The sequence below is a fragment of the Zingiber officinale genome, chromosome 8A, assembly GCF_018446385.1.
Source record: "Zingiber officinale cultivar Zhangliang chromosome 8A, Zo_v1.1, whole genome shotgun sequence".
Taxonomy (NCBI): domain Eukaryota; kingdom Viridiplantae; phylum Streptophyta; class Magnoliopsida; order Zingiberales; family Zingiberaceae; genus Zingiber; species Zingiber officinale.
The window spans coordinates 31,018,184-31,090,272 of NC_056000.1; the positions used below are offsets into that span (position 1 = coordinate 31,018,184).

Sequence of the window (72,089 nt, forward strand, 5' to 3'; positions counted from 1 at the left end):
CCTGTGGTAAAATCCTATCTCATTGGAGAGCATAGGTGTAGGGGGAGCCTTGGGATAGGTTCCGATGCATGTTGCATTTTGTTTCGGCCATGTAAGTCCAAGTGTATAGCTTTGGCAACATAAGTCCATTCGGAGGTGTAAGTCCAAGTGTGTAACCTTAGCCACGTAAGTCCATTTGTTATTTAGCATGTTTATTTGCTATTTGTTTTCCCTAACTTAAACGTATTGCCAAACATCAAAAAGGGGGATATTGTTGGAGCAATCCCAATGGTCCGTGAGACCATGTGTTTTGGTGTTTGGGCAAAGGGTTTAAGTTAGGTTCACCCTTGTTATTTGATATATGTACTTGAGTTGTGTAGGATTGCAGGATACACATGTGACTCAGGTTGACGGCTTCGAGTCCGGTGAAGGATGGAGCATCCGAGGAATCGTGGACAAGGCAGCGAGGACAAGGGTCGAGGGAAGCGACTTCGAGGCATACGCGAAGGATGACATTGGGGACGAGCCACGGGCTTGAATGCATCCGAGGGACGAGAGCCAAAGGAAGTAGGTTTGAAGGCAAGAGGTCAAGGTTGTAAAGAAGCGTCAAGTGAGTAGGGTGAGGGTCCGAGTGCTGAGAGATTGTACTCGGAGTAAAATTCTTAAATATATGGTTTTACTGTAGCAATCACTATAGCAGTATTATAGCAATCACTGTAGCAATACTGTAGCAATCGACTGCATGTTTTAGCAGTCGACTGGTGTAGTCGACCGTGCAGTCGACTGGGAGCTAACAGAATACTTCTTTTCATTCGGTCAGTGTGGAGCAGCCGACTGCTAGTTTTAGTAGTCGACTGGTATCGAGACGTTGAGATGTAACGGTCGAATTTCCACAGAGGGCAGTCGACTGGTAGGCGGGGTTTTCAAGTCGCGACCTATATAACCAAGTCTTGAAAGCTTAGTTATCTCTGACGAAATTGGACTTGGTTAAAGTCTAATTAGTAGTCTTTTGTGCCCAAGTGATCTTTGTGTGCCAAGAGGTTTTGGTTGGAGTTGTGGTGAGGTTTCTCCACCCACAAGGAGGTTGAGCTAGCCGGAGTTTGCCGGGAACTAATCCACCGACGAATTAAGTGATCGTCCACCTTAGGGGCACGCCGTGGAGTAGGAGAAAGTTATCTCTGAACCACGTAAACGAACGTGTTAGCGGTTTGCATCTCTTCCTTTGTATTTAGCTTTCATATTTGTATTCGTGGTTGTATTCTTTGTTTTTCGCTGTGCACTAACGAATATGTAGGAAGCGAGTATTTGGGGGTGACGTCTATCCAACCCCCCTTCAAGACGGCCACCGATCCCCCTACATTCTTGACATCCATCTAAGATATTCTCTATCGACGAATAGAAGCAAAAGCAATCAGAGTACGAACAGTCATCATTTTTGCAACAGGAGCAAATATTTTCTCATAATTCATGTCATACTCCTGAAAATAACCTTTGGTAATAAGAAGAACGTTGTATCGCTCGATAGATTCATCAGATTTAGTTTTGATCTTATATATCCAACGATAACTAATAGTGTATTTTCCTAGTGGCAACGGAACCAAATCTCATGTATGAGTTTGATGCAAAGCAGTTAGTTCCTCAACCATAGTACTTTGTCAAAGTGGATTACAAATAGCTTTTCTATAGGATACAGGCTCAGAAAGACAATGAATAAATGCAACAAATGAAGCAAAAGAATGAGAATAAAAAAATCTGGCAGTTTAATAGACTTACGAATACGAGTGGATCGACGACGGTGGAGAGAAGGATCATCCGTAACCTCAGGAGATGATTGGGTAGTGGCAGAAGGAGGAGCATGTGGAACGGATATCTCAGGAACCAAAGTACCAGATTCAATTGACCTACCAGTAGGAGCTGTGGGTAAAACTTCCTCAGTGTTAGTATTAAAAGGATCAATACAAAGTAAATCTGACTTTGTCATATTATGCAAACTAACTGAAATAGAAAAGAATGGAATATGCTCAAGAAACACAACATGATGAGAGACATACAATTTTGACTAACGGGATCAAAGCAACGATATCCTTTTTAAGTAACAACATAACCCAAAAAGACACAGAGAGCAGACTGAGAGGCTAATTTATTACGCTCGACATATGGACAAAGGACAAAGTAACTACAACCAAAAATACACAAAGAGGAATAGAGAGGAGCATGCCCATACAATTTTTCAAAAGGTGACAAACCTAAATTGTGTGAAGTTGGAATTCTATTAATCACGTGAAAAGCGGTAAGGATTACTTCCCCCCAAAAGGTACTAGGAACACTAGCAGACAATAAAAATGAAAGGGATGTTTCAACAAGATGCTTATGTTTTCGTTCAGCCACACCATTCTGTTCAGGAGTATCTGTACAAGAGGTTTGATGAATAGTACCATCAAAAGCAAGTAATTGTGAAAAATGATTCGAAGTGCATTCACTGTTGGGACCGAAATGTAGCTAGAGGGGGGGTGAATAGCTCGTCGCGTGCTAGGTGCTCGTCGTTGCTTGTTTCTTTGATGGTGTGCAACGAAAATACAAGAAACAAAAACATACAATGCTAACACTAAAGGATTTACTTGGTATCCACCTCACAAGAGGTGACTAATCCAAGGATTCACACACGCACGCACCCTCCACTAATAAAACACTCCTTTACGGTAACTACCGAAGGAGGAGAAGCCCTACAAGACTCTCAATACAAGAAGAAAGAAAAAGGGCAGTAAAGAACAAGCAAAAGCTTACAAGAAGTGCAATAAAAACCCTAACCCTAACTTCTCTTCTTCGCCTCTTGACTTGGACAAAACTTCCAAGAATCTTCAAGATCTGGCGTGGAGAGCTCTGTGGAGAAGCTGTGGAGTCGCCTGTGAAGATCGGAGCTGTATACGTGAAGTTCTGAGATGAATCGGTGAAGCGCTACAGAAGGAATCGAACGTCCGCAGCTAAATATGACACCAACGGTAGGATCTCGATCGATTGGAACGCTCCCAATCGATCGGGGAGGCTTTGGATCGATTGACCGATCGATCCAGAGCGCCTCTGTGCTCTCTAGAATAGCCTAGATCGATCGATCGATCGATCCAGGGCTTATTGCACGAAATCGCGCCTCTCAATCGATCGACTGATCGATTGGGAGCTCTGGATCGATCGCCCGATCGATCCAAAGGGGCTCTGTTCGTGCGACACTTCTCCCCAATCCACTGATCGATTGGGATAATGCCTGTCGCGGGGACTCACCCGATCGATCGGTCGATCGATTGGGCATGATCCAATCGATCGGCTAATCGATCCAGATCTTAGTTTTTGCCCAAAACCAAGTCCAAAGCCCCCTAAACCAACATCCAGTCAACCATGACTTGTTAGTAATATAAAACCTAGCATTTGATCACCCTTGACCAGCTAGGACTCTCTCACCAAGTGTCTGGTCAATCCCTTTGACCCACTTGGACTTTTCTCCTCTTGCCAAGTATCCGGTCAATCCCTTTGACCCACTTGGACTTTTCTCCTCTTGCCAAGTATCCGGTCAATCCCTTTGACCTACTTGGACTTTTCTTCCTCGTGCCAAGTATCCGGTCAATCCCTTTGACCTACTTGGACTTTCACCATATGTCTGGTCAACCTTGACCCATCTGGATTTCCCCGTGCCTGGCTTCACTCACCAAGACTTCCCTTCTGCCTAGTTTCACTCACTAGGACTTCTCTTCTGCCTGACTTCACTCACCAGGTCTTTCACCTAGCTTCACTTACTAGGATTTTCACCTGGCTTCACTCACCAGGTCTTTCACCTAGCTTCACTCACTAGGATTTTCACCTGGCTTCACTCACCAGGATTTTCACCTGGCTTCACTCACCAGGATTTTCCTCTACCTGGCTTCACTCACCAGGACCTTCCTCTGCCTGGTTTCACTCACCAGGACTTCCTTTGCCTACCCTCCAAGTTAGGACTTTCACCTGGCTTCACTCACCAGGATTTTCCAGTCAAGTATCCGGTCAACCTTGACCTACTTGACTCTCCATCACAATCTCCACACATGAACAATTGCACCTGCAATCTCCATGTGTTGTCTACATGTATTGTCAAACATGTATTGTCAACATGTATTGTCAAACCATCAAAACATAAACATTAAGACTCGAGCTTGACCCAATTCAAGCTCAGTCAAACTAGGTCAACCTTGACCTAGGGAATATTGCACCAACAATCTCCCAACAATCTCCCCCTTTTTGATATTTGACAATACCTTCTTTAAGTTAGGCTAATCCCATAGCCTAAACCTCCTTCATGCCACTAGGTAATGAAGGCATAAGTTAAACTCTTCATTCTCCTCCTAAGAGGGCAAACTCCCTCTTAGATAATGAAGTCCTAACTTAAATCCTACATTTCTCCCCTTATTGGCACACATCAAAACAAACTCTCCTCCTAAAGAGTTACTCAATGTTATTCACAACTTCACTCGTTGTGATCAACCCAATAATGAAAGTCTCATACCTTTCATTTTCCCTTAACCCTACATTCTTCCTCAATGTAGACAAATGCCCATCCTTGAGCATTTTAACTTAAACAATGAAGATATCCACTCTCCATTGTAAACAAATGCTCAACCTTGAGCATTTTTACTAAAGAAGGTTAATCACCTTCCAAGGTGTATGAAAAATAATTTTCATGTTCTTAAAGAGTAACTCTCCCTAAAGACATGGTCGTGAACTTCTATCATTGCACCAACAATGACTTGGAATCCCTAAACCTTTAGGAAACCCAAATTTAGAAGTTTGAGGTTCAAAAATTCAATATTGAAACCAAACCTCAACTTAAACTTCAATTTAGTCTTCCTCAACCAATCCATCCTTGTTTTCAACATGAAAACACCCTTTTTATGTATACAAATGTATTTTGAGGGGTTAGGAATGGTTACCTAGACTATACTTGGTTTGGAATGCTGAAATCAGGCTTTCCCAGCCAAAATCAGTTTCCTCAATCGATTGGAGTTGGGTCCCAATCGATTGAACCAGCTTGAATCGATCCACTGATCAATTCAGGAGGGCTGGATCGATCCGTGGATCGATCCAGGAAGCTTCTGTTAGCGAGAAGCTTGCTCTCAATCGATCACCCGATCGATTGAGACCCTTCAATTGATCGGGTGATCGATTGAATGCCTGATAGTTCTGAAATTCACTTGCGGTGAATTTCAGAAACTCCCCAAAAATTCCCTAAAGTTCTAAAAATCATGAAAATTTGTGTAGACACTATTTAGGGTATATAGTATCATGGAAAAATAGTTTTCTAAGAAAATATTTTATATTTTCAAAGATTGACACAAACTTGAAAACTTGTAAAAACTTTAGTGTTTTCTTCAAGTTTGTATTCAACTATTCAATGATGATTACTATCAAAAGATAGCCTTCACCAAGGTTTTTCAAAAACATTTTAAAATAATTTTCAAAACCAATATCCAACCATGTTCCTTGGGTTCAATGCACATGACTTGTACATTAGCTTTCCCAATGATTGGAAAACACATAACTATGTGTTTTGATGAACTTAAAACTCAAAAGAATGCACTAAATCAACATCTTGAATTTTGTTCATCATCATAACATCTCACTTGTATTTAATGTGCACTAAAACACATACAAGTCACCTTATGGGTCTTTGTGAGATGTAAAGTTTGGTTTTGTCCTAATCTAGGAATCATGTGTAGGACCGTTGGGCCGGCTAGAGGGGTTGGTAAATAACCTGTCAATTAAAAACAAACAACCCTTCCTCGAACGATTAAGCTAACACTTGTAAAATGAATTAAGCAGATAAATAAGAGCATAAAATAAAAGACGAGGCACCAGATGTTTACTTGGTTACAACCGATGTGGTTGTTAATCCAAGGAAAATTAAGCTCAAAAACTCCTTCAGGCGGAGAAGCCTCTTACAGCGTTTAGGCACAGAAAACAGAAGCTTAACTACAACTAAAGCATACAAGTGTTTGGAAATAGAATGATCGTGATTATTGAAAAGCTTCTGGACCAAGGCTATATTTATAGCCTTGGTCGGGGCGCCTGGATGGGTTCCGGGCGCCCTCGGGGGGATAAAATTTATCCCCCAACGGTTGGATCGAGTCAAAGCTCGATCCTGTGAAAAAGTCCCTTCCGGGCGCCCCGGATGGTTCCGGGCGCCCCGGACAGCTCCGGGCGCCCCGGATAGTTCCGGGCGCCCTGGAGCCAAAAGTCAACCCAGTTGACTTTTGGTCCGTGCTCTCTTCTTTGGTTCAGCTCGCCTCTGGTCCGGGTCTTTCTGCTCCGGCTCCGCTTACTTGGGTGATCTCTGCCATCCGGAATAGGGCTTATCCGAACCCATCTTCCGGTCTTCTCGAGCGTGCTTCCCTCCGGCTTCTCGTCCCTCGGAATTACCGCGTGTCCCTTCTCGTCCACCAGCGTACTCATCCGCAGACTTCGTCCCTCGGTCGCACCCCGTGCCGACCTTCCTGCTAGCTGCGTCTCTTGCTTCCCGAGCAATCTTCCGCTCCGGCTTTCGTACCTCGGAACCACCGCGCACACTTCCTTCTCGTCCGCCGGTGTACTCTTCCGCAGCACCTCGTCCCTCGGACGCACTGCGTGTCGTCCTTCTCGCTAGCTGCGTCTTCCGCTCGAGTACCTGTGCTCCTAAGCTCCTGCACACTTAGACACAAGGTTAAATACAACGCAGGACCTAACTTAACTTGTTGATCACACCAAAACAACCTTGGGGTTCCAACAATCTCCCCCTTTTTGGTGTGATCAACCTGTGTTAAGCTAGGGTCGACACAGATATAAAATAAAATTAAGTCAATTAACTTAATTTGCAATTTAAGTGCACAAGGGTAGAAAATTAGATTTCAAAAAAAAATTTAATTTTCAATATTTCTACCTCCCCCTAGACTTATACTTTCTCTTCTCCCCCTTTGATCACAATAAAAAATGGGGTTTAAAAAAAAGCAATCTAAGGGTTAAAGATTTAGAAAAAAATATCTCTAAATCAAATCAAAAAAAAAATTCTAAGTCATTAAGAGCAATTTCGAGAATCTTTGAAAATTTTACAATAATTTTCACAAAAAAAAAATCATTCTAAGCCCAAATATTTATGCAAGAAAATTTATCAGAATTGATAACGTAAAAAAAATTTTCTTTGCATTTATTTAATTGTTGTTCTAATGCTCTTTATCAACAGGATTTAAATTTCCATTTTAATTTATCAAAACTTCTTAAATCACACTGTTTCAAATTTAAAGCCACAAATATTAAACATGTAACAATTTGTATCATGTTAATTTCTATTATTTTTTGAATTTCAACTTCACAAAAATATTCAAATAGCATAAATTCTAACTTGATAAAATTCCTCAATAATATAAAAAAATCTTTCGGCAATGTGCAAAATTCGTTTGAAAGAATTTTTTCTAATTTGCCAGAATTTTTTAATAATAGATTTCTTAATCCGAAAATATTTTTCGATGAATCAATTTCTAATTCATAAAACTTTTTCAATAAAGTAACTTGTAATTCCAAATTTTTAGGACCAGAAAAAGTCTTCGATAATATTTCTAAGTTGCATAATTCTTTCGAAAAACTTCCTTGTGATTCACAAAAGTTTTTTAGCAAAGTTTCCAACTTGCAAAATTCTTTTGTTAAGATATTTTGAAATTCGAAGAACTCTTTCGATAATATTTCAAATTTGCAGGATAAGTTTGACAATTGATTTTCTAATATAAAAAACTCTTTCGATGATTCGCAAAAATTTTCAGGCAATTCTTCGATTGAATCATTCAATTGATCAGAGGTTCGAGTCCATACCTGACTTACCTTGTCAGTAATTGATTCTCCCCCTATCGAGTTGCTTTCTTCCGAAGATTCTCCCCCTTCATCGATCTCGGGATGTACTTCGGCTGTTGTAGTACTTACCTCGATTTCGGACTCTTCTGTCGGTGGCTCGGTGTCTATTGAGGTGTCAGCTTCTGAAGGTTCTTCGTAGAGCTGCAAGAACTTTTCCCAAAGTTCTTTTGCGCTTTCATAATCTGCGACTTTTTTGAAATCTTCCTTTGGTATTACATTCAGAAGATAATATTTTGCCCGCCCATTTGCCATAGACTCCTCACGTTGCTTTTCGTTCCAGAGGCGTAGATCGAGTCCTTCTCCGTTCGTGTTCTTTGGTTTTTCATAACCAAATTTCATTATTAAAGAAATACCAGAATCTGAGTTAAGGTATACCTCCATGTTTTGTTTCCAGATGGAAAACTCCCCCTCGAATGCAGGTGGGTAGTCGCTAGCTCCGGCCATCGTTTTTGTTGCGTCAGACGGCGGTTAGTCCTTCTGAGGCGTACTCGGCTCTGATACCACTTGTAGGACCGTTGGGCCGGCTAGAGGGGTTGGTAAATAACCTGTCAATTAAAAACAAACAACCCTTCCTCGAACGATTAAGCTAACACTTGTAAAATGAATTAAGCAGATAAATAAGAGCATAAAAGAAAAGACGAGGCACCAGATGTTTACTTGGTTACAACCGATGTGGTTGTTAATCCAAGGAAAATTAAGCTCAAAAACTCCTTCAGGCGGAGAAGCGTTTAGGCACAGAAAACAGAAGCTTAACTACAACTAAAGCATACAAGTGTTTGGAAATAGAATGATCGTGATTATTGAAAAGCTTCTGGACCAAGGCTATATTTATAGCCTTGGTCGGGGCGCCTGGATGGGTTCCGGGCGCCCTCGGGGGGATAAAATTTATCCCCCAACGGTTGGATCGAGTCAAAGCTCGATCCTGTGAAAAAGTCCCTTCCGGGCGCCCCGGATGGTTCCGGGCGCCCCGGACAGCTCCGGGTGCCCCGGATAGTTCCGGGCGCCCTGGAGCCAAAAGTCAACCCAGTTGACTTTTGGTCCGTGCTCTCTTCTCTGGTTCAGCTCGCCTCTGGTCCGGGTCTTTCTGCTCCGGCTCCGCTTGCTTGGGTGATCTCTGCCATCTGGAATAGGGCTCACCCGAACCCATCTTCCGGTCTTCTCGAGCGTGCTTCCCTCCGGCTTCTCGTCCCTCGGAATTACCGCGTGTCCCTTCTCGTCCACCAGCGTACTCATCCGCAGACTTCGTCCCTCGGTCACACCCCGTGCCGACCTTCGCGCTAGCTGCGTCTCTTGCTCCCCGAGCAATCTTCCGCTCCTGCTTTCGTACCTCGGAACCACCGCGCGCACTTCCTTCTCGTCCGCCGGTGTACTCTTCCGCAGCACCTCATCCCTCGGACGCACCGCGTGCCGTCCTTCTCGCTAGCTGCGTCTTCCGCTCGAGTACCTGTGCTCCTAAGCTCCTGCACACTTAGACACAAGGTTAAATACAACGCAGGACCTAACTTAACTTGTTGATCACAGCAAAACAACCTTGGGGTTCCAACATCATGCATATCTATCTAAACATTTTTGAATTATAGACATCCACCAAGGATGTTACTTGTTAATTAATGTCATTAGTCCTTAATAAACAAGGAATTAAAATGATGTATGATGATGTTATGGCATACATCAAAAGGAATAATTTTCAAAAGAAAATTTCCTATAACTATATGATGTATGGATGACATGACATGATATTTTTGTGTTTTTCATAATAAGGCATGAGTGCAAACACAAATACATAAATATGATGTCATGGCATTTGATGAGCAAGCAAAGCATGGCAAGTTAGCATAGATAAAATACCTAGATTACCTACCTAAGTATCCTTAACCCTTAGCTAACTTAAAATTTTAAACCATCGATTGTCCACTATTTCACAAGAAAATGTCAAAAACTAAATTTGACATTTCTTTTGCTTTTCCTAATTTGTGTCAATTTAAATTAAGCATATCCCTCAAATTTTGGCACAATTTACTCTTTTAAAGAGTAATCAATTGAGTTAAGGCTTAAATTTGCCTTTAACTTCCTAAGAACATACCAAAATCCCAACTTGATAGTTCTTATGATTTTCTCAAATTGTGTCATTTAAAATTTCATCCAATTTCTCAAAATATGACACATTTTACTCTTTCCAAGAGTAAACGCTTTATCCTTTTCATTTTCAAAGGTTAATAATAACCTTGAAAATGCTCCTTGAGTGTCAACTTCATCATAATTGAGTTAACTACCCTTCCACTTAGAGTTGACACTCTCTAACCCATCTATGGGGTAGAGAAGATGCTCCTAGGAACCCAAAACATATTGGTGCTCCTTGGATGCTCTAGGTACTCACTAGGGATAACTTCCCTAGATACCTTCCTACTGACCTTGTTTGGCTTCTTAGAAGCCTTGGTCACATTTTCTAGGTCAACCCTAGGGATTGCTTCCCTTGTGACCTTCTTTGTGACTTTCTTGGACTTCTTAGAAGTCTTAGTCACATTTGTTGCAAAAATACTCTTAGGAATAACCTCCCTAGTATTCTTGACTTGACCACTAGATCTAGGGTTTGTTCCATAACTATATGGAACTCTATGGTAAGTAGGTACATCCTTTTTGGTTTTAGGTTTGTATCCCAAACCTCTATGGCCCTTGGATGACCCTTGTTGTCCTAAACATAGATTTTGCTCATTTTGCCCTTTAAGGATATTTTCCATCCTTTTTAGGGTCTTTTCTAGTTTGTCAAGTCTTGACCTCAAGACTTAATTTTCCATCACTAAGTCCTTAGTTTTTGGTTTTCCATTAAGTCCATGAGCATTTTTGTTTCTAGGCTTGTAGCTAAAATCCTTAGAGTTCTTGCCTAAAATTCCATCTACCTTCCTAACCCTAGGTGTGATAGTTTTAGCATGGAGAGCCATGTGTTTTTCCTTAATGCTATCATGCTCTCTATTCTTATGGTAAATAACATTAAAATGATAAAGACTTGACTTAGCATGCTTTTTACCATTGTTCAAAGGAGTAGGCTCAATAAATGATACATTTCTTTTTACCTTGGAGACTCCCCCTTGAAGTGTGCTTCCTCCTTGAGCCTTGACCGCCTTCTTCCCCTTGGGACATTGACTCCGGTAATGTCCCTTTTGATTGCACAAAAAACACACAATGTGCTCCTTGCTCCTTATCCGGGAGCGGTCTCCTTGGGCTTCTCTTTGCCCTTTGGTGCCACTTGGCCCTTCTTCTTGGCCAATTTGGGGCACTTGCTCTTGTAGTGCCCTTTCCCCCTACATTCAAAACATATGATATGATTTTTATTAATAATTGACACAATTATACCTTTAGATGTAGGGGTGGCTTCTTCTCCTTTGGATATGGATGTGGAGGCTTCCTCTTGATCCGATGATGATTCTCCTCCAATAGATTTGACTCGATTTGTGGAGGTGGAAACTTCTTCATCCTCTTCTCTTCTTGACCCGGATGTGGAGACTTCTCCTTCTTCTTGATCCGGTGTCACCAAAAATTGCTCCCCCTCAATCCTAGAGGTGGAGGCTTCTTCATCTTCATCTTGTACATGGAACAAGGAGTATGCCCTCTCCTTGCCCTCTTCATTGCATTCCTTTGAAGATGAGGCTTCTTGGACTTCTTCTTCTTCGGAAGTTGAGCATCTCTCAACTTCGGAGTCCTCTTGATTTTGATCCATCGAGTCACCCTCTTTGGATTCTTCGTGATTTGGTACAGTGGAGGGGATCTCATGAATCTTTGCTAACTTGCTCCATAGCTCTTTGGCATCCTTGAATTCCCCAACTTTCTCCAATATGTTGCTCAGCAATAGATTGACCAAAAGCTTGATCACTTTGTCATTGACCTCACATCTTTGGATTTGTTCTTGGCTCCATTTGTTTTTCTCGAGAGGCTTGCCCTTGGAGTTTGTTGGAGCTTCAAATCCTTCCATGAGAGCAAACCATTGCTCTATCTCCATCATCAAGAAATTCTCGATCTTTGATTTCCAAAGATCGAAGCTTGTTGAAATAAATGATGGAGGCACCCTTGTATCGAATCCAAGCCTGTCTTGGAATTCCATTTGAAGTTGAGCTTCTTGTGATGAAGTCTTAGACTTGTAGAATTACTCCAACTTTTTCACCCTCTAGCTTTGCCCCTTCCGGCGATGATTCCGGTGAAGAGCGGCCTAGCTCTTATACCACTTGTTGGAACCGAAATGTAGCTAGAGGGAGGGTGAATAGCTCGTCGCGTGCTAGGTGCTCGTCGTTGCTTGTTTCTTTGATGGCGTGCAGCATAAATACAAGAAACAAAAACATACAACGCTAACACTTAAGGATTTACTTGGTATCCACCTCACAAGAGGTGACTAATCCAAGGATCCACACACACGCACCCTCCACTAATAAAGCACTCCTTTACGGTAACTACCAAAGGCGGAGAAACCCTACAAGACTCTCAATACAAGAAGAAAGAAAAAGGGCAGTAAAGAACAAGCAAAAGCTTACAAGAAGTGTAATAAAAACCCTAACCCTAACTTCTCTTCTTCGCCTCTTGACTTGGACAAAACTTCCAAGAATCTTCAAGATCTGGCGTGGAGAGCTCTGTGGAGAAGCTGTGGAGTTGCCTGTGAAGATCGAAGCTGTATGCGTGAAGTTCTGAGATGAATCGGTGAAGCGCTACCGAAGGAATCGAACGCCTGCAGCTAAATACGACGTTAACGGTCGAATCTCGATCGATTGGAACGCTCCCAATCGATCAGGGAGGCTTTGGATCGATTGACCGATCGATCCAGAGCGCCTCTGTGCTCTCTGGAATAGCCTGGATCGATCGATCGATCGATCCAGGGCTTATTGCGCGAAATCGCGCCTCCCAATCGATCGACTGATCGATTGGGAGCTCTGGATCGATCGCACGATCGATCCAAAGGGGCTCTGTTCGCGCGACACTTCTCCCCAATCGATCCACTGATCGATTGGGATAATGCCTGTCGCGGGGACTCACCCGATCGATCGACCGATCGATTGGGCATGATCCAATCGATTGGCTGATCGATCCAGATCTTGATTTTTGCCCAAAACTAAGTCCAAAGCCCCCTAAACCAACATCCAGTCAACCATGACTTGTTGGTAACATAAAACCTAGCATCTGATCACCCTTGACCAGCTAGGACTCTCTCACCAAGTGTCTGGTCAATCCCTTTGACCCACTTGGACTTTTCTCCTCTTGTCAAGTATCCGGTCAATCCCTTTGACCTACTTGAACTTTTCTTCCTCGTGCCAAGTATCCGGTCAATCCCTTTAACCTACTTGGACTTTCACCATATGTCTGGTCAACCTTGACCCATCTGGATTTCCCCGTGCCTGGCTTCACTCACCAGGACTTCCCTTCTGCCTAGCTTCACTAACTAGGACTTCTCTTCTGCCTGGCTTCACTCACCAGGTCTTTCACCTAGCTTCACTCACTAGGATTTTCACCTGGCTTCACTCACCAGAATTTTCACCTGGCTTCACACACCAGGATTTTCCTCTACCTGGCTTCACTCACCAGGACTTTCCTCTGCCTGGCTTCACTCACCAGGACTTCCTTTGCCTACCCTCCAAGTTAGGAATTTCACCTGGCTTCACTCACCAGGATTTTCCAGTCAAGTATCAAGTCAACCTTGACCTACTTGACTCTCCATCACAATCTCCACACATGAACAATTGCACCTGCAATCTCTATGTGTTGTCTACATGTATTGTCAAACATGTATTGTCAACATGTATTGTCAAACCATCAAAACATAAACATTAAGACTCGAGCTTGACCCAATTCAAGCTCAGTCAAACTAGGTCAACCTTGACCTGAGGAATATTGCACCAACAATCTCCCAACATTCACCCTCCAAATCACAATGAAAATACTTTATGACACTAGAATGTTGGGTTTTCACAAGAACTCTGAAGTTGTTGAAAATGGTTAGATAATCAGACCCGTGTTTCATAAAATAGACTCAAGTGTAATGAGTGTAATCATCAATAAACAAAACATAATACCTTGACCCCCTTTTATAGAATAGGAGAGGATCCGCACATTTCAGAATGGATAAGATCAAATGGAGCAGAAAAAAATAAAGACTTTTAGAAAATGATAAGGCAGAAAATTTGGCCAGTTTATAACCACTACAATCAGAAATATCAGAACTTTTTAAATATCCTAATATTCCTGTAAAAGTTAAAAACTGCAAATGAGATGCTGAAAAATGACCTAAATGAGAGTGCCACAAATAAAAATAAAAAAATGAATTATTCAAATGAAAAGATGATAAATCTACACTCAAAGCTACAACTTATGGTACTTTGAGTCGATCTAAAATATAGAGTCCTCCTTGCCTATGACCTGTCCTAATCAGCCTCTGAGATTATTGGTCCTGAACATAACAATTGGATGAAGAAAAAGATATTAGGTATCCAGACTCACATAATTGACTAACAGAAATAAGATTTAAAGCAAGACTCGGAATATAATAAACATCAGTAAGAGATAAACAAGATGTAACAATTGAACCGATACCTACTAATGCCATTGGAGTATCATCAGCAGTCACAATAGATATAGATGAACGGAAAGAAAAAAAATAAAAGATGATAAATTAGATGACATATGATGGGAGGCACCAAAGTCCAAAATCCATAAGGATGAAGATATGCCTGAAATAACCAGATGATGATAAACCTATATGAGAGGAAACTGACATGGCAGAGGGTGTGAAGCAAGGAACTGTTGAAATTACTCCAATATATACGAATCAGATTTTCATGAAGCATCTGCACGATCAGACATGATGACAGAACGAATAATGCTCAGAATAACCAAACTGTAAGGATACACATCTATACGATCCATAAAAACTGGTGTCAGGATGACCCGTGGTCTCACAGAGAATTTGAGGCAGAAAAGGATGTCAAACGTAGAAATCGGCAGCACAGGACGTCGGTGTCGAAATCAATAGAAAAGGACGTCAATACCAAAATTGATAACACAGGGTGTCGGCACCGAAATCGACAAAAAGAGCGTCGACATTGAAATTAGTAACATAGTACGTCTGCTCAAAATTGGCAGAAAAGAGCATCGACACTGAAATCTATAAAAAAGAGCGTCAGCTCCGAAATCGACAGGGTGGGTCGTCAGTGTCGAAATCGATAGGACAAGGCATCGACGCCTAAATTAGCAACAACGGGAGGAGACAACAGCGGCAACAATAAATAATAACAGGGGACGGCATAACCCCTAAACCCAAATCTGAATCCAACCAACTAGAACCCGACCCTAATAACCGGATTCAAAATAACTTTTTTAAAATTATTTTTTCTATAATTTTTTAGTTTTTATCTCAATACTCTATCATTATTATACTGACATTGATATATCTTAATTTTTAAAATAAAATTTAATTTAACCACAAACCCTATTAAATCTTAAATTTGGGTTAACCCGGGTCAACCTGAATTCGACACCGAAACTTTGAAGTATATTCATTTCGCATTTTTTTAAAAAATATTTTAATATTGTTATTTCACTTAATTTATTATTAACATAATATTTTAAAAACATAGTTACCTAATTTAATTCAAAAGTAAATAACAAACAAAAAATGATAGCAAACAAATAACTAGGAAACAAAAGTATAAATATATATAAAAAATTAACACTATATTTTTTAATACTTAAATCATCAAAATAGATCGTACAATTAAAAAGATATTTGTTGTAGAGCATAGATAAAGTGATGATGGTGACACTGACAATAATAGTGTGTTGCAACAATGATGTGCGGTAGACATGCGGCAAAGGATTTAAAGGGTAAATTAGGGTTAGGAAAAAAATAAGAAAGGGATTAAATGAGGAACAAGAAATAAGGTGAAATAGAAAAAAGAAAATATATGAGAAAAGAAAAATAAAACAAATAAAACGGAAGAAGAGAGAAAAAACATGTGAGAGAGAAAAAATCAAAATAATTTTCAAAGCATATTATTATTATTTTTTTAAGGAGGTAGGGGAGGTCGCAACTCCTTTGACATACTTAGCTACGCCCTGATGTTATCCACGCTGCATGGTAAATTGTTCCTTCTATTCCGAACTTGCTATTTCTTGGAAATTTGTTGGGAAAGTGTACATATTTCTAGAGAAAAAAAAAACAAGATAAAAGGGAGAACAAACTTCATGACCTATTGAATCGACTAACATACAAAATTGAAAGACTACGTATAAATATTAAATTTCAATTGTTATCCAAACAAACTTAACTGTCCTTGGAAGGCAGTTTCTTTTCCAGCATTGCGGTTGTCAAAACGAAGAGTCAAAATATTTATTTATTTATTTGTGATAATTCAACCAAAATTTCATCCAATGAATCACAGTGATATATATGACCTTTCTAATGACGGATCCAGACAAAAAAAAAATGCTCAAAGATGAAAATTGAAGTTTGTTTTCTTTTTTGTTGCCCCTCGGACTATAGTATACTGGTGGAATTTTCCAAAAATAAGGGGTACTCAAGTACACCCCTACTCTCCCCTAGATCTGCCACTGGACCTTTCCATCTAGTTTATTTATCAGATAAATTTAAATTGCAATTTATACCTAACTAAAGATCCATCGGATAATCGTCTTTATTAGAATTCGAATTTGATCCTTTATTTGTTCTCTTGAATTACTTTATCATTATATCCTTATGTAGGGAAGAGACAATATATTAACTTGACCATAAAATATGTAAAATACATCAACCTAATCTACGATATATTTATGGGTTGGAAATACGATTACTATATTGGAAAGATATGTTAAAAATAATAGGTTTAAAAAGATTAAAAATATTTTAATTAGTATAAGGTTTTTTTTAAGGTAGAACTCATATGGTGTGGTTTTGAATAAAGTTACAGAAGGTAAGTAGATTAAGAGCCATCGGATGTTTGCAGTAATATCTAGAGCAGTTCAAGAATGATTGGATACTTGCAGAAATATCTGAAGCAGATAAAAGTGATCAGATATTTATGAAGAAGCCCAAACCATGATATTTACAAGGAGACTCAGACCACGAGAATAATTATGATATCATTCGTTTGAGGGAATTTGTTGAGAATATAATCAAAATCCTATACTAAAAAGAAATAGAAAAGATTATGAATTTAAAAAGATAAAAATATTTTATTGGTATAAGATCTTTTGAGTAAAACTCAAAATAAAATCATAAAAATTTAAGTCCAAAATAAATAATATCAAGAGTGACAATTCAGATAGATTGGATGGATTTGAGTCGAATTGAAGTGATCATGAGGATTTTATTAAAAAAATCTCAATGCAAACTCAACTCGAACATGAATAATTTGATTAAAAATATTTTTTTTATTTTTTATTTTTATTTTAATATTTTTTTATTATCATACTAATATTAATATTAATATATATTTTTTAAAATAAAATAAAATTTAATTTTAAAAATTTATTAAATTTTAAATTTAAGTCAATCAGATCCATCTGATTTTTTTAACATAACTTTAATACTAACTCATCCCAATTCCATCCGAATCTGAAAACTCTCGATTTAAATTTGATATTTTTCTAATAGATATGGATGGTGGAATATATTCGAGGCGCCACCAGTGAATAGTGATACCCCACTTGCGAATGGACCACACGGGTACCTCCATTGACTTGCTGCAATGTGGTCAAAAACTATAGTTGTGGAAGCGGATGACGTCACTGTAATTTCATCATCATACCTCGGGGATCTCGTCGCAAATGCTCAGACCGCATAAAGTTTTCTATGCATCGAACGTCCTCTTGTTAGTTGTTATTGTATAAGTCATGATTCTCCCAGAAGCGCTTTACTTTTCCCCGTCTCCCACCACCGCTTCGATTATGGAGATCGCCGCGGCGGAGAGGAGGAGGAGAAAGCGTGAACCGGGCGACGCAGTGGGCGCGGTTCGGCCGGCAGCTCGGCGACGCTCGGCGACGACGGAGGACGTCACGGACGACGAGGTCGAGGAGTTCTTCGCCATCCTCAGCCGGATGCGCGAGGCGACCCGGTTACTTGCCCCGAGCGCCGCCGCGGGCAGGGAGGCGGCGAAGGCGGAGTCCGCTCCGCGGTGGCGGCCGGCGTTCGAGCGCGAGGACTTCGAGGAGGCAGGCGCAGCAGAGTCCGCCTCGCGGCGGAGGGACCGGAGGAGCGTGGCGAGCGAGGGGTGGGAGAGATCGAGGAAGGCGGCGGCGGAGAGGGAGGACGACTGCGACGAGGAGGAAAGGGTGGCGGAGAACGGAACGGCAGGGCGCTCCCTCGATCTGAACGAGGAGCCAGCTGGCGATGAGTGACGTGACTGATTGCATCGGTGAGTCTGCTTTCCGGTGACTGCATCGCTCGAATGCATTTCGAACTTATGGAGTAATTTTTCGTCATGTAATTTGTTTAAATCCCGCGCAATATGTAAAAATAAAAAATCTATGCAAAATTGTCATAATTATAATCTCTTCTCGGTGTTTTGTTTTTGTGCTTGAACGGCTCATGATGCTGAGCTGTCCATTAAAATTTATCTGTATTTTTTGAATTTATTCTTATAGTCAGGAAAATTTTTATGGGATGGAATTGGTCATTTTCAAAATTAGGTGAATCGCAAGAGTTAAGTTGTTAGATTACATTAAAAAAAACCCTTATTTTTCATTGATATGCTCGTGTAAGAAAATGTAATCGAAAAACTTAATTCATTTTTTAAAAAAGACGGGAGCATCTGCTGTGATAACTTGCACTAGAACTACTAAAACTAAGAATTGTAATTCTATTAATACTAATATTTATAATTTTTAAAATTAATTTAATATGTTCAAATAGAAATTTAATTGGTTATAATATTTGTAAAAATTATATTAAAAAAAAAATATTAATCGAAAAACATCGTGTAGGTATTGTATTAATGGCCCAAACAAATGATCTCGCAGTCAAATTTAAGTTTCCAATATTTACGTACTACTGATTAACAAGTCAAGTATAACTGATCAAGTTTAAGCGAAGGCTTAACCACGCGAAGTCACGGTGCTGCTGGAGCGGAAACTTCCACGAGGTTGCAGCAGAGCAGACAGAGGGTTTTCCCATCTTCATGAAGTGGTTGCGACTTTGGACTTTTCCTTTGTGTTTTTTTCTTTTTGGGTTTCAAATTTCAATAATGTGGCTTTAATTATTAGACTGGCCCTGAACGTTTTGCAATTTAGAAATAGAACGACCTTGACCTATGGAACAACGAAGGCAAGTCTTTTTTAAATGTATGGCCGACGAAAGCGACACCGCACCATACATCGATCTCTTGCATATTTGATTAATCATCCATTATCCAAATTATGCGATCCAATTAATTTTGTAACTTTGCTGAAATTTTTGTGTAGAAGAAGAAAAATATAGCGTGCACGGCTACCGTGCCGTGCCGTGCCGTGCCGTTCCTTCGGAAACAGGCACGTTGATTGATTTGCACTCGCCGAGCACAGCTAGCAATCACTGATGGCCCAAGCAATCGGTCGACGATCTTCGTTTCTTAGTAATCTCTCCAAAGTATTTCCTGCGTAGAAACGCCGTCCAAATTGTTGTCGCCCTGAGCCACGCACGAGCCCAAGCTGGCGACGTCCGACATTGCAGCCGCTTGCATTGCTTCAGCTTGTGCCTGATGAGGTTGGACAATATTATGGATCGCCGGCAACGAAGCCTTCATCATTTCTGGGACGATTCCAGCGCCCAACAGGCCTTGGATCCACTCACCGTTGTAATTTGGTAGCTGCAAAGGCTTCTGCGAGCCAATTGTTGAGCTGGCGCTCACGAAATCGTTTAAATTGGACGCATTGAGCGAGGTGAAATTGTTGCACGAGGAATAATAATCCAGTGACGCTTGTAGAGGGCTTGGTTGTGGCTTAATAATCTTCCCGCTGCAACTCTTTTTGAAGACCCTGCACACCACCCATTCTTCCTGTACATGTAGCAACAACAACAACAATGATAGTAATAATAATAAATCTTTATGGATCAAGATTTCAAGTCTATGATCAACAAAACTGTTCTACTACCTTTGTAATTGCACTGTAGGGAAGCTTAGTGTGGATTAGTTTGTACTCGTGCATCACCCAGTTGGTCTTCTCGCCCGTGGGGGCTCTGCCCTTGTAGAACACCAAGGTTTTCTTCATCCCGACCAAGACTCGACGATGAAAGATCTCTTTGTCCTTGCCGGTGGTCTTCCAATAACCCGATTCTGTGGCTCGATTGATACGAAGTCCCGTCGGATATTTTCGATCCTTTATGCTAAAGAAGTACCACTCTTTCTCCCCCATACTCGCCTTCCCTACAAAGTTCATTGGTATTGTAATTCAATGAACATACACTGAGACAAATTAGATAGCTTGGTTGACGAGAAGGCAGCGATATATACCCGGGAGATCCCAAGGATCGCACTTGTTGAGATCAACATCTGCAATAGCTTCGGTGACAAATCCAATCTCGGTGACCTTTCCAGTCAAATAGTAGGTGATGAGCTCCTCATCGGTGGGATGAAACCTAAACCCAGGAGGAAGCAGCTTCTCCTCCATTGGAATTATGTCTTTCTAAGCTAAGCCTGCTGGGAAATCTAAATGTAGCCAATAGACATATATATACAAATTCAAACGAGAGTACTGAAACTAGCTCCTACTTTCTTCTTGTGGAGTTTCTCCTTATCTCACCCAACTCCTCGATCGGAAAAGAAATGCTATATATCATATCGACTAATTTGCAGATCTTCTAGAATTAAGTCAAGCTCGATCACTTAATTAATTGATTTTCCTGAACTTTGAGGAAAATTTTCCTACCTACTCCAACTGATGCAGATCACCACACTCTACAGCATCTTGAGATTCACAAAGTCTCTCCCTCACGGATCCAGCCAAGTCCATGGAACAAAATTAAATAATCTTGCCGGATGCAGTTTTGATCAACCAGTATTCGATCGCCTGCAAATTATTCAATGTGAGTATCGAGACTAGAGGGTTTGATTGTAGTTTACATGTCCATCTAACAAGGAGACGTATAACTTTAGTTTTGGGTTGGAATTTGGAAACAGTAGCTTGGACTTGTGCATACGCGCACTCCGTGGCCATGCAAGCGCACACAACATTCTCTCCTAATTCTCAGTTGCTAGGAGTTCTAAAGTCATCATTTAGTTTCACACGTTCATAATTTAAAATTTCTCTAGTGGTATTTGGAATTTTTTACTGGTTTGTTATATGATTGTTCTCTTGAAAGTTATGAGCAGCCGTGTTCACTATTCTGGTAAGACATTAATGAGTTGATATCCAATTTTGAAGTCTATTGTTTCCTCCATTCATCGTGATGATTATCAATCTCTTGCCACTTGAAGATGTGCCTCATCTGGCTTATTTCTTGAGCTCCACATAAAGCTAGTGCTCCCCCCATGATCGCATTGATGGTGTTGTCCAAGTCGTATGGCATTCATGGTGTACTGCTTGCTGTATTTTAATGGAGCTGATGTATCAGTTCACTCTGTATAATTTTACTTTTTTTTTTAAAGAAAAAAAAAGCTGGTAAGGATGACGACCCTACTCTATGTCAACATGCTATGCCTATGTGATCACCTCACACTGATCTCCCAGCTCGTCAGCTCCTTGATGCTCGGAATCTCGGCAAATAAACACCAATCACTACAACCTGATCACAGTTCAGCTCTTACCTCATAATTCATCAGTTCAGCTCTTCATCATAGCTAAGTTTAGTTATTTCTTCAAAACTCAACTTTTGCTAAGGGTTTGGTGTAAAGTACTTAGGATAATAAATAAGAGAATTAAAATTTGAATTCTAGTAGGAACATATATTCTAAAAGTCGGATTCTTAGTAGGTATAGGTTGTGCTCCGAATTTATTTGGTAGGTGAATCAAAGGTAAAGTTGTCTATCTCTAAAATTAATCGGGTGAAGCTTAGACACCAGAATTATTAAAATAATAATAATAAAAATTGAAAGCTCAACTCTTCCTGGAGCTTTCAATTATCCCCATTACAAAACCGAACCATTAATATGGAGATAGTTATCCGTCAAATGTAGACAGGGGTTAATGATCTCCATACATGATTCATGACCCCCACACCCTCCACTATAAACATTAATAATTGAGACATTATGCCAACTAAAAAGATAATAATAATAAATAATAATAATAATTACGTAACGGTTGATATTAAGAAAGGTGACTAAACTACTGACAATTAATAGTTTAATCTCTATTGTTTTCAAAAAAAAAAAAATATGTCCGAATTCTATAGATTTCTCTCTCTTTTTCTATAGATACATGTGTGAAAGTTGGACTATGCTACCTCAGCCTCCAGCTCCATTGGATTTCCACGCATCGTATGAAAATGCTGAAAATTAATGCTAAGATGTGAATTTGCATTGAGAAAGTTTCAGATCAGAGTTATTTCTTACCTTCCTACCTTGTTCTTATTTCGAAGTTACTTCAATCCTGACTACTAGATAAATGCCCTTTATTTAGACTGCCGGTTCCAATTGGTCAGTGAACTATTCGTAAGGAAATTTTATGGGAAAGAGCCGAATCGAGTTCCTATGTTGTTTGTTAAGCTTGTGAATTTATACTATTAAGATAACCAAACTCATTATGTGACCTAACTAATGTTTATTGATTGTTTAAGTTATTGAATGTATGATCGCATGCGTCGAATTTATTAATTTAATGGCACTATGTGAAAATGATGAATAGACTTAGTATATAATGTTTGTTAAGCAAGATCGCATGCGTAGAATTTATTAATTTTATGACACTATGTGAAAATGATAAATTGACTTAGTATATCCAACGAAGTAATAAATATACAATTACTAAAATATTGGAACATGATGTAGAAAGGTCAATTTATTACTTCAAAAATACTGAAATCTTCATCACAAAAATACCAAAGTCTTTGCTCAGTCCGAAACCAATTCAAAATTAGATCGATTTTGAAGTAAAAGACTTTATTACTTGATCGATTTTATAAAAATACCAAAATAATTGAACATAACATTGAACAACAAAGTAAGTTATTTATAAGACTTCACAATTTTTGTTTTGATGTGAAGTAAATATTTTTTTTAACTACGTCATTATTTAAATTTATATTTTGTATTGTATTATTTTACTATTTATTTATAATGTAAAAAAATAATTATATTTTACTACAATACAATTTTAATTAAAAAAATATTAATAAAATGAAACAAATATACCACAAATATCTATAAATACAACTCAAAATTCTATTCACAAAAGACATATTTCATCAATTTCACTCAAAATTGTATTTACAAAACTTTAAATATAATCCAAAAAACTATATCACAATGTATCCTTAAGCACTTACATAGGAGTTGACAAATTCACTCAATTTACTTCTCACTTCATCACACTGAGATTGATTACAATACTAATTATTGATTGATACTGCAAATTTAATCTTACTTCATCAACTGAGATTGATTGCAATACTAGTTATTGATTGATACTGCAAATTTAAACATTAACAAAAGTTTGAGACTCAATATAAAATGACTCAATATTTTATTAAAAAAATCATTAAAAAAAACTAACCTTCTTCTCTAACTATGGATCTTCATCCCAAACTATCTCTTATCTCTTTTATGTATTGCATCACACAATATTCACATTAATAGATTACCTAATGAAATTGAAGGTAATGCAATTAGTCACAATCTAAATAATAAAAATTATCAATTGATGCTTAAATACAAAGCCACAAAATTTACAAATAACTAACAAGTGCAATAAACATTTGGATGGATGCCAACAACAGAAATCATAAGCAAGCAGTTAGAAGAAGGTAAGCTCTGTTTTTAATTAGAAGTCGATGGAATTGTTTGCCTGCAAATAAACATAGTGACAACTTAAAATATCCAAATCTAAATCTGACAAGAATGATAAGTTGACGAACATCCTATAATTGTTATTGTTTGCCTGCATGACCAATTTTTAATTAGAAGTCGATGGAATTGTTATTGTTTGCCTTCAGATGAACATCCTAAATACCTTACCTAGCAAGTCTAGAAAATATGGATACAAGTTGCTATAATTACGAAATCATAAAATATATTTTCATGTCAGATCATTGTTTAAGCCAGAAGAACTAAAACCGATTGAATACAAGTCAAAGATAAAAACAAATCTATACTCGAAGAAACAGACTAGTTTGAGAACATTGTCGTGTAACCTTTCATTTGAGCCCAACATTTATACTCATTTAGCGGCAATAGATAAAAATAAAACCCCTTAACCTAGCATGAGGAATGTGCTCTTTTAAATTGCAAGAAACATATTTACCCAAAATAATTATTCACTCAGTAAAATTCAGATGTGTTACTTTATCGCATTTCTAAAACCTACATAACAAGAACAAAATTCTCAAGTTGATACTAGAAACTCACAACAAATAACAAGATAATTGATTCCAACATGCCACAGAATCAGTTAGAAGAGAACAAGACAGTAGAAAACACAACTTGTGAAGCGTCAATCAAGATAAAAGTAGTGTCAGTTCATGACAAGTCAACCAGCACAGCACACATATAAGATTATAAATGGGTCCTAACAATTGGTCATGCACACATATGCCTAGATTTTAGAATTTTTTTGGAAGGAAAAGCAATGACACAATAAATTAGCTACATAAAAACTTTTTGTATGCCAATGTAATACCATATTACCAATAGCTTTGCTAGGAAAAAAAATTGAAAGAAACTTAATCATGAATAAAGATAAATAAATCAAAGTCAATACAACAGTAAAATTGAACCACGCCTGCTAAAGAAAAAAAAAATAAAACACATCATTGTCAACCATGGTTATAAACTACACATGGTTGAAAAGGAAACTAGACCAACTAAAAAGTGGATTCTAATTCTAATTGAGTCTGTATAAGATATTATAACGTAAAGTTTCTTATATTTGGAAGAAGAATTACCTGAGGATATGTAATTCATGTTCTGTGCAAGAGAATTTTGTTGATGAACCTAGTTACACTGTATCCAAAAAGAATGATGACAATTAAAAATTGATCCTGTTAACAAGCAGAGTAGAAGACTCGTTGAACATGGTACATGGTAGTGGTAGTTGCGGTCTGGGTCACTCAATGTGAGGTGCTCCTCGCTTATCTTCTCAATGACGGAATGGATGGAGCGGTGGTCCAGGAGCTGACCGCTGGTGTCAAAATGAAGAAAAAGAAGTGCATAAACTTGGGTTACAAAATGAAGAAAAAAATATTGTAGATAATAAGAGATTAAGGCAAAATAAAGTAATAGGATCAACAACAATAAAGGCAAAAAATAATGAGAAAAAAACATCCATAGAAATCTAGCCCTATTAAGACTGTGTGGTGCAACAAAGACTTTTAAAACTAGTTTCAAACAGTAGCCAATTAACTCATTGAAGAGTGTCAAGTCACCCCACTAGACAACAATCAGGAGTGGCGTGACAACAATCAGGGTCCAAGCGATTGGTACTAAAATAATATCAAAACTAATATTTATGTAACAAAGTGTATAAATCAATGAAAACAAGTATACAATCACAAGTAAACAAATGATAATTGATAAGGAAACACATACAAACAACAAAACACGTCATATTTCATAGTGATGACAAAACACAACAAACATATGAATACATAACACATATTGGCACATGCAAGAAAAATTACGTAGTAATAACATTCTTATCCTAAAATTTCAAAATTTCTGCTTTCTTTTCTTTTATATGCTGGTTTCTAGAATGATTTTAGATGATATAAGTGTTTGTTAGCTCCATGTATCCAGTAAATTAGACAGTCCATCTTCATACCACTTTGTTCTTTTATGTACTCTTACGTGAACAAAAATGTGCATTATAAAGAAACAGAAACTCATTAGCTAAATTTTCATCCAGCAAACAGACGAAGTTACTATTCCATAACAATGTGTCTTAATTTGTGAAGAAAATAGATAATAATCATGGGGAAAAAAATACTGAAGGTGAGCAATGGGGAAATACACCTCGTTGTAGCCATAAAGATCCAAGGTACACTTTTTGCAAGGCGGTGAGAGTGCACAAAAGAATGCATGAAAACGGCAACAAATCGAGGAGGAACAGAAATATAAGGAAAGAATTCAATCAAGCAGTTGCAAGGTTAGGACTTTGCTCACTGCCTTGGAAATCTTCGAGGAAACCCATCTGGGAGAACGATCGGGAAGCTGGAGCTCTCATCTCGCCGGAATCGCCACTCTTCCGATTTTCGAACGGAACAACGATTCTGGCGATGGGGTGGAAGAGATCCTGCTCCCGCACGCTGTCACCGCTTTCGTGGCTTCCGGCTCCATCTACTGTGCCGAACGAAGAAGCCTCCGCCACCGCCACCGCCACCGCCCCGCTGCAGGAACCCTGGAAACATTGCGAAGATCACTAAAGGCGAACCCTAGATCGCGAGGGAAGAATGATGGAGAGAGTGGAAACTTTTATCCGGTTTAACTTATTAAAAAATATTATAAAGGGTTGAAACTTATTATTTCAATATTTAAAAATTATATATTTTGTTTTATAATTTATTACGTTATCGAATAAATATTATAAAATAAAACATCATTTAAAATTAGAAGTAAAATCTATAATTTTTAACATATGAGGTCTAAGATCCTATTCCCTTAGGAGGTTGATTATTATATATTACTTAGTAATTAATAATCATCAAAACAATCATTCAAAGTATATTAATAAAATTCTAATAATGTGAGCTAATGATTGATTGAGTATTATATATAGGACATGGGCTCGATAGGGTTAGGTATTTTGTCAGATTTCTCGCTTCTCATTAGAGAGAGTTTACAGTGTCATCATCCTAACTCCTACGGAAGACCATCTCCAGTTCTGCTTTCTCTCTCGTAAGATTTCCATATTTATACATATTTATAGACGACGCATAGAGACAATAGCTACTCCGCTACATTCAAGTTTATTTTCTCAATTTTAATTATTTAATTTTTATTATGTCATATCTTTGATATTATCGGATCTTGCATGCTTTCTTGTTCATAGAATTCATACAGTTAGGAAAATAGTAAACTTATCATATGATATCAAAGCCAAGGTTGTTTCATTGATTTTACAACATTAAAGTTTAGAGTTTTCATCAAGGTTTTGTTTTTCTGCTAGCTTTTGCCCCACTCGCGTAAAACAATCCTTGTTCATCAAAAATTTATACAAGAAACTTATGGGATATACGTCTTTATCAAGTTTTTCACTTTTTCGCGATAGGAGTGGAGAACCGTGGTAATTGCCTCTGGTCTTTAGACAACCATCATGTTTGATCCAGAATAAGTCAAACCATGTTCAAATTGATTGTTGTTCTCCAGCAGTCGATTTTACAACATTAAGGTTTGAGTTTTCGTCAAGGTTTTGTTTTTCTGCTAGCTTTTGGCCCACTCGCGTAAAACAATCCTTGTTCATCAAAAATTTACACAAGAACCTTATGGGATAGACATCTTTATCAAGTTTTTCACCTTTTTCACGATAGGAGTGGAGAACCGTGGTAATTGCCTCTGGTCTTTTGACAACAATCATCGTGGTTGATCCGGAATAAGTCAAACCATGTTCAAATTGATTGTTGTTCTCCAACAGTCAATGGGCACCCCTAAAATTGTGAAAAGAAGGTCTACAATCAATTGTCAACTGAAACTTTCAATTCTCGAGTGCCCCGTGATGAATCTCAAGCACTCTCTGCAACCCACTCGGGTTCGACTGATACCTTTTGAGCACCTTGAGAAGTCCTCGACAAATCTTGAGCACTCGGTGCTCAATGGACTGCAATCCACTCGGGTTTAGCCATATAGTCTGATTCAGATCTCAGACTATTCCGCTCAGGCTCGGGTGACCCAAACTAATTTGGCACTTAGGAGCACTATCAGTCGGATAGAGTGGCGCTAAGCTTCCCATTTAAACTCAAGAAAGCATTTGAGTCACTCGACTTTCCATTCGAGAAGCGCACAAAATCACTTGGGAAGTGATCAATTTCCCACTCAAACTTGGGAACCACTACATCCCATTCAGGAAGCACTCAATGCTCGACTCTCGACTATCATTTGGACTCATGTCATTTGGACTCAGCAATCACACTCTGGCTAGGACAGCACAACCCACTTAACTCTCGAACTGTCACTTGAGCACTCAGTCATTCAAAAGAGTCACCGCTCAAACCTTACAGCTCTCTACTTCGTATTCGGATTGCCATGAAATTCACGGTGCTCAGTTATCCACTCAGGAAGTGCACAGTGTTGGACAACACTACAATGTCGCGTGTCATTCTGCCTTGACTGAATATGATAGTGTTGGATAATATGACAATGTTGTGTCTGCCCTGGCTGAACATGACAGTGCTGGATAACACAAGAATGTCATGTGACATTCTACCTTAGCCGAACATGGCCATGTTGGATAACACGGTAAGGCCATGTAGGGTCAATTTCTTGATTATTTTTATTTGATTAAGGTTTCCTAGAGCTTTGTTTAAGTCTATCTATACACATGTTACTAAATTGAATTATTGTGTCAGTCCAAAGGAAGACATCTTAAGTAGGTTTAGTATATTTTATGTCAATAGATGTATATCATGCTAAAAATAATTGGTTCAAATAAAAATTACCTATAGACCATAGACCATATATATATATATATATAAGAGTAGTTCAAAATTAAGGAATAATTTTTTTTTTCAAATCATGCGTATAATCTGTCGATCCAAAAGAAGACATATTACGTGACTGATTAAAATTATTGTGAGCTATGTACTCACATAGCTCATATAAAATATCAATTATGCACATAATGTGTTAGTCCAAAGGAACACACATTATGTGGTTGACTAAGGTTTGACCTATAATAGAGAGTGGTGTTAATAAGTTGCATTTTACTCCAAAGATTAAAATGTATTGTTGTATTTGACATCTCATCAAAAACTCATTCATATGCACATTTTATTGCATAATCATTTCAACTATCTATCTATGTTCTTGGTTTAATCATGAGCTTACTATATATTTTTTTCTCTCTTGTAATCTAGTGCAATCAGTAACGACAAATATTAATTACATCCTAGTGTTTTTATACACTAAACTTATTACATGTAAAAGGACCAATGATATATATAAGGCAGTAAAATTGTAGTGTCCAAAAGTAAACTTCTTAACCTTGTTAGTTCGGAAGTCAAACTAACCATTGTACATATTAACACTTGATTGTTAGATACCGATGCTACTATTCATATAAGTGTTATTATGCAGGGTTGTCTTAGAAACCGACTTCTGTTTGATGGTGAAAGATATATTTATACGGGGAATGACAAGAAGACAAAAGTATAGTAGATAAATATATTTAGGCTTTATTTAGGAACTAATATTTTTCTGAAATTCGAAAATATATTTATTGTATCGTCTTTTAAATAAAATTTAATTTCTATTTCTTATTTAGACAAATCAAATTATTCTTGTTCATTTTGGAAATGAAAGTTTTAGTATTTCTGTAAATTCTATGTTAGTTGATAATGATTCCTTGGTTGACAAGCTATATAAATTAAAGACTTTAACTTTTATTCTTGACAATGAAATAATACATATCATAGGTACGAAACACAATTTGACTGACAAGAATTTTTCCATGTTGTGACATAAGTGTTTATGGCATATATCCAAACAACGCCTATAAAGGCTAATGTCATGTGAGATTTTCGATTCTCTTGACATGTATTTAGACTTTGATGTTTGCATAGAGTGTGTTAAGAGGAAAATGATTAACAAAAAAAATAAAATGACAAGCCAATGTAGTTATGTTTTAGAGTTAATACACATGAATATTTAAAGACTATTCCCTAAGGCATCTTGGAACATACAAACATATTTTATTAGTTTCATAGATGACTATTCATTATTTGACTATTTTTAATTTAATTATAAGAAGTTGCAATCCTTAGACATGTTCAAAATTTTCAAAGTTGAAATTGAAAATTAACTAGGTAATAAAATTAAGGTCGTTATATCTGATTGTGGTGGTGAATACTAAAGTTGATACGATGGATCAGATGAACATCTTGAATCTTTTGTAAATAACCTTACAAAGTGTGGGATCGTACCTCAGTATATCATGTCTAATATCCCTAGTCATAATGGTGTAGTTGAATAATGTAATCGTACTCTAAATACATCATGAGAAGTATGATAGTTTTTTCTTCTCTATTAAAGTTTTTGTAAATTAAGGCATTCAAGACTACAGTTTACGTACTTAATAGAATACTCAGTAAGGCAACAACTGAAACCCTATAGTGGACGAATAATATGCCTAGCATTAGACATTTACACGTCTGAATTGTCCAACTGAGGTTAATTTTATAAGTCTAATGAAAAGAAACTGGATTCAAATATTGTTAGCTGTAATTTTATAAGTTACTCTAAAAGGTCCAGAAGATATAAATTTTATGACCCCTCCAATATATATTATTTCAAAATATGAAATATTAAATTTATTGAGGACAATGAGAGCAATAAGGTTAGTAACATTCCTTTTAAGGAAAGCATTAGTGATTCTCCTATAGTCACTACTAATGCAATTAATAGTGGTATAGTTGTCATACCATACATATGGAAATTGCATATCTAGTGGGAGTATTAAACCAAGATATTCTCTTGAAATCTCTAATGTAATTAAAGGAACCTTTCTCTGAGATTGGGGTATTGTCTCATATGGATGAACAATTACCCCAAGCACTTCAACCATAAGTGCATTTAAGGCAGTCCACTAGGGATAGGAGACCCACAATTTCTCATGATTATGTATATCTCTAAGAGCATGAGTTTGACAAAGAGTTGGAAAGTGATATCTTTCCAATAGGCCAAACAATGCTTTAATACCGAAATATGGATTAAGATCATACAAGAAGAGTTGAAGTCTATGGAAGACAATGATATTTGGAAGCTTATCAAATTCCCTGAAGGTACGAAACTCGTTGGTTGTAAATGGATATTAAAAACTAAACGGGATTCAAGAGGCATGTCAAGAAGTATAAGGCTCACTCAAAATGAGGACATTGATTATAAGGAGACTTTCTCATCTATGTCGACAAAAGACTTCCGTAGGGCAATCATAACACTTGTAGCTCATTTTAATTTAGAGTTAAGTCAAATGAACATTAAAATAGCATTCCTCAATTAAGGAGACTATATACATGGTGCATGCAATCAGAGAACTTTGAGTCTGGTGATTTAATGCACCTAGTATGTATATTAAAGAATTTCATTTATAATTTAAAATAGGTGTCTCGTCAATAGTACTGTAAATTTAATCAAGTTGTTACTTCATTTGATTTTAAGGAGAACTCTATTGATCAATTGATATATGTCAAGTTCAGTGGAAACAAATTTATATATTTATTTTGTATATGAATGATATATTATTGGCAAACAATAATAAAGGTTTGTTGTAAAAAATCAAGTCATTTCTATCAGATAATTTTGATATATAGTGATCATTCAAAAGGTATTTTTGGGCATTCACAAAATATCTATATTTACAAAATTATGCACCTGGTGACATACTTGTATCTAAAGGTGACAGATTCAATTTGTAGCAGTGCCCACAACTTAAAATAGAGAAATGCAACAATTCTCTTATACGTCAGTTGTAGAAAGTTTCATGCATGCACAAGTTTATACGCGTTTGGATATAACATACATAGTGGGGATGTTAGACATATATTTAAATAACTTAATACTGGCTCATTAGAAAGTGGTAAAGAGAGTGATGCAGTATTTATAGAAAAAAGGACACATGTTCATGTATAGGAGGTTTGATTACTTTAAGGTTATTAGATGTTTAGACTCCAATTTTATTGGTTGCTTGGATAGTAGATGGTTCACTTCAGGTTATATTTTCATATTTGTTAGAGGGGTTGTATCGTGAAAAGCGTCAAGCAGAAGCTAATAACCACCTCTACTATAGAGGTAAAGTTGATAGCATGTTATAAAACATCCAATCATGGGATTTGACTATAGAACTTCATCATAGCGTTGCAAATCATTGATGGCATTGACTAGTCTTTGAGGATTAACTATGATAATAAAGTCACATAACTTTATGCTAAGAATAATCACAGTTCGCGAAGTCGAAGCACATCGACATCAAGTTTCTATGAGTTAAAAAAAAGAGTTCAGAGTTATCAGATAATAATAGAGTACATCAACACAGATTCCATATTGACGGATCTACTCACCAAAGGCTTGGTACTTAAGGTATTTCATATGCATGTTATGGATACGAAGGTCTTTATAGAAAAAGTGCTTGTTTAGTGAGAATATGTATTTATTATGATGCTCTATATTTATCTATGAACACATGCACTTTATTTTTTTTATCATGCATATTTAAGTTTAAAATATTTTTATGTATTTTATTTTGACACAAATAAAGTTATCATGACTTACTAATGATGATTAATATATGGTGCTTGCAAATATGAAATGAATTCCTTATGGAATCATGAAGTTAAGATCATGATTTGTTGCTGAAGTTTAGCATAAGTGTTTGCAAATATGATAATGATTATTTTAGATCATTAAGAGGATTAATTGGAAAATGACATGTACATATCACATTTCATGTAATTTCTATGTTACACATCCACATCTTAATCTATGTCATTAATGACATTAGTATTGTGATTACTGTTAGAGTTTGTTACATACAATCATATTATAGTAATTATGACCTTTTTAATTCTATACCAATTAAGTTAATGGATCAAATTATTTTACAAGAGTATTCTTTACTCATAAAGTTTGGCATTATTGTTGATGTCAACTAAAGTTTACTTTTGTATTGTATACAGATCATATATAGTCTAATTGAGATATTGTTAGATTTTATCTTTATTTGATCAGCTTACACATTGTTTGTAAGCATACGGATTTATGTCATTAAGAGAACCAAATACATTATATGATCTAACTAATGTTTATCAAGGGTTTGAGTTATTGGATGTGGGGTTCATATGTGTAGAACTCATTAACTTGCACCGTTATTATTTATGTTTGATAACAAATTGAGTATTATATATAGGACACGGTTTCTATATGCTTTGATATTCTGACAAATCCCTTGCTCCTCATTAACGAAAGATTTTAGCGTCATCATCCTAACTCCTACGGAAGACCTACCTCTAGCTCTTCTTCCTTTCTAGTAGGATTTCTATGTTGGTGGACGACAGATAGAGATGATGGCTACTCCGCTGCATTCATGTTCATCATCTCAATTTTAGTTATTTAATTTATGTTGTGTCGCACATTCGATGTTATTAGATCTTGTATGATTTCCTGTTTTTGAGTTCATATGGGTATATAATTCATGTGGTTAGGAAAACAGTAAACTCTATCATTAAGTGCCCAAATCAATTTTGAACCCAAACAGTATTACTTCATAAAGGGAATCAATTAAGTGGAGGATGGGCAACAAATAAGTTAATTGTATTAAGTTTTAGATTTTACCTAACTAACTTAAAATGCTTCTCTTAGGAGTTCTACGTGCAGACCTTTCCTATGAATTGGTAAATCATTTTAATTCAAACACTTACATATAATGTAGAATTATATTATGAATTAATTAACTAAAAGTACTAGTGAAAATTATAAACTAAATGATCTTCCCTTTTTTGTTTTCTCTAAACCATCATTTAAACGGATGTCCCACAGCATGAAGGTCAAAATCCCTCTTCCAACTAACACACCGCACTGTTGCGAGGTGTTCTACTGTCTGTTACACCCCTCCACCTTCCCCTGCTGCAATCACTGTCCTGGAGCTGATTAAACTTGACGATCATCAAAGTTGGGGAAGGTGTATCCATGAGTTGCGGATAGAACTTGTAAAGATAGAGAGGAGGAGGCGGGCCCACGGCCACGACGCACCGAAGCAGCACTTCTCTCGTTCAAATTCCAGAACAAACATTAGCAGATTATATAGTGACCCACTTCCCCTTCAATTCAGTCATTGTCCTCTTTCATCTCTTCCAATCCAAATTAATGGGGGAGTTCTTGGACACATTCGAGTGTCTCAACCCCTGCCTTTACCCATTCTTCGAAATGGAAGCAAACTCGGAGATCATGAGTCAACTTGCAGGGCTCAATGACCCTGTTTTGGGGAGCTCCATGGATTTTTGCATGCCCGAGTTATCCGCGCCTCTCTTTGATGGATTGGACGACGAATTGCCATTGGAGTTCCAGAATCTGGCTCCGTTAGCGGGCTCTGCTGCGGAGCCGAGTGGTGGAGGGAAGAGGAAGTGGGTGGCACAGGAGACAAGTTCACAGAATTGTTCTGAGCCTTGCGTGGTCACTGGGTCAGCAGAAAGTAAGACTACGAGGAAAAACGTATGTATCTTATAGTTCATTCTTTATGCTGAAGAATGTTAACATAATAGAAGCTGGGGTTCAAGTAATCTTGTTCATGTCACGATTGGAATGCAGGGAGTAAGTCAAGGTGGAAAGAGAAGCAGAAGCAATGGCAAAGAATTGGAGAAGCAAAAGGAGGTGGTTCATGTGAGGGCAAGAAGAGGCCAAGCCACAGACAACCACAGTTTAGCTGAGAGGGTAAGGAAATGACTAAGACCATTTCATAGAATCTTTGGCTGACAATTAATTTTCAGGTTAGAAGAAAGAAGATCAATGAAAAAATGAGATGTTTACAAGACCTTGTACCTGGATGCTACAAGGTAATTAATTGCCAAAACCAATAATTTTCATCCATAAAAATGATTTATTGCTTCCTTTCTCAGTCAAATTACATCAATGTAATTGCAGACAATGGGAATGGCAGGGGCTTTAGATGAGATAATAAACTACGTTCAGTCGCTGCAGAACCAAGTTGAAGTAAGCTCTTTTTACTGTTTAATATCTAAAACAAATATTCTAATGTCTAAATATTATATTCCTTGTTTAAATCTCCCAGTTTCTTTCAATGAAGCTCTCGACCGCGAGCTCATCATTTTATGACTGCAACTTGGGTGTCGAAAGTATTGCAACCCATCAGGTGAACATACATGATATATATATATATAAAAGATCGTTTGAATTTATTATCACATGCAGATCCATGTGTACATGTGAGATGTTGTTATAGGGCAGAGGCAGAGAAGCATGGACCACAGCTTGTTCTCTTGCTGACTAAAATAAGAAAAGCATGGTCAATACTGTTCCAGTTGAGGAAATCTGCCATAAATGCAATTCATCTAGTTTGGGACAAGATTCTAACAGTCCTGTCGTCGATCCTCATATATTAATATCAGAAGAATCCTATGTCCATGAAGAATATTAATTAGTAACTATTCAATTGTTAATCGTAGATATACAAACTGATCATTAGGTGCCTTTCCTTATTGTTCATCTAAATATGATGTATCAAGCAGGGCAAGATTAAAGTCGTGTGTAGCTTTATATCCACTGTTGCACTGTCATCATCTTACACCTTCCTTGATGAAATGATTGAGTACGCATGAATAATGAGAGGGATGCATATGATGCATCAATCATGTGATCGAATATTTTTGTGATTTTGCAGGTAGATAAAGCGAAGGAAGAGGAGGAGGAGGAGAGGCAAAGAGAGTGAGCTATCGCCTTCTAGTCAATTGACTCGCCATTACCTACACTATTGAGTTACAAGCGTGCATGCATATGCACGGTCAAGTTCTGACCGGATTCAACGTTTCCACTTCGATCACCAGTGTGTTTCCCTGAGCCCATCCACGGCGCACGTGCATATACGCCAACCGAAGGCTCATTAAGATGTAGGCCTGCTCCTTGTCATCTTCTCATGTTATCATTAATTCAATCTTTTTGTCGGTTCTGTATTGTCGTCGTCCTATAAATATATAGATTATTGGAATACTGAATAGTTCATTTTGCTTATTTGGACTTGTCTTTTTCTCTGTTTAAGATGAGCGATCGATGATATTTGACATAATCATTTCGTTCAAGAAAAAGTTCCTGATATAACTAATTAGCTGGCTCCTTCCATATATTGTTCACCAGGAAGATTTCTAAGTCGGTGAAACTGTGCAATTATCCTTGTGGCACTAATTAAGTCGTGCTCCATGGTTCAGTGTCAATCACAAAAACTTTGTAATTCTACTTTTTCGAGTCAAACTCAAACCGGCACTTATGTATGTATGGTGTCATATCGTACAAACGATGTTCAGAGTTTGAACGCACTGCGAGCCAGTTCAAAGTTAGCTGCAACGCACCTTTCGACGTCCTAAAAAGCCAAAATGCCATCATGACTGAAGTAGAACTAAATAAAAAAACATATATTCATCTGAAGCGGTAACTATAGTCCCATGTTCTTCTGATCACGATTTAATTCCCACACTTAGGATGGGTTGATTGCCTGGGACTCTTCTCCAACTCGCCAAGCAAAACGATGCAAACTTACCAAAAATGAATTGCTTATTTTCAGATCTCAACCCCAACTGTTACATCGTAAAAGAGATCGAGAGTTGCTTGAGCGCAACGAATTTCTTTTGCATCAATCTGCAAATTAAACCTTGTAGTGTGTGCGTTGTGGGTATGTGCATGAACGAGCCAGAGATGCATGGTCCACTTGATCGTGATCTTATCGAGCAGAATCTGATTTATTAGAGATTTAATTGGAGGTCGGCAATTAAACAAGTCACGAGGAATGCACACAGCCAATATGTGAATGATATATTCAGTGGATTATGATATTGCAAGCGGGGCTGTCGTGGACAGTAGTATCGATTCAAACCCCAATCAAGTGGATGCATGCATTTGCACGCAACAAGTCAAGTGTAATTTGACAGTTTATTCCCAAGAGACATCTCGGAATGATTTGTCAGATAGGAGATCGGCGACGAGGTGAACAGAGAGATCTTAGCTAAAGGAAATTCATTTGCTTAAAAAAAAAAATCAAAAGAGACTACTTTTTGAAAAGTAGTTAAAGAGGCGTCTTTAAAAATTTACATAATACATGATACGCTCGGATAGTACGTACATCGGCGAGACTCTGCTCCCCGTTAACACTTTATGTAAATAAGTCCAATACAAGTGACACTATTCTAGTTCTCAACTTGGCTTGAACGCCCAAGTGCTCGGCGAGACTCTGCATATATGTCTGTTGCTCAACATCCCGATCGAGTACTTGAGCGTCTCAATTCAACATCCTGAGTGTTTTGGCAATTAATCCGAGCACCATAGTTCGACAATTCGAGTGTTCGACTACTCCTCGAGCTGTCGAGCACCTTGACATGGCATCCCAAGTGCTTTGTAATTCGAGCACCCTAGCTCGACATTTCAAGTGCTCGATCGATAGCTTGAGGGCACACCACCTCGAGTTCTCAAAGCACTTTGCTCAAGGGCTCAACCAAGCTTTGTATGCAAGACGTCATTTCAAGCTCCAAACTCACCTCGCCTCTCGAAGCATCTCAATTTTTCTCATGCCCATCGTGATGAGTCCAGTCTCTTTGGGCTAGGGTATTCCTAGGCGTGACTCTACCAGGGATGGAATCATGATTGATTATGCAGCAAAAATAAAATAGTCATCTTATTTGCCTTTAAATAGGGCATTTACTTTAAGAAATCATAATTGATTAGAGTAAAAATCGAAGCCGTCCATCATCTTAACAGCCCCTTTAGAATGGTCCATACTAATTAAAAGCGGATAAATTATGGAGAAATTTATTTTAGTATAGCAACCTTTTTTATTAAAAAACTTAAACATCTAACGAGACATTTTGTACTCATAAAAAATTAATCTTGAAATTTATTAGAACAACTACTCATGTAAATATCAACTATGCCCATCAGTGAGGGTAATTATGATTGATTATTGTATCACGAGTACATGCTCTCAAGAAAAAATTTCTCCTACTTCCTAATCACTATAAGCTAATTCCATAATTTACTTCTTTTATATAATCTAGAACGGATTGTGAAAAATATTTAGAGTTAGTATAATTATCTTTTGCTATAAGCGATTGATTATTATAGTAAAAAATAATTACACTTATCCTCAATAATGTATTCACAGTTTATTTCCTAAAAATATAAAATCCTATGGCAAAAAGATAATTCACCGTCCAGCTCTCCCATCAATTCGTCTCTAAATAAACACAGAAAAAATTATAGATGACTATTAATATTAGTGTAAATGATCAAAATTAAAAAAAAACATATTTAAATATACTAATTAAACCTTAAAATTTCATATGGTAATATTTCTTACCTCAATTATCATAGCGTTCCGAGAAGACCTGAAAATATAAAATCATGCGCATTTGGAAATGGGGTGTGAAAGGACATAGTCCGGACAGACCTATACAGTTTCCTCATACCACATGATGTGATAGCCTATATTTCAATAAATTAATGACCCTACAAATCAAAGGTCAGGTCATATAAAAGAGTTAAAACTAACTAAATCTGATAGAATATGTATTCCAATTTTATTAATGAATTTATAATTATATATGGATGAAAAAAGTGTTGAAATTTTTTGTAGAATCAGGTGGGAAAATAAGAATATAGGAGAAACTTTATAATAAAAGTATAAGGATAGAAGAAAGATTCTAAAAAAAATATTTACTATATATATTTGTTCATAATATAAAGTCCTTATTTATACACTTATATTTATGCTTCTCTATTTTTTTTATAATTACATCACATCATTAAACATAATACAATTCAATTTTATTTTATTTTGTATTAATGACTCCTGCCATAAAGAGTTTCATTGAACTTAGTAGAATAATTGAACTTTGCTTAATTGATGAAATGTCGCATGAATTCAAATTCATTTTGACAACTTCCTTATATGATTGATGAAGTCAAGTTGTTTTTAATATTGTTCCGAGGGCAGATCGACAGGAATATAGAGGTATATGTCGATGATATTCTGGTAAAATTCCTCCGAGTCATTAATCTCTATGCAGATATTGAGGAGACTTATCGAATTCTGAGAATGTACGGAATCAAGCTCGATCCAAGTAAGTGCCTATTCAGAGCAAGGAGTGGACGCTTCCTCGGTTACATAGTGACCGAGCGGGGAATGGAAGTGAATCTAAGTAAAGTAAAAGCACTCCAAGACATATCACTCTATGCAACCTGAAGGAAGCTCAGCGGATGACTAGGTGAATCACGGCATTATCCAGGTTCATCTCCAAGTCTTTCAACCGAAGACATGCCACTCCAGTTTGGAGCCACCCGTTCTTCAAGGTTCTGTGTCGGGCTACAAAATTCTAATGGGACACCGAGTGCGATAAGGCACTAGAAGAGCTCAAGAATTATCTAACTTCTTTACTTGTATTAGAGAAGTCCATCGTTGGCGAGCCACTCTGGATGTACCTATCATCCATAGAACGGGTGGGTGGCTAAGCGTTGGTGCTGCAGAATGACATTGAACAACAACTAGTGTATTTTCTAAGTCATATATTGAAAGATGTTAAGTGCCGCTACACCTATCTCGAGAAGCTGGCGTACGGGCTGGTCCTCGCAACTCAAAGGTTATGCTTATACTTTCTATCACATCCAATAATTGTGTTGACTAACAACACTCTAGGGTGAGTCCTCCTTAACCCTAAAGTGTTCAGCCGACTAATCAAGTGGGCCATGGAGTTAAGCAAATTCGGCATCCAATACTAACCCCGATTGGCCATTAAGGCGCAAGCCTTAGCTGATTTTGTGACAGAAGTACAGAATGTCGAGCCAAAAGTAACTTGGAAGATCTATGTGGATGGATCATCCACTCGGCAAGGAAGCGATGTGGGCATGTTAGAGTGTATACTAAAAGCCTAGCTTTTGTAACATTTATTTTGAAATAAAGAATCACATTGGTCAAATATCTGCATTTATATGCTAAGTGTAGTTGTTCAATGAATTTATATTGAAGATAACATGATGTGTGGTGTCACACACAGAAAATCATGTTATCAATTCCTTATAAATTATAAACAGTAGCTCACGACTAAGATGGAAATGAACAAACCATTGGAATAGTCGAAGTGTAATTTGGTATTAGTTTATCTTAACTATAAAATTACACTAGTACACTCTAAGTATATTGAGCAAGACCATTTAAGGTAAATTCTTTTTATACTGACTAAATAAAAGAACAAGACCTTTGTTATTATGGAAGTGTGTGCTCTTAATCCTGATATAATAACAAGCACATATATCTAGTATTTATTTTTTTGAATTATCAATGGGTGAGATTTAATTCAATAAATCAAGAGGCCCGATAAGTTGAGAAATGATATTATTTATAGTGTGTGTTGTTGATTATAGAAAGAAACTGTGTCCTAGTAATCTAGGTTGATAATGCCCCCAAGATGAATTCATAAGGATTGTCATGTAAACCCTGCAGGTGGACTTAGTTCGACATGACGATAAGGTTGAGTGGTACTACTCTTGGAGCTAGATATTAATTAAGTGAGTTGTCAGCAACTCATTTAATTAGTGGACATTCGATATCTTAAACACAGGGAGATTAACTTACTCATGATAAAGAGGAGCCCATATAGTAATATGAGATTGGTGCGGTAGTTCAATAATAATTCTTTAGTAGAATGAGATATTATTGATGTACTCGAGTTGGGTGTTCGGGGCGAACACGGGAAGCTCAAGTTCATCGGGAGACCAAAACCAATTCCTCCTCTCGGTCCCTGTCATAGCCTCTTATTTATAAATTGTTATACCCATTTATACCCACCTTAAGGTGACCGACCAAGCCTAGCTTGGAGCCCAAGCTAGGGCCGGTCAAACCAAGGTGAGATGGTTTAAGAGGTGGCCGACCCTAACTTGAACCCAAGCTTGGTGTGGTCGGCCACAATAAATTAAAAGGATTTTATTTTTTAAAATCTTTCTTATGTGGAAGCCATGCTTTTAAAAGAGAGTTTAAAATTTAAATCTTTCCTTTTATAGTTTTCTACAAAAGATTAAAAGAAAAGTTTGATATCTTTCCTTATTTGTGGATAAAAGGAAGATTTTAATTTTTGATAAAACTTTCCTTTTTTAACCATCCTCTTGATTATAAAAGAGAGTTTTAAAATTTAAATATTCCCTTTTATAGTTTATACAAAAGATTAAGAAAAGATTTGATATCTTTCCTTATTTGTAGATTGAAAGGAAGATTTTAATTTTAGAGAAAACTTTCCTTTTTGTAAATCATCCACATGTTTTAATAGAAAGATTTTAATTTGTAAAAGTTTCCTTTTATGACCAACCATGAAGGGAATTTTTAAAAGATAAATTTTTATTTAAAAATATCCGGAAACAAATTAGGAAGTTTTAATTTTATGTTTAAAACTTTTCTTCCTTGGAGGATTAGATATGGTCGGCCATATTAATAAAGAAAAGGATTTTTAATTAGTTAAATTTTCCTTTTCAATGGCAAGGAAAATAAGGAAGTTTTTATTAAAACTTTCCTTATTTATCAAGACCAAGAAATATAAACAAGAGGGTAGAGGTGCCTCACCTCACAACAATACTTCTATTATTCCTCTCCTCCTTAGTGGTGGCCGGCCCTCATCTTTCTTCATCTCCTTTTCTTCTTCTTTGGTGGCCGACGACATCAACTCTTGGGGAGTCCTTGGTGGCCGGATTTTGCTTGGAGAAGAAGTAGAGAAAGGAAGATTTGTTTCTAGCATCCCTTAGAGCTTGGTGGTGGTGGGCGAACCTCATCTTCTCTTGGAGTTCTTGTGGTGGCCGAAACTTGCTTGGAGAAGAAGAAAGCTTGGGTGGATTCTCGTCTCGGTAGATCGTCGCCCACACGACGTTCGAGATTAGAAGAGGAATATGACAGAAGATCGTGAGGTCTATAAGCTATAAAATGTTTAACTGGTTATTAGTTTCCACATCATAACTAGTTCATCCTTTTATTTAAATCTTGAAATACCAAACACAAGAGGCTAATGAATCTAGGTAATCGAAATTATGTTTTCGATTTTGTGTTTCTTTTGTTTTTTGAATTTGTGATTCGATTATTCTTTTTGGTTAAACCTAGGGTTACTATAAGGAAATTAAATATTAAATTTCGTTGAAAGGCTTTGTTTAGGAAGTGGTGGATGCTCCCATACCCAAGAAGGCTTAGTGCCTCACCCTGTTTAACCTGGAAGCCAATCTCTGAAATTAATATTTAATTGAATTTGTAACATAGGTGGATTTGGGTCAATAATGTTAAGCATCATTTGCGATCCAAGTCTAAACTACTAAGAACAGATAAGTTGAATTTGGAATCAATAATGTTAAGTTCTGTTTGCGATTCCAAATTTAATTTCTAAAGAACATAATAGGTTGTTAAGAATGGTTCAGGACTTGTACAAAATTTTTATACAAGGGAATCAGTACGATATTCCCAGTAGCAACCAACAGGGCATACTTCTGATATCGCCACACAAGGATTGAATGCAGTTGTTCATTCGGCTAAATTATCGAGCCACAAACAATGAGGTAGAGTACGAGGCACTAATAACAGGTCTACAAGTAGCAAGGTATGTGGGAGCTACACGAGTCCTTATCCACTCAGACTCTTAATTGGTGGTGCAACAACTCTTAAGGACTTTTGAAATAAAGGTTATATGCTGAGGCGTTCAAAAAGTTAAAGGTTGGATTTCAAAAGGTTATTATTTAGAAGATCCCCCAAGCGAAAAATCATAATGCGGATAAACTGGCAAAGCTAGCAAGTTCCTTAACTCCGATGGTGTTAGATAGGTCAGTCGAGCAAGTGATGTTAATAGCTCACATCGACAAGCCAACCAGAGAAGCATCCCATGACTGGAGAATTCCTCTGATCGAGTTTCTCTGATTGGGTAATATGTCGATCGACCGGGAGCAGGCTCGATTACTAAAAAAGAGAGTCAGACGATTCACATTGATCGGGGACCACCTATACAAGAGAGCCTACTCAACACCTTTGCTCAAGTGCGTCGGATCAAAGGGCATTCAATACATCTTACAAGAAGTTCACCAAGCCTTCTGCGACAATCATTTGGGCGGCTGATCGTTGGCTAAAAGAATCCTACTCGCAAGGCATTTTTGGCCTACTCTACAAGCCGACGCTATAAGGACAGTATCAATTTGCCTATCCTGTCAAAAATATCAGAACACTCTGCACAGGCCCACGGAAGAGTTGAAGGCATCTGTGGTATCTTGCCCGTTTGATCAATAGGTCATGGCCATTGTAGGGTCATTTCTAATAGCAATCAGACAAAGAAAATTTCTTCTTGTAGTGATAGACTACTTCTCCAAGTGAGTGAAAGTTGAGCCACTAGCCAAGATAATTGAATAGATGGCTATAAAATTTCTATGGTAGAATATCATTGGCCAGTTCAACGCCCCTCATAGACTCTTCTTCGACAATGAAAGGCAGTTTTAAGGAAGGAAACTCATAGAATGGTGTGCTAGCTACGGTATTACGCAGACCTTCACCTCGATGGATTATCCCCAAAGCAATGGCTAGGCGGAGGTCACCAATAAAGAAATCCTCCGAGGACTCAAGACTCGGGTCGACCATGTCAGTGGGAGCTGGGTGGATGAATTGCTGAGCGTGCTATGGGCCTACCATGCCACACCCCGAGAAGCCACCGACATCACCCCATTTCACTTAGCATACGGAGGAGAAGCTATGATGACGGTCAAGATGGGAGTTGAGTCCGATCGGATACAACTCTACAATGAGAATAGCCTTGAATGACGTCGCATGAAGCTAGATTTAATAGATGAAATTAGGGATAAGGCAGCCACATGAATGATGGCGTACCGGCAAAGGATGAAGCAGAACTATAACAGATGAGTGATTCCTAGATCATTCCAGGTTAACAACTTTATTTGGAAAAGGATCAAGTCGGTCGCCGACGTGAGCAAACTAGAGGTCCCGTGGGGAGGACCCTACAAAATGATCCAGAAGCTCAGCTTAGGTTCTTATTATCTATAAGACGAAAATAGAAGGAAGCTCTATCGGTCGTAGAGCACAAACCACCTGCAACCCTATCATGCAAGATAGTAAGCTCATAGTAGAACTGATGTAAATTATAACACCATTTGTTCTATAAATGTAAGAAAGTTTAAACAAAGATTCGCCAAGTGTCAAAGACTCATATGTCGAGCAGCCGTGTTATAAGTGAGCTTAGCCCTCATGCTAAATGTCAAAGACTCACGTGCTGAGCGGTCGTGTTATAAGTGAGCTTAGCCCTTACGCCAAGTGTCAAAGACTCACGTGCCGAGCAACTGTGTTATAAGTGAGCTTAGCTCTCATGCCAAGTGTCAAAGACTTATGTGCTGAGAGGCAGTGTTATAAGTGAGTTTAGCCCTTACGCCAAATATCAAAGACTCACATACCGAGTGGCCTTGTTGTAAGTGATAGTAGCCCTCGCGCCAAGTGTCAAAGACTCACGTGTCGAGTGGTCGTGCTACAAGTGAGGGTAGCCCTCATGCCAAGTGTCAAATACTCACGTGTTGAGCAACCATGTTATAAGCAAGTTTAGCCCTCACACCAAGTGTCAAAGACTCTCGGCCCAATTGGATGAGTTATAAGTGAGCGTTGCTCTTGTGCCTGAAGATAATTAGCAACGGGGTCCAGATCGGGCGTGTAAGAGACGCTCGACCCATCGGTCGAGTTATAAGCAAGTGTTGCCCTCGTGCCTAAAGCTAATCAGCCACGAGGTCTAGACCGGGGTGGAAAAGACACACGAGCCAATCGACCTTGTGATTAGCGAGCAAGTCCCTCGCGCAAGTGTTAGAGACTGTTGACCTGAGCGATGAGTTAAGCAGACCTCCGTAGCCAAAAAACTTTATAGCACCGAACGAGAGCACGGGGATTCATACTTAGAAGATTTTTACAAACTACACTAATGAGGGGCCACAAGATTATAGAATGGTAAACCGGATAGCCATAAAGCGTCGAGCGGAGACGCATCAAATTATACTTAGAATATTAAACAAGGCACTACATCGAAAGAACTTTAAAAGCGCTGAATGGGCGCATATTTATTCATACTTAGATATTTTTACAAAGTGCTAGGGGGGAGTACAGAAAGCTAAGAAAACACTTAAAGAGGAAACTACGCTAAGTAATCAAGGACCTCATCTGGAAGCGACTCGGTGATCTTATCCCTGTTTATAATTCTGCTCATCAAATCTAGTGAGAGATAGACGTCTTCCTTGAGTTGTTGGAGGGTCCCATTGATGCCATAATAAAAGAGGTGGATAGTCCAATCGGTAAACATGTCGTTAAAGGCATTAGAGCGAAGGTAGTCTACTCTGAATGATTCCAACTGGTTGGGTTCCTCCGCTTTATACTTATCGAAGGCTAACTTAGATGCCTCCAACTCAGCTTTAAGGGCAGCTAGCTCAGTATCTTTTGCTTCAAGCTAGACCTAACTCTCCACTTGCTCAACCTTTTGGTTGACCTACTCGATTGCTAGAGTAGCTTCCGCCTCCTTAAGATTCTGTCCTAAGACCTGAGGCTCTTTGTTTTTTTATGTCAATGTCTTTGATGGCTCGGAACTTGGCGTTAGTAGAATTTATCTTTGACTCAAAGTTATGAGCCTGCTTGGTCAGCCGATCGAGTTGCAGGGTCAGCTCGTGACTCTTATTCTTCTCCATGGTGAACACCCACTCGAAGCCCAACAGCTACTCGGAGTTCCACTCGAAGTCCTTCTTCGGTTGGGCAACCTCCGTTGTGAGCTACTCAACCTGTGCCCCTGTGGTGTGGGCTTGGCCAGACGGGCCCACAACTACTGGTTCTCCTGCTCCAGAAACATTAGCCATTGGCAGAGTGCAAAGCTCTCCACCCAGAACTGCAAACCCAAAGAAGGATTAGTGCCGATCAAGAAATGCAAAGGGAATACTTAGTAAAAATTTACCCACATGGATTTCTGAGTGAAGCCGTCAACCGTCTCCCTGGGCGGAAAGGTCGCTGCCCTAGCCCGGACATCTACCCATGTTTGGGCAATAGCGTTGTGATATGTCCAATGTGGTATGTGTTAAAACATGTTTCGTAAACATGCACAGTGGAAAATAAAATAATAATAATTCTTAAATGATTACATCACACGCATCACATGCATATAAGGATACAATATGCCAAACATGATCACATAATTAATTTTTTTTACGGAAAGTAAATTTACGCCAAGTATACCTTACGGATAACCTATAACGAGAAGAGCATCAACCATAGCGGTGTTGTTAAATCTCACCTCTATTCGTATCCGCGCCGAGCTCCTCAAGATAACTCCTTGAGTACAAGCCTCTCCTTCGGAAGGTACTAGTCACGAGCGAAGAAGAGGGATTAAGAGGAAGAGGAAGAGAAGCACACAAGGAAGAGATTTCTTCCTTGTGGTGGTCATGGCAACAAGGGGAAGGGCTTCCCCTTGTTAGCGGCGGCAAAGAGAGAGGGGAGAGGGAGAGGAAAAGAGAAATTGGGTTAAGGTTTTCCAAAAACCTTACAAGTCAATTAATGATTTCATGTGTATAATTTTCTCTTAACCATATCAACATATAGCCCTGATTAATAAGTTAAATTAGAAAGCCCAAATCCAACCTATTATCCTTTAACAAAAAATTAGCTCATTGATCCTTTAGTTTGGTTCACAACTAAACCAAGTTGGTTCATGACTAATTCATGATTAAACCAAGTTGGTTCATGACAAATATAGTCCAACTCTTCCATAAGAGATGTGGTTCATCCACACTTCCATTGCGACAAATATTTTTATATTTGTCCTATATATGGTCCAACCAAACATTATCTCTTGATCTAAGAATCTTATTCTTTAACTTGTTTTACATCTTTTAAAGACTCGTTAGTGTGTGTGACCCGATAGGTTCTCGATTTATCTTGGTCGTCCATAATTAACTACTTAATTATAGAACGATCATGAGTGGGCACCTAGTAGTACATCATCCTCAATTAGTTAGAAAATCATAGTTGATATTAGAATTAATTCTAAACCCTTCAGTAGCTACACCGAGTCGTGTCTTGTTCCTTTCACTCATCTTATACCCACTTGGTTCAGGACATAGTCTATGTGTCTTGTCCCCACTAGGCTGACTATGTCACACATAGTCCAAGTAATACTTGCTCGTTTTGCGGATTCAAATTACTCGTACATGTGTACAAGAGTCTCACTCTTAACATGTAATGCTTTGACCAAAGACTTTGATTAATAATCCTAACGAGTGGCTATAGGGTATACGTCTCCTTGCAAGGAGTAGTGAATCCTCTGTGGGTTATCCAAACACCTTCGGACACTTCAATTTATACCTAATCATCCCAGATTCATACCTCAATGAGATGCTTGCTTAAGATGCCAAAGTATTCATAACCAAGATGACTTGTATATCTCAAGTAGAAGGAAACTTGCATTCGTACTGCAGTAAAAACTTTACAGACATATCTATATATATGTAGAGAATCATATGAAGTCTTACAGCGAATTACTCCAATGAACTAGTTACCATAACCAACATCCACGTTTGGCTCTCGACATTCCAATGTCTCCAGCAAGTGAGAAAACAGCTGCTTGGCCAAACCAAGGAGTATAATTCGTGCTAGTCTTACAAAATTGATGATGTCCGAATGTATTAATTCGACGATTAGGGAAATTTTAATATATTCATAATTACACATGTAGAGATAATCACTAGTTACAATCCAATCACAAATTCTCTCATGTTATGAATTATATTACGGACTTTCAGTAAATGAATTTAAGATAATCAAACATATAATATGAACTCAAATAGTGAATCTATACTTATCAAATAAATATAAAAAAAAATCGTTAGGCGGTTGTCTTAGGACATCCCTTAAATTCTAACACTCTCACTTGGCCTAAAGTCAATCGCCATAATGTTCTAAACCGTAAACACAGACGTGACTCTCAAACATGTTTTGTGGTAAAGCCTTTGTCAAAAGATTCGCTAGATTCCTTTCAGTGGGAATTTTCTTGAGTTGTATTTCTTTCCTACTAACAATCTCCCTGATTAGATGATAACGACGAAGCACATGTTTTGATCGTTGATAAGATCTCAATTCCTTTGCTTGTACAATGGCTCCAGTGTTGTCACAGTAAATAGGTAATGCTTCAATAATAGATGGAACCACTCCAAGTTCAGTAATGAACTTTTTGATCCAAATCGCTTCCTTTATTGCTTTCGAAGCTGTAATGTATTCCGCCTCACAGGTAGAATCTGCAATAGTATCTTGCTTGGAACTTTTCAACTAACTGCACCTCTATTTAATATGAATATGAATCCAGACTGGGACTTGGAGTTATCTTTGTCCGTCTGGAAACTAGCATCTGCATATCCGCGTATGATCATATCACCATCTCCATAAACTAAGAACATATCCTTAGTTCTCCTTAAGTACTTAAGGATCATCTTGACAGCCACCCAATAATCCATTCCTGAATTAGACTGGTATCTGCTCGTAACACTCAGAGCATATGATACATCGAGTCTTGTATATAACATAGCATACATGATAGATCCTATTGCAGATGCATAAGATATCTTATCCATGCAAATCCTCTCGTCTTTTGTGCATGAACACATAGACTTCGAAAGTTGAATTCCATGCCTCATAGGTATGAAACCTTTCTTGGATTTAGACATGCTAAACTATTTTAGCACTCTGTCTATATACGTCAACTATGAAAGACCAAACAAGCTTTTCGATCTATCTCTATAGATTTTCATCCCGAAGATGTAAGTTGCTTCTCCCATGTCTTTCATGGAGAACGTATTGGACAACCAAACTTTAACTGATTGTAGAATTAACACATCGTTTCCTATAAGCAATATGTCATCAACATATAATATTAAGAATGCGACTACACTCCCATTAACCTTTTGATACACACAAGGTTCGTCTAGATTTAGTGAGAAATCAAACTATTTGATCGCATCATCAAAACAGATATTCCAACTCCTGGATGCTTGCTTTAGTCCATAAATAGATCGTTGAAGCTTGTATATTTTATTTTTGTTGATAGATGTAAAGCCTTCAGGTTATGTCATATACACATCCTCGAGCAGATTTCCATTAAGAAAGTTGTTTTCACATACATCTGTCATATCTCATAATCATGATGAGCTGATATGGCTAGGAGTATTCGAATGGATTTAAACATGACCATAGGTGAGACAGTTTCGTCATAGTCAATGCCTTGTCTTTGACGATAACCTTTCTCCACCAACCTTGTCTTGTAGGTAATAATATTACCATCCATGTCAGTATTCTTTTTGAAAACTCATTTGCACCCTATAGGCGTAATGTTTTTAGGTGGGTCCACCAAGTTTCAAACTTAGTTTTCGTACTTCATGGTTGTAAATCACTTATCTTTTTCTGGACTATTCGGAGTCTCTTCATAATCAGTAGGTTTCTCATTCTCAATAAGTAATATATCATTCGATTCTCTTACAAGAAATCCATATCTCTCAGGAATATTGCATGTCCTACCTGATCTACGAGGAGGTTGTGTATAATCAGTTGTGGTTTTTGACTAGGCATCTCATTAGTGTTTATTAATGCCCCTTGAATTTCATCAAGTTCAACCATACTTCCACTTGATTAGTGGTTGATCGGGCATGTATTTCCCAATCGACAAAGGGCCGGTCCAAGTGAAGCGCCCATTTAGCTAAGATCATCAGACGACCATGACAAAGCAGAGGAGCATGCGTTTGACCGGAGCATTAGTTTGGTCAGGTGGAAACAAATTATTGAGACTTGTCACCACGCGGAGGAGCAGCCGAGTCTGGCCAAGCGGAGGAATACTCAACCGAGCAGCTATCACGCTCGGTCGAGCAGATGGATCACTAACATATCCTTCGAGGAGATAGCGCCACTAACACAAGACTTGGTCAACGGACGTATCGTACTGTCTTGTTAGGGATATGCAAACCCTGTTAAGGTATAATGTCAAAGACACTTTCCTGACACGTCCTTTTATATGAAAAATTGGAGAACGTGTCCATGATCAATTGGAGAATGTGGCCACGTCGCGAGAGAAGTGCGCACGTCGCACACTAGGGCACTATATAAAAGGGGTTCATACACTAGTAGAGGTGTCGAAACCAAATTTAAAATTCGGATTTCGTGTTTCTACACTCATATGCATAGCAGAAATTTAAAATTTTATTTATGATTTAACAATTAAATCAAAAGAGTGCTCGTATGATTTTAAAATAGACATAAGCATGATCTTTATCTAAGCATGTATTACAATATAACCGTATAAGTAAGATCTTTAAAAGCATAACAAAGATAAATTATCATGTGATTGATTCATATAATGCTAATTTAATCATTTTATTTAGACATGCTAAACTATTTAAAATAAACATATTAGATCATTTAAGTAAAACCTACATAAAACTATATATGAATCAATGTAAAAGTATAAACATACCTTCCAAACAGCCTATGTTTAGGAATGACTCCAACTATTCCGATTGTAGCGAAATAACTCCTCGTTGTTGTCACGAGCTCGTACTTCCTTCATTGTATCGAGTCGATATCAGATATCGCTTCCTTAAAGGATCTAGGATCACATTCATGATTAAAGTCATTTTGATTTCCTTCAAGGAGTAGACCATACCTTACAGGTAGTCTTGAGACCCTATCTGATCTCCTTAAAGTGTGTACTTGTTCTACTGTCTGTTGGAGTGTGAGCTCTATTATATTAGTTGTGGAATCATCTCGAACCTCTTCGAGTTTTATCATCCCGCATTTTCTATCTAATAGAAACTCCTTCTCTAAGAAGGTGGCATTTCTTGAAATAAATATTTCTATTTTCTTGGGATTATAAAAAATAATATCCAACAGAGTTCTTTGGATATCCCACAAAATAATACAAAGTGGATTTACTATCCAATTTGTCTCCCACTGCTTGCTTCACATAAGTAGGACATCCCCATATTTTAAAGTATGGATACTTGGGTTTCTCATCCATATTTCATATGGTGTCTTTTCTACTGCTTTTGTATGGACTTTATTCAACAACATTGCCGTAGTTTAGAGCGCATAGTCCCAAAACGATGGCGATAAATTAGTGAATCCCATCATAGATCGAACCATGTCCATTAGCATTCGATTACGACGTTCTGCTATACCATTAAGCTGTGGTGTTGCAGGAGGAGTCCACTGTGAGAGAATCTCATTCTCTTTTAGATAGTTCTTAACTTTGTACTCAAGTATTCTCCACCTTGATCTGATCGAAGCTTCTTAATACTTTTTCCCAGTTGTTTTTCTACTTCATTTCTAAACTATTTGAACTTTTCAAAAGATTCAGACTTATATTTCATCAAATATATGCACCCATACCGTGAATAGTCATCAGTAAAAGTAATGAAATAGTAATGGACATATTTTGTGCTAACACTAAATGGACCACACACATCGGTATGAATAAAATCCAACATATCATGCGCACGTTCCACTTGACCTTTAAAAGGTGCCTTAGTCATTTTTCCTTTTAGACAAGATTCACAAGTTGGTAGGGAATTTATGTATGACGAATCAAGCAATCCTTCACTTATTTAGTCATCCTTCTTTGAGAAATATGACCTAATCTAGCGTGCCATCTGTGTGCTTGATTTGTACTATCTTCTTTTCTTTTCTTTGTTGTTGATTGCGCCTGTATATTGTTTATTGGAATATATTTTAATTTTAAGTTATAGAGATCATTTTCTAATTTACCAGTCTCAATCAAACATTCATCCTTGTAAATATTACAAACACTTTTGCAAAAAGACAAGAATAACCACATTTATCAAGCATAGAAATAGAAACAATGTTTTTAACTAAGTCTGGAACAAATAAAACATTTCTTAAATATAACTAAAAATCATTACTCAAGATCAAAGTAATATCTCCTATAGTTCTCGCAGCAACTCTTGCTCCGTTCCTAAGTCTCAAGAAGGTCTCACCCTCTCTGAGTCTTTTACTTCTTGTCAACATCTGCAAATCATTGCAAAGATGAGATTCACGGCCAGTATCTAATGCCTAAGAAGTTGGGTTAATATATACATTAACTTCTATATAGAGCATACCTTTGCCAGAACGCTTCTAATTAAGATACTCCTTACAATTGCGCCTCCAATGTCCAGGCTTATTGTAGTGGAAACAAACATGTTCTGACTAATTGGGCTTTGTGGGCCTTGGCTTCTTATTAGGCTTAATCTTCTTCATAGGGGCAGAATGCTTCTTTCCCTTTTTCTTTGGTCCTTTCTTGGATCCAAAAGATGAACCCACAAGGAAAATAAATTTTTTTCTTTTTCATGGTTGTTTCATAATTTGCAAGCATATTGACTAGCTCTTCAAGGGCAACCTCTAGCTTATTCATATTGAAATTAACCACAAAATTATCAAATGAGGAGGGGAGAGACAACAATATGATGTATGTCGATAGCTCGTGTGAAATAACCAAGTCAAGGTTCAATAACTTTTCAATAAGCCCAATCATCTTGACTCCATGCTCATGGACCGAAGCCCCATCTCGCATACGAGCCGTCATGAGCTCCTTGACAGTCGCATGCCTGACTGAACGAGTCTGTGCACCATACAACTCTTGTAGGTGTATGTGAATATCTTTAGCATCCACAGTCTCCTCAAATCGCCTTTGCAGTTCATTTGACATTGAAGCTAGCATATAACATCTTGCTTGAAGATTATGGTCCGACCATTTTTCAAGTTTTTCCAACTCATTAGGGGTGGCATTAACAGGAGCCTCTTTTGGAGGTGCCTTATCTAATGTATATGCAATCTTTTTGGATGTCAGAACAATCTTTAAATTTCTTAACCAGTCAGAATAGTTAGGTCCAGTTAATTTGTTCTAATCAAGTATCACATATAGTGGATTCTGAGATGTCATATCAAAAATATACTGAAATGAAAATAGATAATTAATATTACTAATCATTTTAAATAATTCATAAGACAAAATATGTGGACTTTTATATTTTAAATTACCTCACACTATTTTTGACATTTCCATCACCCTCTAATGAAAATGAAAACTTATATTCCTTAGTAAGTATATAGATCTCAATTAGCCAATTGTGATCCCTAAATGATATCAACCGATCATAATTCCCAAAAGGTAGAACTCAATTACATCATATGCAACCTCTATGTAATTTGCCTCACGTTTGATAAGGACCCAATAATATGACGCTGATTATCTTTATGTGTCAAGCCAACCCATCAATGTTAGATTGTAATAGATAGTCGCCATGCATTCCCACAATGATATGAGCCGAAGTCATGGGAGTTCCACTCAATCCACATCATATATGTCAGTAGAAGACATAGCTTTCTGGCGTCCGAGCCTCCCCAATGATATGAGCTAGACATTGACCGCGAGTAGCTTTTATCATGCAACCACTGTTGATGGAAGGCAATGAAAATATATTCTTTTATTTTTCCCTTTATAACTTAATATAAATTTTGAATAATATTCAAAATGAGGGATTTTAATTTAAATATTTATATCATCATTCGGAAGATATAATATGTTTTATGCATGTTTGCTGGATTCAAGCAACTATGTTATAGAATAATATACATACATATATCTAATACTATATATCAAATATTTCATATTTTAAGGATGAGGAATCAGTGAGAGCCATTTGATCATCCTTCTTGCATCGTATGCATAATATCAAATATTTTAATATCAATTAATTAATTGATCAATTTATGTTTCTTTAAATTTGATCGAAAGATTATCAACTAAATTGATAAATCAATTTATCTATAATAAATTTTGGTAAACTAATTGATCCTGTCTAAGCGCTGAGTCGACGGACGCTGGGGACGTGGCACGCTCCACTGTCTCCGACTGTTGGTATAGGTCTCCGGCGAACCTGCAAAGAAGCCGAGCCGGGAGGGGTTTCCCGGCGACGGCCCTCCGACGCTCAAGTCAGGCAACGAGAAATGAGAGAGGCAGTGTAACTGTGGCTACAGTAAGGGATCGCGCATACTTTCGTCGACGTCTGGGGGTCCTTATATAGGACTCGGGGAAGTGCGGGCACGCTTCTCGATGTGTGCACGCTTCCCCAAACATACCTTAACGAGTCCAAGTCAGAAAAGTACCCCTGACGTCATTCCGCAATCGTCCGAGCATATCCCGGATATGACAGTGGAAGCTTCCACCGTATGATCCTGTGTACGGCTCGACTGCCAACCCTGCTGCCTGTCGGCGGCAAACGTCTCGAGGATGATGTTATCTCCTGTCTCCTTTCGTCCTCTTGCGCCTCCTATCTGTTCCAGGGCCGAGCGGATCGGCCGCTCGGCAGGCATATCACTTCTGCCCCGGTTGTAGGTATCAGTCCGACTGGGAGGACTCTCGGTCGTATGCTCGGATGAGATTGCTCCTGCCTGTCTTTGTTGCCTTGTGCCCCGGCCGAACGGGCATCCTGCTTGGCCCTGAAACCTTTTTACCTTGAGCATCGGAAACCCGACCCCTAGTCGGGTTGTCTTTCCTTAGGTTCGGGGGATTCCCGGTCGGTCGACCTTCTCAATCCGGTCGCTCGGGAGGCCGGTCGACCCTCTCAGTCCGGTCGGTCGGGTCTCAGGGTTGAATCTCTTGACCTTTGACCTCCACGTGTCGTTGACCTTCCGCCAACGAGGGTCCCCCGTCCTTACCACCGGATCACATGCCTCCCCTCTCAAGTCTAGTCGAATGAGGCGCTAAGTTCGACAGACTGGACTACCGGTCGGCCGGAGTGACACCGCTCTGCCACTTTCTGGAATGTTCCTCCTCACGACCGCTCGGCCTCTTACTGCCGCTGGCTTTGCTACCGTGTCAATGGTCAATGCTGACGCCCTTCGGATCTTCTCGAGATTCATGCAAATCCTTTCCATTAAGACCGGGCACAAGCGCTGCACGCCGTAATGGCGCTCATTAAATGCGCCCCTATGGCATGGCGCCACGTGGCGCCTCCGCGGGCGTCATCGTACGGCTCGGCGACGTTTCCGATGAGACATCGGCGGTTTGAAATGAATGGCCCGATGCGGGCCTCGGTTCTTTTGACCTGCATCCGACGGTCGAGGCCGATCGGGCTCGACCTTATAAATCCTTCACCTTCTTCCTCCGCCGCACCTTTGCCTTCGCGTGTCCCACATCCTTCTTCTATGCTTCAGCGTTCCGGCGACTCCGATTTTCTGTTTTCCGACAATTCTCCGCCTACTTCCTTCGATCCCCAGCTTCTTTTTAAGGTTCCTCCGCCTTTCTTCACTGTTTCCCTTGTGTTTTTTTATCAAGTTCTTGTCTTCTGGTCGATGTCCCCTTTATCATCTTCTTCCTTCTGCCGTGTGTCTTTTTCTTGCCTTTTGCTTTCTTGCCCGGTCGGACAATGGCCAGTTGTTCCCGATCCGCAGATCTCACTTTAGGCCCCTAGGTATACTACCATGGAGTCTCGCTTCGATCGGCGCGACGCCGAGGCCTTGCTTGATGGTTATGATATTCCGTCCGACTTTGAACTCGTTCCCTCACCATCCGCTCGGCCTCACAAATCGCCGAGCGGAGCTATCTGTTTTTTCCGTGACCAATTCACAGCCGGTTTGCGGTTTCCTCTCCACCCCTTTTTCGTCGACGTTTGCAATTTCTTTGGTCTTCCGCTCGCCCAATTAGTTCACAACACTTTTCGTCTTTTGTGTGGAGTGGTGGTATTGTTCAAGATACACCGCATTCCTCTCCACCCGGAAACTTTTTATTATTTTTATTATCCCAAGCAGTCTGAGCTGGGTACCTATCTATTCTAGGCTCAGCCCGGCCAAGTCTTCTTTGATAAACTTCCCTCCTCCAATAAACACTAGAAGGAGTATTACGTCTATCTTTGTCTCCCTCAGCGGGCTCCCTTCCAAACCAAATGGTAGGTCGGGCCGCCTACTTCTCCCGAGCTAAAAAGATTTAAGACTCGACCGGACTATCTCCAGGCCGTGAACATGCTTGCCGGTCTGAAGCTCGATATCAACAAGCTTCTGCCTGAAGGCGTACTGTACATATTCGGCCTGAGTCCCAGCCGAACTCCACTCCCGAGCAGCTTCGGTAAGAATTTCACTTGGGTATGTACTTTGAGTGCTAACTGATTTTCTTCTTTTTCCTTTGCAGCGAATATCGTCATGGAGTTCGTGATGCTAGGGATTTTGAAGAGAAAAGCGGAGGCGCTTGAGGCGGCAGCCGCCAAGGAGATGAAGCAACTGGGCATCACCTCGGTTGGCTCTCACGAGGGTGAGAGCGGGACCAACGCGGAGGAGTCGGCCACTCAGGCCTCCCCCGTGGAGGTGACGGGAGGCGCCACGTCAAACAGGGAACCGACCATCCAGGAGGAAGGCTCCGATCGGGAAGCGAGCGCCCGCTCAGACGAAAAAGGCGTCGGACGGAGATGCCGCAGCGCTCGGCTACTTCTGCTGTTCATGTGTCCGAGCAGACGGGCTCCGATTCTCGTGGGAAAACCCCAATGGTGGAGGCATTATTCTCCGATCGGACTCCGTCTCAACTGAACCCGCCTGCCAACCCTATCGAGGCTGTGCCGATTAGCACTCTTCCACCTACCTCCCGCCGGGTCCAATGCTCGGTCATTTTGTCCAAGTTCTCCGCCCCGGCCTCTGCTCCCTCTGCGTCTGCTCACACGACTCCCGGCTGGAGCCGCACCATCAGGGCCACCCTGCACCTTCCCACCGAGGAGCTTTTGGCCGAGTCTGATCGACCGACAGTGCCCGAGCATACGATCACCATGAAGGGGCCCCTCGCCGAGATGTGGACCGACGCTCGGGCCCGTGTTTCGATGATTCCACTCGGCAAGCTGGTTAATACCACATACAGCAGTCCACAGGGGTAAGCTCTATTTCCTCATCTTTATATAACCTTCCCGATTGGCCTTTTAATCTTACTGTGTACATCAGGGATGGGTGGAAGAAATTGCTGTCTCCAACCGACTGGCCATGGCGGATGAAGAGATGAAGAGGCTAAAGAGTTTGGGCGGCCCGTCCTCCCAGGGCCCTCATATGCCGAGCTGCAGAAAGAGCTCAAGAGGACCAAAGATTTGTTGGAGGCCGAGCGAAAGAAGACAGCCGACCAGGCCTATACGCTGGCCGAACTCGAAAAACAGGTCAACTCTTGATCGAAAAATAAGCCTGGTCACCGATCGGAAGAAGCAAGCTATCGCCGATCTGGATAAGAAAAACGTCGAGGCGCGGGCCCTGGAGCAACGAGTTAAGGAGTTGAAGGAGCAGCTGGACGGCGAGAAGGCGGGCCGCTCGGGGGAGGCGACCAAACACAAGGACGAACTGAAGACCCTGCAGGAGGCTCTTGAAGCTTCCCAAGCTGTCTTCAAAGAGTATCAAGAGGTCGAGCCAGGCCAAGTCGCAGCCCTGAAACTGCAGCACACCCGCTTAAACGAATTTTCTGAGAAAGTCTGCGAGCCGATGTATACTGCCTTTGAGTTGGCCATTGCCGTCACGACGGACTATCTGAAGTCCAAGGGTCAGCTTCCCGACTCCGCTGCCAACCCGGAAGAAGACTACGTGGCGCTCCTTTCTTCCATCTCGAAGCACGTTTATAATTTCCTTGAATGAAGTGTTTTTTGTAATCACTCCGACCGGCTCTAATGGCCTGAATTTTAATGAAGATATGCCGTCCTTTTGTTAGATTACTCTTTTTTCGTCAATACCTGTGTCTTCCGATCGGAGCACGAACTACTGCCGTTCGCGTCCCCCACCGACTCGTTAATCGTCTCTCGTCTTGCCTTCCTTGCTTTCACGAAGTATTTTCTGTAACTGGGCCGCTTGTCTGAACACATCCATCTCTTTAAATGGAATTCCTGTTGGATGTTCACGAAGTACCTTTTGTAACTTGGCCAATCGGCCGCTCGACTCATAGGTCGACCTTTTTGTTGGTGCAATATCCCTCAGGTCAAGGTTGACCTGGGTAACCAAGCTGAGTCTTGGTTTGGGTTTAGATGTTTGACAATAAGATATTGATTGAAGAAGAGTCAAGTAGGTCAAGGTTGACTGGATACTTGACTGGGAAGTCCTAACTGGGATGTTAGGCAAAATGAAAGTCCTGGTGAGTGAAGCCAGGCAGAAGGAAGTCTTAGTAAGTGAAGCTAGGCAGATGGAAATCCTGGTGAGTGAAGCCAGGTGAAAGTCCTAGTGAGTGAAGCTAGGCAGAGTGAAAGTCCTAGTGAGTGAAGCTAGGCAGATGGAAAACCCTAGTGAGTGAAGCTAGGTGAAAGGCCTGGTGAGTGAAGCCAGGCAAGGGAAAATCCAGATGGATCAAGGATGATCGGACATCTGGTGCTGGGAAGTCCAAGTAGGTCAAAGGATTGACTGGATACTTGGCATGAAAGAAAAGTCCAAGTAGGTCAAAGGGATTGACCGGATACTTGGCACAGAGAAAAGTCCAAGTGGGTCAAAGGGATTGACCGGACACTTGGTAAGGGAGTCCTAGCAGGTCAAGGGAGTGACTAGATGCTAGGCATGACATACCAACGGGTCAAGGTTGACCGGATGTTGGTTTGGGATATTTGAGACTTGGTTTTGGACAAAAACCAAGTGCTGGATCGATCCGTGGATCGATCCGAGCGTCCCAGAGCACCGAGGCGCTCTGTACGTAGCAGGTCGGATCGATCCGTGGATCGATCCGAGGTCCAATCGATCGCTGGATCGATTGGGAGGCCGTCGCGAATGGCCGGATCGATCCGTGGATCGATCCAGCGCGCTTCAGTGCAGGCGCTCTGGATAAATCCGTGGATCGATCCAAAGCCTCCCGATCGATTGGGAACATTCGAATCGATCGGGATCCGACCGTTGCGTCGTTAACTGCAGGCGTTCGATGGCTGCACAAGGACTTCACCGATTCACTCCAGCTCTCTCGCAGCACTCACAAAGCTCAGATCGCCAGTTCTTGAAGGATCTTGGAATCTCTCCAAGTCAAGAGGCGGATCAAAGGCAAGAAGAGAAGCTAGGGTTAGGGTTTTCTGTACTCATTGTAAGCTTTGCGCTTGTATTTTGTTTCCCTTTCCTTTCTTCTTGTACTGAGAGTCTTGTAGGGCTTCTCCGCCCTCGGTAGTTACCGAAAAGAAGTGTTTTCATAGTGGAGGGTGCGTGCGTGGTGTGGATCCTTGGACTAGTCACCTCTTGTGAGGTGGATACCAAGTAAACCAACCGTGTTAGCGTTGTTGCATTTGTTTCTGTATTTTCCGCTGCATATTCTTGAAGAAACAAGCAACGCCAAGCAACGCCGAGCACCGAGAGAACGCGACGAGCTATTCACCCCCCCTCTAGCTGCTTTTGGTCCTAACAAGTGGTATCAGAGCAAGGCCGCTCTTCACCGGAATCATCGCCGGAAGGGTCAAGCATAACAACAAAAGCTAGAGGGTGAAGAAGTTGGAGCAAATTCATCAAAGTCAAAGAATTCAAGAAGCTCAACTTCAAGATGCAATTCCAAGATGGACTTGGATTTGATACAAGGGTGGCTCCACCATACACTTCTACGAGTTTCGATTCTTGGAAATCAAGAATCTAAAATTTTCTTATGATGGAGATAGAGCAATGGTTTGCTCTAATGGAAGGCTTCAAAGCTCCAACAAACTCCAAGGGCAAGCTTCTAAAGAAAAGCAGATGGAGCTCAGAGCAAATTCAAAGGGGCGAGGCAAATGACAAAGTGACCAAGCTTCTGGTCAACTTATTGCCTAGCCACATCTTGGCTCAAGTTGGAGAATTCGAAGATGCCAAGGAGCTTTGGAGCAAATTGGCCAAGCTTCATGAAGAGATCCCCTCCACTGTACAAGATCATGAAGAATCCAAAGAGGGTGACTCTTTGGAGCAAGACCAAAAGGAGGATTCCGAGGTTGATAGATGCTCAACCTCCCAAGAAGAGGAAATCCAAGAAGCTTCATCCTCAAGGGAATGCAACGAAGGGAACAAGGAGGGAGCATACTCCTTGTTTCGTATTCAAGATGATGAAGCCTCCACCTCTAGGATTGAGGGGGAGCAATCCTTGGTGACGCCGGATCAAGAGGAAGGAGAAGCTTCTACATCCGGGTCAAGAGACGAAGAGGAGGAAGTAGATTCTACCTCCACAAGTCAAGAAAAATCAAATGGAGGAGAATCAAGGTCCGATCAAGAGGAAGCTTCTACCTCCGGATCCAAAGAAAAAGATGCCACCCCTACAAGCAAAGGTATAAATATTTCAATTAATAATAAAAATCATATAATATGTTTTGAGTGTAGGGAACATGGGCACTATAAGAGCAAGTGTCCCAACTTGGCCAAGAAGAAGGGCCAAGTGGCACAAAAGGGCAAGGAGAAGCCCAAGGAGACCACCCCCAACACAAAGAAGAGTAAGGAGCATATTATATGCTTCTCTTGCAATCAAAAGGGGCATTACCAAACTCAATGCCCCAAGGGGAAGAAGGTGGTCAAGGCTCAAGGAAGCTCTAGTCAAGGGGGAGCCTCTAAAGTAAAGAAGAAGGTAACATTTATTGAGCCTACTCCTCTACATTATAGTAAAAAGCATGATAGTTCAAATTTATATCATTTTAATGCTATTTACCATGAAAATAGAAAGCATGATAGTGTTAAAGAAAAACATATAGCTTTTCATGCTAAAACTACTACACCTAAGGCTAGGATTGTAGGTAAAAATCTAGGCGAAAACTCTAAGGATTTTAGATACAAGCCTAGAAACAAAAATGCTCATGGGTCAAATACTAAGGACTTAGTGAGAGAAAATCAAGTCTTGAGGTCAAGATTTGATAAAATGGAAAAGACCCTAAAAAGGATGGAAAATATCCTATTAGGGCAAAATGAGCATAACCTAGGTCTAGGAGCACAAAGGTCATCTAATGGCCATAGAGGTTTGGGATACAAACCAAAGGCTAAGAAGGATGTGCCCTCTTACCATAGAGTTCCATATAGTTATGGAACAAACCCTAGGTCTAGTGGTCAAGCCAAAAATACTAGGGAAGTCATCCCTAAGAGTATTTTTGCAATAAATATGACTAAGACTTCTAAGAAGTCTAAGAAAGTCACAAACAAGGTCACAAGGGAGGTTATCCCTAGAGTTGACCTAGAAAATGTGACCAAGGCTTCTAAGAAGCCCAACAAGGTCACTAGGAAGGTATCTAGGGAAGTTATCCCTAGTGAGTACCTAGAGCATCCAAGGAGCACCAATAGGTGTTGGGTTCCTAGGAGCATCTTCTCTACCCCATAGATGGGTTAGAGTGTCAACTCCGATTAGAAGGGTAGTTAACCCAACTTTGAGGAAATTGACACTCAAGGAGCATTTTCAGGGTTTTTGTTAACCTTTGAAAATGAAATGGAATTATTGATTACTCCTTGAAAGAGTAAAATGTGCCTAATGGTGGAAGAATTGATTTTAATCTTAAATGGCACATATTGGAAAATTCATAAGAACTATCAAGTTGGGTTTTTGGTATGTTCTTAGGAAATTTAAGGCAATCCGGGCCTTAAATTTAAAAGTGCTACTCTTGAGGAAAAATGGAATATGCCAACATTTGAGGACATGTTTATTTTAATTGGCATAAATTAATCAAGGGAATAAGAAATGCAAACTTAGGTTTTGGCACTCTCTTGAAGCACTTTGGGCAATCTAGGGTTTAAGTTTTAGGATTAGCTAAAATTAATGATACTTAGATAGGTAATCTAGGTATATTTTATTTATGCTAAATCTTGCCATGATTGTTTGCCCATCATATGCCATGACATCATGTCTATTTTTGCATTCATGTTTTATTATGAAAAATCAAAAAATACCATGTCATGACATTCATACATCATGTAGTAATAGGATATTTTCTTTTGAAAATTATTTTCTGTTGATGTATGCCATAACATAATCATGCATTAAGTTTAATTCCTTGTAATTAAGGACGAATGGCATTTAACGACACTTATTGACAAGTGACATCCTGGGTGGATGTCTAATATCTCTAAAATGCCTAGATAGATATGCATGATCCCTAGAATAGGGCAAAACCAAATTTTACATCTCACAAAGACCTCTAAGGTGACTTGTATGTGTTTTAGTGCATATTATATACAAGTGAGATGTTAGGATGATGAACAAAGCTCAAGATGTTGATTTAGTGCATTCCTTTGAGTTTTAAATTCATCAAAACACATAGTTATGTGTTTTCCCATCATTGGGAAAGCTAATGTACAAGTCATGTGCATTATGCCCAAGGAACATGATGGGATATTGGTTTTGAAAATGTTTTTAAAATGTTTTTGGAAAACCTTGGTGAAGGCTATCTTTTGATAGTAATCACCATTGAATAGTTAGACACAAACTTGAAGAAAAACACTAAAATTTTTGCAAGTTTTCAAGTTTGTGTCAATCTTTGAAAATATGATGTATTTTCATAGAAAACTATTTTTCCATGATTAAGTATGCCCTAAATAATGTCTACACGAAATTTCATAATTTTTGGATTTTTGTAGAATTTTCTAGGGGTTTCTGAAGTTGACTGAAATGGAATTTCTGCAACTGGATCGATTGGAGTTCTGAATCGATCCATGGATCGATTCAAACGGCAATTCCCGCGAGCAGAAGCTCGCTGGATCGATCAGCCGATCGATCCAGGGAGTCTGAATCGATCCGTGGATCGATTCAGAAAGGTTCAATCGATTGGAACCCAACTCCAATCGATCCAAGTTGCTGATTTTGGCTGGGAAGGCCTGATTTCAGCATCTTTGAACCTCTTTGAGTCTAGGTAACCATTTCAAACCCCTTAAATACATTTGTATACATACAAAGGGTGTTTTCATGTTGAAAACAAGGATGGATTGGTTAACGAAGACTAAGTAGAAGTTTAGGTTGAGGTTGTTTCAAATTTTGAATATTTGAACCTCAAAACTTCTAAATTTGGGTTTCCTAATGTTTTAGGGATTCCAAGTCATTGTTGGTGCAATGACAGAAGTTACCACCATGTCTTTAGGGGGAGGGACTCTTTAAAGACATGAAAATTATTTTTCATGAACCTTGGAAGGTGGTTAACCTTCTGTTGTAAACTTGCTCAAGGTTGAGCATTTAAACTTGAAATGGGGAGAAATGGGGAGTGGATATCCTCATTATTTCAAGTGGACACTCAAGTAGTAGATAATGCTCAAGGTTGGGTAGTTGTCTACATTGAGGGAGAAGTTAAGGATAAATGAAGGGTGTGGGACCTTCATTATCGTGTTGATCACAACGAGTGATGTTGTGAACAACGATGAGCAACTCTTCAGGGGGAGTCTTCAACAAATGGATTTGTTGAAGTGTGCCCAGAATTGGAGCATGGGTTGATGTGTGTCCAACGATGGGTTGATGTGTGCCAATAGGGGGAGAATGTATGGTTAAGCTTAGTCCTTCATTACCTATGGGAAGCTCATAGGGGGAGAATGAAAGGACTCATGAAAGGGCGTAAGTTAGGCTTTCATTACCTAGAGGGAGTTTGCCCTCTTAGGGGGAGAATGAAGAGCTTAATTTATGCTTTCATTACCTAGTGGCATGAAGAAGGAGGCTATGGGATTAGCCTAACTTACATATGGGATTGTAAGTGTTATTGTGGTATTGTCAAACATCAAAAAGGGGGAGATTGTTGGTGCAATATCCCTCAGGTCAAGGTTGACCTGGGTAACCAAGCTGAGTCTTGGTTTGGGTTTAGATATTTGACAATAAGATATTGATTGAAGAAGAGTCAAGTAGGTCAAGGTTGACTGGATACTTGACTGGGAAGTCCTAACTGGGATGTTAGGCAAAATGAAAGTCCTGGTGAGTGAAGTCAGGCAGAAGGAAGTCCTAGTAAGTGAAGCTAGGCAAATGGAAATCCTGGTGAGTGAAGCCAGGTGAAAGTCCTAGTGAGTTAAGCTAGGCAGAGTGAAAGTCCTAGTGAGTGAAGCTAGGCAGATGGAAAACCCTAGTGAGTGAAGCTAGGTGAAAGGCCTGGTGAGTGAAGCCAGGCAAGGGAAAATCCAGATGGATCAAGGATGATCGGACATCTGGTGCTGGGAAGTCCAAGTAGGTCAAAGGATTGACTGGATACTTGGCATGAAAGAAAAGTCCAAGTAGGTCAAAGGGATTGACCGGATACTTGGCACAGAGAAAAGTCCAAGTGGGTCAAAGGATTGGACCGGACACTTGGTAAGGGAGTCCTAGCGGTCAAGGAGTGACTAGATGCTAGGCATGACGTACCAACAGGTCAAGGTTGACCGGATGTTGGTTTGGGATATTTGGGACTTGGTTTTGGACAAAACCTTGAGCTGGATCGATCCGCGATCGATAGCTCTGATCGATCGGTGGATCGATCGAGACGCCTGCGATAAGCACCGGATCGATCCGTGGATCGATTCAGAGGTCCCAATCGATCGATGGATCGATTGGGGTTTCTGATGCGCGATAAGCGCCGGATCGATCCGTGGATCGATCGAGCGCTTCTAGAAAGGCGCCTGGATCGATCCGTGGATCGATCCAAAGCCTCCCGATCGATTGGGAACATTCGAATCGATCGGGATCCGACCGTTGGCGTCGTTAAAGGCTGCAGGCGTTCGATGGTTGCAAGGACTTCACCGATTCACTCCAGAGCTCTCGCCAACTCCTCCACAGCGCTCACAAAGCTCAGATCGCCAGTTCTTGAAGGATCTTGGAAGCTCTCCAAGTCAAGAGGCGGATCAAAGGCAAGAAGAGAAGCTAGGGTTAGGGTTTTCTGTACTCATTGTAAGCTTTGCGCTTGTATTTTGTTTCCCTTTCCTTTCTTCTTGTACTGAGAGTCTTGTAGGGCTTCTCCGCCCTCGGTAGTTACCGAAAAGAAGTGTTTTCATAGTGGAGGGTGCGTGCGTGGTGTGGATCCTTGGACTAGTCACCTCTTGTGAGGTGGATACCAAGTAAACCAACCGTGTTAGCGTTGTTGCATTTGTTTCTGTATTTTCCGCTGCATATTCTTGAAGAAACAAGCAACGCCAAGCAACGCCGAGCACCGAGAGAACGCGACGAGCTATTCACCCCCCCTCTAGCTACTTTTGGTCCTAACACTTTTTATTATCTTCTTCCGGCCGGAAAGTTTATAGTCGCCGGTTCGACTCTAAGATTTAACGTCGCTGCTCGACGGTCTTCCGACCGGAGGGTTTATAGTCGCCAGTTCGACTCTAAGATTTAACGTTGCTGCTCGACGGTCTTCAGGCCGAAAGGTTTATAGTCGTCGGTTCGACTCTAAGATTTAACGTCGCTACTCGACGGTCTTCCGGCCAGAGGGTTTATAGTCGCCGGTTCGACTCTAAGATTTAACGTCGCTGCTCGACGGTCTTCAAGCCGGGGGGTTTATAGTCGCCGGTTCGACTCTAAGATTTAACGTCGCTGCTCGACGGTCTTCAAGCCGGGGGGTTTATAGTCACCGGTTCGACTCTAAGATTTAACGTCGCTGCTCAACGGTCTTCCGACCGGAGGGTTTATAGTCGCCGGTTCGACTCTAAGATTTAACGTCGCTGCTCGACGGTCTTGAGGCCAGAAGGTTTATAGTCGCCGGTTCGATTCTAAGATTTAACGTCGCTGCTCGACGGTTTTCAGGCTGGAAGGTTTATAGTCTCCAGTTCGACTCTAAGATTTAACGTCGTTGCTCGACGGTCTTCCGGCCGGAGGGTTTATAGTCGCCGGTTCGACTCTAAGATTTAACGTCGCTGCTCGACGGTCTTCCGGCCGGAGGGTTTATAGTCGCCGGTTCGACTCTAAGATTTAACGTCGCTGCTCGACGGTCTTCCGGCCGGAGGGTTTATAGTCGCCGGTTCGACTCTAAGATTTAACGTCGCTGCTCGACGGTCTTCAGGCCGGAGGGTTTATAGTCGCCGGTTCGACTCTAAGATTTAACGTCGCTGCTCGACGGTCTTCCGGCCGGAGGGTTTATAGTCGACGGTTCGACTCTAAAATTTAACGTCGCTGCTCGGCGGTTTTCAGGCCGGAAGGTTTATAGTCGCCGGTTCGACTCTAAGATTTAACGTCGCTACTCGACGGTCTTCCGGCCGGAGGGTTTATAGTCGCCGGTTCGACTGTAAGATTTAACGTCGCTGCTCGACGGTTTTCAGGCCGGAGGGTTTATAGTCGCCAGTTCGACTCTAAGATTTAATGTCGCTGCTCGACGGTCTTCCGGCCGGAGGGTTTATAGTCGCCGGTTTGACTCTAAAATTTAACGTCGCTGCTCGACAGTCTTCAGGCCGGAAGGTTTACAGTCGCCGGTTCGACTCTAAGATTTAACGTCGCTGCACGACGGTTTTCCGGCCGGAGGGTTTATAGTCGCCGGTTCGACTCTAAAATTTAATGTCGCTGCTCGACGGTCTTCAGGACGGAAGGTTTATTGTCGCTGGTTTGACTCTAAGATTTAACGTCGCTGCTCGACGGTCTTCCGACCGGAAGGTTTATAGTCGTCGGAGTGTTTATGTGCCCCCTGTGATCGGGGAATACAACGGGACAATCGACCCAGATGACCATCTAGGTAAGTTCAACAGTACTGCCACTCTGCATCAATACACAGATGGTGTGAAGTGCTGAGTGTTCCTCACAACCCTTTCGGGATCGGCGCATTAGTGGTTCCGGAGGCTGCCGGACGGATCTATCACGAGTTTCAAAGAATTCGAACGACGTTCCTCTATCATTTTGTGAGCAGCAGGCGCCACTAAAAAACTAGCGTCAATCTGTTCGTTATCAAGCAAGGCTCGAGGGAGTCGCTCCAAGCTTACATCCAACACTTCAACCAGGTGGCCATGGACATTCCAACGGTCACCTCGGAAACAATGATGAACGCGTTCATGCAAGGGCTCGTGGACGGTGATTTCTTCCGCTCGCTCATCAGGAAGCCGCCCTGGGACTACGACCACATGCTGCATAAGGCCAACGAGTACATCAATGTGGAGGAAGCCCAGGCGGCGAGAAAAAAGGAAGCCCTTAATGACCAACTAGCTTACGCCGAGCGGAAGCAGCCCGTCAGTCACCACCCCCCCCAGAGGACCGAGAGCCGAAGCCGCCCGTCCTCATCAGCACACTCGGTCGCACGCCGTCCAGCAAGTCGCGACCGATCGGCCCAAGCTCAAGGGGAAGGTATGGACCCCGATGTTTTGTTCACTCCTTCAGTCGGCTACTCACAACACCCTGGACTGTCGGAGCCTTCCCCCCATCACTAACCCCCCGACTTGAAAACCATCGAGCAGCGACGTTAAATTTTAGAGTAGAACCGGCGACTATAAACCTTCCGGCCGGAAGACCGTCGAGCAGCGATGTTAAATCTTAGAGTCGAACCGGCGACTATAAACCCTCCGACCTGAAGACCATCGAGCAGCGACGTTAAATCTTAGAGTCGGACCGGCGACTATAACCCCCCTCCCCCCCGGCTTGAAGACCGTTGAGCAGCGACGTTAAATCTTAGAGTCGAACCGGCGACTATAAACCCTCCGACCGGAAGACCGTCGAGAAGCGACGTTAAATCATAGAGTCGAACCGGCAACTATAAACCCTCCGGCCGGAAGACTGTCGAGCAGCGACGTTGAATCTTAGAGTCGAATCGGCGACTATAAACCTTCCGGCCTGAAGATCGTCGAGCAGCGACGTTAAATCTTAGAGTCGAACCGGCGACTATAAACCTTCCGGCCTGAAGACCGTCGAGCAGCGACGTTAAATCTTAGAGTCGAACCGGCGACTATAAACCCTCCGACCGGAAGACCGTCGAGCAGCGACGTTAAATCTTAGAGTCGAACCGGCGACTATAAACCCTCCGGCCTGAAGACCGTCGAGCAGCGACGTTAAATCTTAGAGTCGAACGGGCGACTATAAACCCTCCGGCCTGAAGACCGTCGAGCAGCGACGTTAAATCTTAGAGTCGAACGGGCGACTATAAACCCTCCGGCCGGAAGACCGTCGAGCAGCGACGTTAAATCTTAGAGTCGAACGGGCGACTATAAACCCTCCGGCCGGAAGACCGTCGAGCAGCGACGTTAAATCTTAGAGTCGAACGGGCGACTATAAACCCTTCGGCCAGAAGACCGTCGAGCAGCGACGTTAAATCATAGAGTCGAACCGGCGACTATAAACCCTCCGGCCGGAAGATCGTCGAGCAACGACGTTAAATCTTAGAGTCGAACCGGCGACTATAAACCTTCCGACCGGAAGAAGATAATAAAAAGGTCGACCTGTGAGTCGAGCGGCCGATTGGCCAAGTTACAAAAGGTCAAGTTACAAAAGGCACTTCGCGAACATCCAACAGGAATTCCATTTAAAGAGATGGATGTGTTCAGACAAGCGGCCCAGTTACAGAAAATACTTCGTGAAAGCAAGGAAGGCAAGACGAGAGACGATTAACGAGTCGGTGGGGGACGCGAACGACAGTAGTTCGCGCTCCGATCGGAAGGCACAGGTATTGACGAAAAAAGAGTAATCTAACAAAAGGACGACATATCTTTATTAAAATTCAGGCCATTAGAGTCGGTCGGAGTGATTACAAAAAACACTTCTTTCAAGGAAATTATAAACGTGCTTCGGGATGGAAGAAAAGAGCGCCGCGTAGTCTTCGGCCGGGATGGCAACGGAGTCGGGAAGCTAACCCTTTGGTGCAGTTAGCACTAACGATTTAACCCATGTTTTGATGAATGACAAAAAGGTTAAGTTAGGTTTATTGTTGTCTGACACTTTGAACGAGTGTGCAGGATAAGTCCAGACAGGTCGACGGGCTGATCGGATGTCTGGCAAGAAGTCCAAGCGGGTCGACGGGCTGACCGGACGCTTGGCAAGAAGTCCAGCTAGGTCGACGGGTTGACCGGATAGCTGGCAAGAAGTCCAGACGGGTCGAAGGGCTGACCGGACATCTGGCAGGTAAGTGAGGTAAGTCACTAGAGGGGAGTGACTGCGAGGACGCGTTCCCGGGAAGGGAACATTAGGCGTCGATCCGGCTTAGATCCATTTCGGATGTCTAAGTCGAGATCGTGACTAGATTCCGGTCTCGGAAAGACGGAATCTAAGTCATACTATTTGTGCTAATTCATAAATGTGCTAACAATCTATTTTGCAGGATATATATTGCCTCGGACTAACTTTGTTTTTCAGGAAAAGGGAGTTTTCTGGAACAAGGTGGTCCGAGCGCCCGGAGGGGATCCGGGCGCCCGGAAGGGATCCGGGCGCCCGGAAAGCAAATTATATCCAGGTCAAGTCGTCACCACGTGGAGCATCTCGGTTTGAGCAGCTACGTCACATTCCAGGCGCCCGGAGCAACATATAAAAGAAGCCCCAGGCAGGAGCTTCAGAATCATCTTTCTCATCTGAGAACTCTGAGATTACTCGCTCTGCTGCTCTACGCTCCAACGACGCTCACAAAGCTCCGACGACACGTTCCCGCTCTTTTAAATTCCTTGTCTGTCGGTACAACTTTGTTTTTCTTTTCATTAGCATCTTTTGTACTTAAATTGTAATTATCCGAATTGCTAGTGAATTGCCCAACGAAAGTACTCAAGGAGTACGGGCCTTCGAGTAGGAGTCGTCACAGGCTCCGAACGAAGTAAAAAACCTGTGTCTACTTTACTTTTCCGCTGCGCTTATACTCGATATTTTCGAATCGATATTCACCCCCCCTCTATCGAATCTAACGGTCCTACAAGTGGTATCAGAGCAGGTACTGCTCTGATTTGGTGCAACCACCAATCAGATAGGGGGTGAAAAATTATTTTTTTTGGTTTTCAGTTTTACAAATCTTTTTCTCCGTTGCAATTAAATCTAAATTGGTGCAACACCAATTTAGATACTTCTATATTTTTTTCTTCCGCACTACTAATCCAAGACCAAGTCTTGGAATTTTGTTTTTCTTTTCTTTCTTCTGTGCGCAGGACTAAAATGTCTCAGACAGAAGGATTCAGCACAGTACGACCTCCACTCTTCAACGGGGACGATTTTCCGTACTGGAAGAAGCGCATGGAGGTCTACCTCAAAACAGACTTCGACCAGTGGATGAGCGTTATGAAACCCTATAAAATTCCAGCGGACAACTCCGGGAATATACTGGATCCTGAAGACTGGACAGCAGATCTGAAGAAAAAGGCGTCAACAGAAAATAAAGCGATCAACACTCTATAGTGCGGATTAACAAGAGAAGAACTAAACAGAGTCGGTCCACACAAAAACGCTAAAGAGCTGTGGGACAAATTGATCGAGCTGCACGAGGGAACGAGCGACGCCAAGGTAACCAAACGAGACCTGCTCTTAAATAAAATTCTTAATATAAAAATGCAGGAAGGTGAAACGGCTAATCAGCTCCACGCGAGGATCAAGGACATCCTCTGTAACGCCCGAAAATTCTCAAAACTAAATTAAAAATATTCTATAATTATTCTGGAATTTTTAGATATTTTTCCGGAATTTTTGGAATAACGGAAGTAGCAAAAATAATTAGAAAATGAAAACGGCCTAAGCGGGGATTGAACCCGAGACCTATGGCTTAGGGATAATGCTAGTAACCAGTTGAACCTGTTGGGGTTGCAAGGTTACAAACATAGTCCCATATTGAAAACACATGGAAAAGATCATGGGTTTATAAGAGAAAGATATCTCCATTGGCATGAGGCCTTTTGGGGAGAGCCCAAGAGCAAAACCATGAGGGCTTAGGCCCAAAGTGGACAATATCATGCTATTGTGGAGATATCTAAATTCTTTTCGATCCTACAGAACCCAGCAGGGCCGTGCTGAAAGGAAAGGGAACCAATAAAATTTATATTGGTATTGGGTGAATTAACTCCTTAATATAAGTAGGGAATTAATAAGTGAAGAGTTATGGGGTTAACATGACTTTTCTCCTCCCTCACCCTAATTCCGCCGATCCCTTCTCCTCCTCCTTCTCTCGGCGCCAACCACAAGAGGAACTAGGGTTCCATCCCTAGGGTCACAAGGTCACTTTCCGGCGACGATTTCAGCACAAGGACGTTCCCCTCCGCGAGTAGAGCACGTGGACGCGAGCGAACCGTCGAGAAGTCGTCTCCACCGGAATTTCTAGCGATTAGATTTGTAAGAAATCTAGCACACAAGGTAAGAAACCCCTCACCTGCAGTATAAGTAGCTCTCGCGTGTTTTCTTTTATGCATTAGAATAGTTTTAATGAATTTCGTCAGCAGATTGTGTGTATTTTAACTCTTCTCACATATTTAGGGATTAGTGAGGATCTCTAGATGGGCCGAGCACGTGTATCCTCTGTAGATAGGGGTTTAGACGCTGCTGGGTGCCTAGAGGTGGTCTCGCTGATCGAGAGGAGAGTTAGAGAGCGCCAAATGCTCGACAAAATGCCTAGCACAGCCTTATGAGACAGTGGGCATTTAGTTGAATGCCATAGAACATGTTAATTAGCATGATCAATTTTATTTCAGCTTTTATGACACTAGATGTCCGAATGGGTAGGCTCCCACAGTCACCTCTAGGTTCAGACAACCTAGTTCTAGGTTCAGATAACCTAGATTCAGCAAAATAGTATTAGCTATTACAGTATTTTACTTTCAGTGGCACTGTACTGGATTAGATATCCATTGGGTTGGGCTCCCATAGTCGTCCCTGGGTTTAGCTAACCTAGTAAACCCTACTAGATTCGGAACTTGCAATCCCGGGTCTAGTTAGGGATGCGCGCACAGCAAGTACAGTTGACAGCATGTTTAGTATTTTTACTTACTATATGTATATGGTTTTCAACCTCTCACAAATTAGTTCGTGAATTCAGTACAGTCCTAGCAGTAGTTCAGTATTAGCTTAGCTTAGTTTTTAGTATCAACTTAGTTCTTCATTGATACCATGTGATTGATATCATGTTCAGCTTTAGATATGCCATGATTGTATGCTTATATGCCATGCCATGTTTAGTTTATCCAGTATACTTAGCATATCCTTTCAAACAGCATGATTTAAAATCATATTTACATCGTATGCATGTTTTAGTGAGGTAGATGATTTCTTACTAAGATTTTTAGCTTACAGATACTATTTTCCTTATACTGCAGATACAGGTAAAAGGAAAATGGACTAGCAGTGGAGGCTGGAGGTCAAT

At 40.2% G+C, this 72,089-nt stretch overlaps 4 protein-coding genes and 1 long non-coding RNA gene across 7 annotated transcripts; 1 reads left to right on the forward strand and 4 right to left on the reverse strand.

The window, feature by feature from the left end:
• Positions 1–17,759: 17,759 nt before the first annotated feature.
• On the reverse strand, positions 17,760–18,299 carry LOC122010663. Its single transcript, XM_042567171.1, has one exon. It carries the CDS (start codon positions 18,297–18,299, stop codon positions 17,760–17,762), a length of 540 nt encoding a protein of 179 aa, XP_042423105.1.
• Positions 18,300–18,907: 608 nt separating this feature from the next.
• Positions 18,908–20,837, reverse strand: LOC122011521 (NAC domain-containing protein 79-like). The gene is made up of 3 exons (XM_042567912.1): positions 20,334–20,837; positions 19,975–20,246; positions 18,908–19,877 (listed from the first exon to the last, which is right to left on the reverse strand). Exons 1-3 carry the CDS (start codon positions 20,488–20,490, stop codon positions 19,452–19,454), a joined length of 855 nt encoding a protein of 284 aa, XP_042423846.1. The 5' UTR covers positions 20,491–20,837; the 3' UTR covers positions 18,908–19,451.
• A 2,367-nt stretch (positions 20,838–23,204) lies between these two features.
• Positions 23,205–26,430, reverse strand: LOC122008293. The gene is made up of 5 exons (XR_006119255.1): positions 26,136–26,430; positions 25,056–25,155; positions 24,920–24,977; positions 23,533–23,620; positions 23,205–23,446 (listed from the first exon to the last, which is right to left on the reverse strand). It is a non-coding gene; the product is annotated as an uncharacterized LOC122008293 (long non-coding RNA).
• A 7,317-nt stretch (positions 26,431–33,747) lies between these two features.
• Positions 33,748–35,918, forward strand: LOC122011457 (transcription factor BEE 3-like). 3 transcript variants are annotated; one of them, XM_042567851.1, is made up of 6 exons: positions 33,748–34,385; positions 34,482–34,604; positions 34,661–34,726; positions 34,815–34,883; positions 34,978–35,043; positions 35,572–35,918. In XM_042567851.1, exons 1-6 carry the CDS (start codon positions 34,041–34,043, stop codon positions 35,617–35,619), a joined length of 717 nt encoding a protein of 238 aa, XP_042423785.1. In that variant the 5' UTR covers positions 33,748–34,040; the 3' UTR covers positions 35,620–35,918. The 3 variants fall into 3 exon arrangements, with proteins under 3 accessions (XP_042423785.1, XP_042423786.1, XP_042423784.1); XM_042567852.1 differs by lacking the exon at positions 35,572–35,918 and adding an exon at positions 35,103–35,558 and having other exon boundaries at positions 33,751–34,385; positions 34,963–35,043; XM_042567850.1 differs by having other exon boundaries at positions 33,754–34,385; positions 34,963–35,043.
• Positions 35,919–52,207: 16,289 nt separating this feature from the next.
• On the reverse strand, positions 52,208–52,669 carry LOC122010664. Its single transcript, XM_042567172.1, has one exon. It carries the CDS (start codon positions 52,667–52,669, stop codon positions 52,208–52,210), a length of 462 nt encoding a protein of 153 aa, XP_042423106.1.
• Between the last annotated feature and the right edge of the window lie 19,420 nt (positions 52,670–72,089).

Coding starts and splice junctions, on each gene's coding strand:
- LOC122010663 (XM_042567171.1), bottom strand. CDS start 18,299: ATGCATTCGAGCGATGCAGTCACCGGAAAGCAGACTCACCGATGCAAT.
- LOC122011521 (XM_042567912.1), bottom strand. CDS start 20,490: ATGGAGGAGAAGCTGCTTCCTCCTGGGTTTAGGTTTCATCCCACCGAT. Junction 20,247..20,333: donor CGATCCTTGGGATCTCCCGG/GTATATATCGCT, acceptor TGAACTTTGTAG/GGAAGGCGAGTATGGGGGAG. Junction 19,878..19,974: donor CCTACAGTGCAATTACAAAG/GTAGTAGAACAG, acceptor CTACATGTACAG/GAAGAATGGGTGGTGTGCAG.
- LOC122011457 (XM_042567850.1), top strand. CDS start 34,041: ATGGGGGAGTTCTTGGACACATTCGAGTGTCTCAACCCCTGCCTTTAC. Junction 34,727..34,814: donor TTGTACCTGGATGCTACAAG/GTAATTAATTGC, acceptor ATGTAATTGCAG/ACAATGGGAATGGCAGGGGC. Junction 35,044..35,571: donor AAAGTATTGCAACCCATCAG/GTGAACATACAT, acceptor GTGATTTTGCAG/GTAGATAAAGCGAAGGAAGA.
- LOC122010664 (XM_042567172.1), bottom strand. CDS start 52,669: ATGTCAAATGAACTGCAAAGGCGATTTGAGGAGACTGTGGATGCTAAA.